Source organism: Pinus tabuliformis, chromosome 3_2 (assembly GCF_031772625.1).
Source record: "Pinus tabuliformis cultivar Carrire ecotype Pingquan chromosome 3_2, CPIR1, whole genome shotgun sequence".
Taxonomy (NCBI): Eukaryota; Viridiplantae; Streptophyta; class Pinopsida; order Pinales; family Pinaceae; genus Pinus; species Pinus tabuliformis.
The window spans coordinates 135,401,952-135,474,040 of record NC_142302.1 but is presented as its reverse complement, the minus strand read 5'-3'; positions in this window follow the sequence as shown (position 1 = coordinate 135,474,040).

Genomic DNA, 72,089 nt, shown 5'->3' with positions numbered 1-72,089 from the left:
CATGAGCATTTTATGACCAGTATGATGGTTTTGAGGTAGGTATATACCTTGTTTATTTGACCTTCTGATGCGAGGAAGCCTTGCCAAGGGATCGATCGCCCAGGATAGGGGATGTCAGGGAACTTGGAAGGTGTCTGACTACACAGAAGGGGTGACCGGATTGCCCAAGGGACTATGTAACAGAGAAGGGAAGGTTGGGGATGGATTTGTTTTAGTCATTAGCATTTCAAAATGGAATCATATGCACATTGGGAGTGTGCCTTGAAACAATGAGTTGATAACTTTTCACTGAGAGAACAAGTGGCACAGGATTGTAGCGCTAGACATTGGATGTATCTTTGACTTTGGTAGTGCATTCTAGACTTCTTGGGAAGGAGGTGAATCTTGGAATTACTTTTGAGGGTGGAGGTGTAAGCCTCTGGATTCTCTTGTTGCTGATGCAGACATTGTATCCTTTTATTTGTTGGTTTAGAAATGTGCATATGTATATATGTGGTTATTATTGTAATTACTGTAATGATTTGTGTTATAAAGATCTAGTAAATGGTATGTTTGTAATGTTTTTGTAGATGGTCATTGTAAATACTACAATGAGCTATGCTATAAAAATCCATGGGCAGTATGTTTTGTTTTCAGCGGTCTTGCTGGTTATAGGTGTTATTGAACATCGAGGACAGTGTTCCCCCAAGGGGGACGGTTCTGTAACAACCCTGGTTAGAAATCCATGTAAAATATATAAGACCACAATCACGGGACATGCATTCAAAGATGAATGGTGGGAAAAACATCCTAGTGTGGGTGTTCATTTCGGTTATTATGGCTAAAGGAAATTGGCAAAGGCAATGGAAAAGGCTCTGAGAAGGCAAATGTCATTTTTGGCACATTTATTTATGAAAATAATGGAAATTAGGAGAAAAGGCAGGTGAAAGGCCACAAGTTGCATGTGAGGAAGAAAATGAAGGAAAATAATGGAAATTGAAGAAAATAGAGGCCTCAGTGATAAAAAGGCTTTTGAGGATTAGTTGTCAAGATTTTGCTCAGCATTGGATCAAGAAAAGAAAAGGAGGCAAAGAGGAAGCAAAGATCAAGTAAAGAAGAGCAGGATCAAGCAACTACAACAAGATTCTTTGCAGGTATCGATTTGCATGTGTGATTTCCTTTCTAGATTTGGCATGCATGGTATTACATATGGTTCTTTGCTTTTATTGGATTTTTCCAAGCGTGATAGTGTTTTTTAGCCTAGCCTTGTCATTTACATATAGCCATGGTGTGATGGGTTTCTCATATTTTGGTTGAGTTGGATTTCCAGATGGATTCGAAACTGAGTGAGGTGGATCTCTAAATAATAGAACACATGGCATAGTAAGCCCTAAACTAGACTATGGGTTGCGGTAAAAAAGAATTTTGTGTTGCCTTGGTGGGCCTAGGAATCCTCAACTGGTGAATGGTGGGATATGTTGAAAATGCAACAAGATGATGGAGCTTAGTGGAAAGGAGTCGCCTTCACTAAGTGTGCCCGCAGGCTATTTTTGGTGCAAAGTCTATTTTTAGACATATGGATCATGGTCTATGAGTTTCAGGATGCTATTTGTGGATGATTGGTCATGTTGGTAAAAATAGATGGACTTCTATTTTTAGACATATGGGCGGAGTCTATTTTTAGGCTACCAGGCTAAAAATAGAACAGTCGAATATTATTAGCTCTTAATAATATTTGGACTATAAACATTATCTTATCCTCTTGGAGCACTTCAGTTCGAGCTACGGATGTGGCACATGCAGCTGTCAGAAGGAAATACGCTTTTCTTATGGGTCGATTGAGCTATTGCATGATGGACTTCAGTTAGAACTCAAGTGGTTGAGTTTGGTGGAGTTGACTGAGGAGTTGATGGAGTTGTGTTCAGTTTGACTTAGTTGAACTAGTTGTATTTAGTCTAACTGCAGAATACACTAGTGATGAGTGATGTGAAATAATTATTAATTAATTCACTAATTATTAACTCATAAATCAACTAAAGAATACATCAGTTAACTCAGTGCATGGACATTTCAGTGGAGACAAGTGTTAGAGGTGAGTGAAAGGGCAAGACAGATATCAGTTGTGACTATAGTTGTGCATGAGATTTTCACAATCAATGGATTGAGTATTGCCAATGAGGATTGCGTGGTTCATCCAAGGGAAATACGAGTTTGGATCAGCCATTCTCATCTATTCTCATGCAGGATTGCGTAGTGGAGGCAGGCAAGCAGCGGAGGAGATTTGAACCTGTGATTGATTCAGATCTGAGCTAGTTTCTGTGTAACAGGTGGATATAGTACTGAGTACTTGCGAGGAGTATTGTACTATGTATTGTTACATGTTCTCAATCAATATAATATACAGATAGTTGGGGGTTTTCAACTGTATGCTTTCCCCGTGATATACTGTGTTGATATGTGTGATTGATGCTTCAATGTGCACATACGATTGTTTCTGAATACTGCAAATTGATGATCAATAGTAGAGGAGGTTATGTATTATGCATGCATTCCACAAATAGTGTATAATCGGGAAAATCTCTGTGAATAAGTGTCATATTATTCAAAATTTCTACAATATGGTAAAGCCTAGAGGTGGTTTCCCTTGATTAGGCCTAGAAATCCTTGGTAATGAATGGCGAGATATATAGTAAAGCCTAAAGGATGGAGTCTTGGTTTAGGACCTAGTGATCCTAGGATCAGACTATGGATTGTGGTAAAGTGTGAGAGACTAGGAGACAGGAAAATCCCTCATGGTGTAGGTGGAGAAATCTGGTGGCATCCATGCATGTGTTGGCCTAGTGATATGGTGGATATCATGGTAAATCTCGTTATTACATGTTTATTGTTTTGGCCTATTGATCCGGTGTGGATTGCGGTAAATCCTGGTTTTTATTGATGAGGGTGAGGTGGTTTAGCCTTGGGATGCCCTGGTTGGTTCTTTTGGTTTGAGTCCCATATTCATGCTTGGAATATGACACAGGGGTGATTGGTTGAAGAGAGATTTGGCTCATCCAATCTATGGTTAGGTGGAACATGGTAGTCTCATACCAGTTTGGCTTTTGCATTCATTAATAAGAGGTTCTTTCCTTGATATCTTATGTGTAAATGAATTGGTGTATATGTGGATTCTATGGCTGATGTATCCTTGACATATCTATTTTTATTTTGTTGGTTATAAGCATGTTTTATGACAATGATGATATATGGATCTCCTCATGTTTTGATTTGTAAATGAATGAACAATGTATCTATGACATAATAGATGATAATGTTGCTAATGATACAATGGAACCATGCCTCTTTGTGATTCTCAGATAAGTATGGGACTCCTATGCTCAAATATGTTGTTTAAACCTATAGATTACATATTTGTGACATGTTTGACGAAATTCCTGTCATGGCTTGTAGGAGTTCAGTCAAATCCTTGTTCAAGTAATGGTATGTGTATCATCATTCTATTGTTATCTTGCAATTTCGAAAGTGTCATTGAGTTCTGGGCAATGACCTGGGCTCTCGACCTGGAAAAGTGGCTCAAATATCATAGACGTGTGCACAACACTAGGAAGAAAAGTCCTTGGACGCATGCATACCCATGGTTGTGGGAGAACCTTGAGCCTTCTGGATGCATTCTTGTCCATATCAATGTAGTGTCTAGGGGTTTAATGGTCTAAAGCTTCAATTGGTCTCAAGTGTTGGTTACTTGAGTGGTTGGGATGGCTCTTGGGAATTTTTTTTTTTTTTTTTTTTTTTTTTGTGGAATGTTTTTGTGATATGTTTCCATCGATTCCACTTCCTTAAGGTCACCTAGGAGGTTGAATCCCATCATAGTGGCCTATCATTGCATGTTTACCCCGTTTGGCTAGTTACTTGGGTAGATGTGGGATGAGGGTGTTACATTGGTGAGGTGCTAGAATCGTTATTGTACATTTCAATTTCTTGCTCCCATCCAAACATCTCTTCTTCTTGGGGATCTACGACTTCAATGACAAGCATTCATAGGCCATGACCTTTAACAATATGAGAAAGCTTGAATTCCAGGTCATATTCTTATAGGCATGCTATCCAAGTTTCTCTTCATTCCCTTAATTCCTATTGTACAAACAAATATATAACCATGGGATGAGGAGAAAATACTATAACATGATTTTTGAGGATATACGACCTAATATTTTTTCACTGCTTTATAAACCGTGTAAAATTTATTATCCATGTTTGGATATTTTCATTCCCACCCTTGCATTCCTATACTCATAAATGAAATGGGCCATTCATTTCCTTGATCGTTCATCTATGTGAGAACAACTGCTAAAGAGGAATCTGAAGCAAAATTGTATAGCATTAAGTTTTTGTCAAAATTAGGACTGAAAAGAGTGGGAGCCTCGAATATAGCTACCTTGATTCTAGTGAAAGCTTCCTTCTCCTTTGGATTCCATTTTTAAATAACATCCTTCTTTATCATATCTTGTAAAGGCTTAACGATTTGAACATAATCTGAGCTAAACTTTCAAAGATTTTTTTTTTCCCAAAAAGGATTGCATTTCCCTTTTACCGTTAGGGAATGGAATTTGAGTGATTGCTTTGACACGTTTAGGATCTACTATAGTGCCACTCTTTGGAATGTTATGTCCTAGGATATTTCCTTAGGACAACAAAAATGCTTTTCTTTGAGTTGTGCGATATACCATACTTCTTACAATGCTCAAAAAATTGTCTCAAATGATGCAAGTGATCATATATTTTCTTGGAAAACATGGTAACACCATTGAGATAAACCACCACACCTTGGAAAATAAGTCCTCTGAATATAATTCCCATGGCTCTCTAAAAGGTAGCTCCAACATTGATTAATCCAAATGGCATGCGTCTAAAGGAAAAGGTACCCCACTTGGTTCTAAACGTTGTTTTAAGTATATCTGACTCAACTACCAACACTTGGATGTAGCCGACAAATCCATCTAGTAATGAAAACATCTAAGAACATGAAATTGTTTGGAGTATTTGCTCCATTGAGGGGGCCAAATAGTTATCTTTTTCTGAAGCCTGATTAAGGCTTCAAAAATCAACACATAAATGAATCTCCTTATATTTCTTCTTCACAGAGACTAAGTTAAAGAACTGTGTAGAATGCTTAACATTTAAAATAATTTGTGCATCCAACAAATTTTTTATTCTTTTTGTATCAGGGGCTCGAGTGTTAGATGCACCTTCCTTATATTTCGTTAGAATGTCTAACCCCATCCTTGATTGGAACCATGTGTTGAATGATTCTTGTATCATACATTTTGAGATCCTCATAAGTCCAAGCAAAAACATCTTGGCACTATTTGAACAACTGAATAAATGTTGTCTTTCCTCCAAAGAACAATAGGTACTAATATTAACGAACCTAGGGTCTTTCTTTGTCCATATATTAATTGCTCATGTAATAGTGTTGAACTTTGGGTCTTTGTGTTAGGTGGTCCCTTGAATCAATTATTCAAATCAAACAACTTTTCTAATGATACAACACCTTTGGGCATTGGATTTCCCTCTTGTGCACTGGTTGTTTCTTGCAAAGATTTGTCATGTTGATCCTCATCTATGGTTGCATCTTTGAATACATCCGCATTAGCAAGGAAGTCCAAGATCTATTGGTCATAATTGAAAACGCAAAAATTAGTCACATTATCAAGAATAACATGTTTGTAAACTATTTCTCTAGAAAATCCATCCCAAAGAGGTGTGAATCTAGTAGTTTCATTAGTTAAAGTATCAATTGCAATGTTATTAATTCTTGGCACTGACTTAATATTAAAGGCTTTAAAGCCAGAGATCAAATTCCATACCTCTTGTTGGTAGTTTTTGAGATGAGGTGAAATTCAATAGATAGTGTTACGCACATGTCTGGTGACAATTTTAGAATCACTGATTACCTTAAGGTCTATAGATTTCTTTAGACTAAGAATTAATGCCTCATATTATGCGGTGTTGTAATTGCATTGAAGCTATAGACAACAAAAAACCAGGAACTTGTTTTTCCTAGGATCCATAAGGATGTAGCTTGCACCAACTCCATCCTGCGTCTTTGATCCATCGTAATAAAGAGTCCAAAGGTTAGTACTTACATGGTTAGTATCTAAATTAAAACTTTTTACATATATACTACAAGATTAATTTTCACTAGCAGAGGGTAGGGAAGGAGTTCTAACTGTGTATCTGGTGAAACGGGTAATGGTCGGGCTTGATAACAACCAATATTTGATTCCAAAAATAAATTCCCTAACAACTCTTGAGCAACATTGATAGGTTCATTATATGCCTCCAACTAAATAACCATGTACTTCATACGTGGCTCGCTATTAGCCCTAATTTGATTATTTTTCCATTTATATGGGAGCCACAAATGCAACCAGTCTATGGCAAAGTATCCTTAGAGCTTACTCGACTAGTATCTACTCAAAAGTAATCCATATGCCTCAAGAATATCCACAACCACAATATCATTAAATTGGTGTACTCATGAGTTGAAGGATGAAGTAATCAACACATTGTTTATCTCTCATGTCACTTGTACTTGAGATCTATCAAGTTGAATAATATTTGCATTTGTCTTCTCCGAGTTAGAATTAATCTTCTTACACACAGATAAGGGCATGGCATTTGTTGATGCATTGGAGACGACTAAAAAAGTATGAACATTGTAATTGTAGATCTCAAAGGTCAATAAAAATGGAGGCATTGATGATCTTGAATTAGCGTTAATTGCATTCACAATAGATTCAAGGCTTACCATGGATTTAATTTGACTAGAAGGCAAAGTCTTAAAAGAAGAGATGGATTTTCTTATTGAAGGTGTTGATGCGAAAGTCTTAACAATCAACTATGTTTTACCAGGCAACTTAACCAATTCAAAGAGCGATATATTAGCTCATATTTTCTTCAAATATTTGATTACGTTGATGCGACTATGCCATCCAAGCCAAAGGTTGAGTTTGATTCCTAACCATATTATTATCTTTGTTAGTCTTTGAGTCTGAGATCTCATTTTCGTTCTACAAATTCCCTTCATTCTCTGGTATCTCAAGGTTTTCACTATTTTCTGGTTCTTCCAAGTTCTCACCTTCTAGACTCTCTAAATCATCTGGTCTTTCATTACCCTCTTCTGATTTTCTCTCCACAAAATCTGCTAAATTGTTTAGAGAAACATTAACCAATTCTTGCAACATACCAACACTCTGTAACATTTTGTTTGAGGTCTACTTGAATGCTTATGGGGCAAGATGGATGTGACTAGATTCAGTCCAATATTTCTGGTATATTCACAAGTAATAGGGTGGATGTCTGTTACCTGATTGTGAGTAACTTTGTATATTGACTCAGGACTGTGTGACGTGGGTTCTTCGATTTCAGGAGTTTCCCACATATGATGAGTTGGTGAAGGGGAATGTTGTTTGTTACTAGCTTGCTTAGAGGTCTCAAATAAAGAATGCATAGTGTTGTGAAGGAAAATCCACTCTATGGACAAAGGCGATCCCTCTAGCCCAATGAGTGGGTCTAGAAACAAACCAAACAATCTAATACTCACTTTCTTAGTTTATGCTTGACAAATGCAATGAGAAAGAGGAACCTAGTTTGTTCTGATGCTAATCTCTCGTTCTTCAGAGATGGCTTCAAATCTTTCGCTCCATGCCTCACTCCTAAGTCATTCTTCACATCCAGAAACCTACAAGGAAGATCAAGGTACTATACAAGACACGAGAGCATATATAACATGTATCAAGCATTAACTACTTAACAGATCAAGGAACATTAAGCTAATCACATAAATATTTATACAATTATGGAAAGTGAACATCAGATGTATATATTAAGAAAATGAAAATGGAAGCATACAACCTATGCCTTGATGTTGAGGCCTTCCTTTGGGTGGATGTCCAAGTCCAAGCAAAGACTCTTCAAGCACTCCTTCTCCAAGCTAGAATGGGAAGCATGTAAGCATAATCTTAGCATAGGGATGCAACAATCAATGACCAACCATTTGGGAATGGAAGAGGGTGAATTTATAAGAAGGGAGAGGGAGTTAGGGATCCATAAAAGAGGGAGGAAGGTCCACATCTCAAGGGAAAATCCCATGATGATAAGATCAAGAGGCCCAAATGAGAGAGCTCGACCATATCAACAACAACCAATATCCAAATCATTGTTCCGAAAGGTTATAGTGAGTGAAGCTTCTCCTCTAGTTTGGGGAAACCTGCCAGAAGGAGGCTAGCATGAGTTTTCGTATGAAAACCAGCATTGGCAGCACGAGTGTCTAACTAAGAAACCTGCCATCAGCATGGGCAGGTAGTGGAGAAAAATGCGTTGATGCCAAAAATTAAGTTTTAAGGCAACTTTCTCTAGAATGATTTCAAAGTAGCTTTCCTTTGATTCTTCAGGGAGGTTTTGGTTTGTATATCATGATGGATATTCTTCACAATAGTCAATGTTTTGGCACTCCGGGATATGGTATAGGAAGTGAACAGGAGACATGAAAAAATATTGTGTAACACATAGTTCTACTAGCCATACAATGGAGACCCTCCATCTCGTGCCACATCTTTTGACATGTCAAATTTTATCACCAATAGTTAGGGGATCTCCCTAGTGCAAAATATCCAAAATATAATCTACACTGTTTGAGATAGGAGTCCCATTCAGTATGTGGGCCCAACTGCCACCATGTTTCTTTATGATTTGTTTTGGACAAATGAGTAGAGAGAGTTAGAAAAATGACAAAGCTTCAGATAAACACAACTTGGAGCAACTTTATGGAATAATTAATGTATAAGATTCTACAAAAATAACAACAACCAAATAGTGTGACATGAATATTAAAGAAAAGTGTTAGAAAAATTCTATTAAAACACATGTATATAAAAGAAAGATTTGTTTATCGATCACGAATTAGTTCCTAATCAACAAAAAGAATGAAAGCATGAATAACATATCCCAAGTATAATATGTGCCTAAATCAACAGAATAGTTTGTTAAGCAAACAAAAAAAAGTGCAAACATATACAATTGAATCATATAAATTAGTCTCACAATGCTCAACAACACATGTATGGAACTTCTTGCTTGGGCTCAATCAGCTTCTCAAAATTATGTTTAAATGTCAATAGAACCATCACATGAAGTTCCCATGAAATCCATTTGTGGAGAAGCAAAGGTACTACTTGAATTATCAAAAGGATCTATGAGATCTAAAAAAAAAATGCTCAAATGAAGTCCAATACTAGAAGTCCCTTCTAACTAGTCATCAGGGTATATTTATACAAAAAGAGGTGACCTTTCAACTTCCCTCATGACCTTTGACCTTCTAAACGTATTTTAATTTAAAAAATAAATTTATTTACAAAATATATTGAATTTCAAAAGAACAACTATTTATTTATGGAACAAGACACATGATGGGTAGATCAGGGGCTTCTACGTGTAGCTCCTTTGTCAGGTATGTGTACCATGCTTTGTAATTAGCTACTACTAGTGTGACTTTATCCATTATCTCCCCTTCAAACCTCATTTGAAATTCTATGGAATCTAGCAAAAGGACGGTTCAGTCCATCTGCATCCGATAAGTGAGCATTGAAAGTTTGGTGTGCAACACAATTGTTCCTACAATAAGTTTTGCAATTGTATCTTTAGTAGGATCCAAATTATCTTGTATAGTTTCTTGCTTCATCATGTCCAACTTCTCATGGACCTCCTACCAAAATTCTTCTTCAAGCCTAATCACTTCCATTGCACCAAAGGAGGGTATTTTGTATTCATCCATAAGAGCATCAAATTCTCATTTTATTCGTTCTCATTCTATATTTTCTTGGCAGTGATTCTGGGGCATCAAGGTAATTTTGGATCCATTCACAGAGTTATTCTCTTGCTAAGAAGGCATGCTTTATGAGAATTCCTCTCCCTTTCAACTCCTTTTGTATCCATTTTAGCGAAGAGATGATTTTGTGCAATACAATCATCCCTTCATAAGCTTGTCTTATCACGTTTCCACCAATTTGATCGAATCTTACACTCATGATATAAAGTTCACTTTGAGAGCTTGTCATTGCCAAGGTTTGGTTATCTGCTTGTATCCTGCCAATACCTTGTTGAACCTTTTCCAAACTTTTGTTCAACCTCTTTACTTCGTCCATTATATTTTCTACATTTTGAGCGGCAGTAGTAGTGAATGCACTTCCTGCAGTGGAAATGGTGATTGGATTACTTGAGGTATCTCCTACTATAATCCTTTCCATGGTGACTGATACTGAACTTTTAGGCTCTCTCACCAAGCATTTCCTTCTTTCTTGATATTTTTTTTTCATAAACTCATCAAACTTGATTTTTGAGAAGTCTAGCACCCGCTTCTCCTCCTTGAAAGTGATATTCATTTCGCTTATTTGGAAGTGACCCCCAGTAATGGGTATAGGAGGTTTAACATCCATGGATGGTATGATATTCTCTACTTGTGAGTTGTCCAACCCAATAGCCCTTCTTGTTTTGTTAACTAACAATTCATCTTCAAGTTGTTTGGCTAACTCTTCATCTTCTCTCTTCTTTCTTTCCTCTTCTCTTATCTTCAATTCTTCTTCTTGATTCCTCTTTTATTCATCCTCTCTCTCTTTCCTTGCTTTTTCCTCTGTCTGCTTTTTTATTGCTTCCGCATTTTTCTTTTTCATGGATTCCTTCCTAAACCTATGCTCTTCTTCTCTTTTCCTCCTGCATTCATTGTATTCTCACTTCTTTCTTACTTCCTCCTCTGTTTGTTGTTTCTTTGCTTCTTCTTCCGCCTGTTTCTTTCTTCCCTATTATTCTACTTATTTATTCTCTGCTTCTTCTTCCGCATGTTTCTTTTTGGCCTCCATTTTTTCTTGTTTATTCTTTGCTTCTTCCTCCACTTATTTCTTAGCTTCACATTCAACTTTCTACTTCTTTAACCTTTCCTTTTTGGCTTCTAGATCTTATTTTCTTTTAAGCTCAACCATTATTTTCTCTAGGTTTACACATTCTTGCAAGTCACCATCAAAATATTTAGAATGATGAGAAGCTTTGGATACTTGAGGTGATTCTAAGGCTTTAGAAGCATTGAAGAAATTCTTCACCTTTTCTTCTTCCTCATCAATAATAGGGGTATATTTCCAATGATATTTGATAGCTTTGCAGTGATTGGCACAAATATTCTTGGGATCATACCTGTGAGAGCCTAGCATGTTGAATCTATAGCACTTGAGATCTTTAGCCTCCTATTTGGTAGCTTTGAAACTTTCCATACAATAAACCCTAATATATAAAGGAAAAATGGGCCATGGGGATTTCTTATATCTCATAAGAGACTTTTTTATCCTAGTGGTAAGTTGATATGCCACCTCTTGGAGCATCACCTTGCCTATAATGAATGTTGTCAACTGGTGAGGTGGCTTGTAGGCGCCATATAATTTGATGAAATTAGTGACTCCCAAGATGAACCAATCTGCAACGTCTTGAAAAAATGTTCTAGCTTGATCATACATATTGGGAGGGTCAGAATTGAAAAGTATTTCGTATATTCTTGAGACAAGGTATTCTGTAATATTCTCATACATTCCTCTATACCCAGGATCCCATAAATTCATAGAGTAAATGTGTATTGATGGAGGATCTTGATTAATGCTCCAATTCCATCCTATTCCTTGAAACTCACAATGGACACAAATGGCATCTATAAAATATGAAGCCATGTAGAACTCTAGTTGTTTCCCTTCAACAATAAGCTTGGCCAATTTGATATTTCTCTATATGGAGGAGGAAAATATGCCTTCCTAGTTGAACATGGTTGCGTCTATCACACACGAGTTAAGAATTAGAACCCAATTCTTCTGGAAAAACTTTGCATCTAGTTTTCCATATAGCCCACAACACATAGCCACCAACATCTGATATGCCCCTCTAAGTAATTTTGTCTTATGCGTTCCATCAAATCTTTGTCTAAAATTTCTAGGTTCTTGCCACCAAGATTTCAGAATGTCTTTGGTTATATTCTTGTAGCTAAGAAACCACCTTATATTAAATATTACATGATATTTAGGAACATTTTAATATTCTTTCATATTTGTTGTTGTATAAGATTCCATTGGTTCACCACGATCATTTCTGATAATGGTACCATCTTCATCAGTATGCTACAAAATCTACTCAACATATTTTGCACATGGGAATATTGGAGGATGTGTCGCTACTTTATGAAACCAAGATTGTCTCACATTGATATACACTGTGCGGCCCTCTTCATCTTCAGGCACCTCTTGTCTAATGAACTTTTGATATATATATATATATATATATATATATATATATATATATATATATATATATATATATATCCCCAGTTCATCTTTATCATCTTGTCTATGTAACAAGTTGTGTCTCCATATATAGGTATTGTGTTGGGAGGACTCTCGACAACACCTTCAATACTGCTCCTTGGAGCATCCGTTCCAAATCTCTTTCTTGGTGGAGACATATCTGCTATAGATGATATCAAATTAAGGAATTTTAGGTCAATAGTACCTGGAAACTAAAATATATCCATGGCAACCAAAATGTTAGCAAAACACAAGTAAATATCTATTTAAATTAAAATCACAAATTTCTGAGGCTATGATGTGATTCAAGTCATAGGTTTCAAAGGCAAATACACAATATGGTTCGTTGCAAGTCGCAAGGACAAAAGGGAAGCAAAGATGGATTGCATATGCAATAACAGTTCACGACTAAGTTAGCATAGAATCATTATGATTATGAATTGTGTCTGCATATCACAATGGTAAGGGATGTGGATCAGGTGTGATGTGGACATGTGATTTGTGATGAGGGTGATAAGGAGTTAATATAACCATTGCAATTGTAGATCACGATCAAAGGTAAGATATGAAACTTTTATTCACAATCAAATTGTGATTTACGATGAGGGCACAACAGTCACAGAAGAGAGGTACTTTGGAGAGTGAATAATGCAGGCATATGTGCAGAATGTGGAAAATATAAGGGATATAGGCTAACAAGGAGGGCTAGTTGGAAGAAATGTGAGGATGGTTTCACATACATAGGTGAGGCTTAGGGAGGTGAAGGGTTAGGAAGGTCAAGGGAGAAGGTAGAAAAATCATTAAAGGAAAACCTACATCACAATCACAAAAAGAAAGGGTAGGAAACAAATCTAGCTTTGTGCATTGGTCACAATCGCATATGGAAGAGGTAGTCAACAATGCAATGGGGTCTACCTGACATTTAGTGATCTAGATCTTAGAGAAATTAGGCAAGGTGAAAAAATGATGGGGGTCTTCCCATATATGTAGGCCTTTAGTCACATGTGTGGGGAAAAGGGGAATTAAATGTTGGTAAGGTTGAGATGGTGTGATAGGGTGGCATGATCGTGAGATCACACATTAGGTCTATTATATTAATCACATTGATAATTTGATGACGCATTTTGGAGTTGCAGTAAGGTCCATAGATTGCAAAATTATAGATGAGGTGAGGATCAACTATTGAATAAAAGTATGATGTGCGGTATAAAGAACAACCTTAGACGCAAATCACCAATCGTAAAGACAAAATACAACCGAGGCTCCTCTAAAATATGCAATTGTGGTTTGTGATAGGGAAAAATCACATCTTTGATATCAACACTTGTGACGAGGCTTTGATCAATAACTAAAACTAAAGAGTGTGATGTGACTTGAGACAAGAACTGTGGACATCATTTAAGTAAAAGGAGACCTAATGAGAGTGGAAATGTGGCAAGGACTTAGAAGAGTCATTGATAGATGGATTTGAGAAGTTTCAAGTGGGGGGACTCCAAATTTTGTAAGTGTCTAAATCTGGGGCTATTGTAGTGGCTACAATATATTTATATTTGATTATATTTTTATGCACAAGAAACCTCATAAGAAATCATGCCAACTTATTTATATTTTGATTGAATGATAATTTCATATTCTATACATGGTGCAATGATATGGCATGTTCATCATGATCAAATACTTGAATATGGCTCTTGTAGACCAATCCCTTCTGTATCACCCACGTCATATTGTAAGAAAAATTTATGCGTTAGATTCTCCATTTTGTCTAATGTATAGTAAGTTAGCTTTGCATACATGTGTGGATAAGGGACCCCATTGTGATGTTTTTAGTTTTGTGGATCTTCTTTACTTACTAATGATGGATCTTACTTTTGATCAATGGAGATACCTTGCAAGAATCAATCAAACATTTATAGCTTTGATGAGTTATCAACTTTTTGAAAGAGATAATCTACCTATAGAAACATCATCATAAAATATTTATCAAATATATTGTGAATTTCATCTAGTTTACAACATAAGACATACACTTGATAATTATTATCAACAAGTATAAACACTTCCTTTAATTTCTTCTAAATATGAATGGATTTGGTTGGTAATTCCTTCTACCAATCCTAAATGCATCCTTCAAAGGTGAGGTAGAGTAGTTCCATCCAACAACTTCTTCATGATCATTTATTAGGCCAAATTCAAACTCATATAATTAAATGTGTATAGATACAATGGTTTCCTATTTGGCATTAAAATTTTAGTAAGTAGGTATTGATGGTGTTGGACCCACCAACATGTAAGGGGATCTCCTCGGTAAGAAGCCCCAATTAGACCTAAGACCGTTTGGTGTAGAAGTCCCAGCAGTGGGTCGTACAGTAATGCTTTGACTGCGAATTTGCATAGAGGCAAGTAGGATAACTCTCTTGGTAGTAAGGGTGTGACAACTGCAGTGAGCCAAAGAAGGTGCACGAGAGGTTCTAACACACGGGGGTTGAGATGAGTGCACCCCTTGGAAACCTGTGATAGCACGCAGTTAAGAAGGGAACACACGAGCGAAGATGCATCACAACATGGAAGACAAGTTAGCAAGCAATCCAAAGTGATGGTTAAACCAACAACACATTTTAGAAAGATTCATACATACATACACATATAGCTATACATGCATGCATAAGCAAACCAATACATATATCATTTAGAGTAAACCATATAGCATAGAATAAAATACAACATATGCATGAAACATGTTGGCTCTTGTTATATTAAGAGGTGTAAGTTCCAGTCATACAATACATCCATGTCTAACCACTAGTTCTGATAGTGGAACATTACAACCACAACCGCCTTCTCCTCGAAAGAGATATACTAGCTCTGCTCAGTGGAGAAGCCAAGGCTCGTTACAATACTGTCCAAGCTCTCTCTAAGATAGTCCTATTAGAAGCTTGGCTGAACAAAAGCCATTATAATGAGTTATGAGGTTCTATTTATAGCAAAGGGTGGGGTGACCTTGACATTCCCCTTTGTGATAGTTCATCTACCCTCATGACTCTTCATCTACTCTATGACTATTACAACCAACTATCGACACTTGAACTTTCACTTGACAAGACGTTACATTACAATGCATATGTGCTCATGTGAGACAAAATGGCTTAAGCAAGCCATGAAAGACATCACTGACACTCGATCCTGTTGTGGTGAGACCAACTCTTTGACCTTCTTGTAATGATGAAGGTGGTGAGCTGATGCCAAGCTTGGTAGTCCGTGATGGTGTGCATGCGCTCAACGGTGACATCTTGCGGAAGCAAACTCTTGCCTCTGTTGTATCCGAGTGCATTGGTATGGCTCCTCCATCCAACTCGTCTGCTAGCATGCACATGGTCTTCTTGGGTGTGGCCGAACCAGAAATACATTGATGCATAATGTCCGTGTTGATCTTCCAGTGTGTGTTGGTGGTCATGCGCATCAACTGTCAACTACATGTTCAGCTCCAGTCGGACTTGCTTCTTTTCTTCGCCTTGGTGAATGTGCTGAATGGGTGGGATTGCATGCGTACGCAAAATGACATGCATGTTGTTGCATTCCCTTGCATGTAATCAACAACACTTCTCACCTTGTCTGCTCTATGCTAGCTGCTTGGATGGATCATTAACTTGTACTAGTGCAGTTTCATCCATGAGTGTATGTTCGCCCCTTGTGTTCCTGTTCCTGCTGCAACTTATTCGCTTGTCTGTGCAACTCATTTTCTTCCTTGAGTTGCTGCTTCAACACATGCAACTCATTCTTTGTTCCATTCTCTCTCTTCGTACGATATTCATGTTGTGTCGTCACCTCATAGCTTGAGTCTCGAAAGTTGCTTTCATCACCAGTGGATTTGCTTGAGCTTGCAACTTTGTTCTGCTTCTATGTTGTCAACAACCTTCCTCTTACATTCATTGCATCGGGTATGCTGCCTTCAGCTGTTGTTCATGATGCTGCTCACTGTGATGTTGTTGTCGTCATATCTTGATGTCATTATCTATGAACAACTTGATGTCTTTGTGGGTAAGCAATTCCATAAACACTTGATCGACTGCATCTCCAAGTGTGCTCTAAACGGTGTCTTCGACTTTGCTCTCTTGGAAACCATTGTACCTGTACTGCTGAGAGGCAAATGAACACCTGTGATACCTGGAGACATGGCAATACTCATGACAAGAAATCTGTCAGTCGAAAACCAAAATGAACTTGAGCACTAATTTGCAACATACCTGTGTGGTTGATCATGAAGGTTGCGCAATTTCTGCTGGGAGGTCAGGAGACTGACTGTCGAGATTGCGCAAGGCACAATCTAGGATGCTGGGATTTTGACTTACTGTTGGAACAACACAATGCACAATTGTTGACTACTGTAATCGTGCAATGCGCAATCTTAGCTGGCAATGGTTGCAGGCTTAGTGACTGCATTGCGCAATTTTCTGGGCCAGTAGTCATTGTCCCTCAGAATTGCACAATGGAAGATTGGAGGACAGTCACTGGGTAGAAATGTGCATTTCCTGAGAGGAAGACAAAGCCTTCCCTCTCAGGATTATGCAATGTTGTCTTCGTGAGGCAGAGTCTGGGCCAAGGTTGTTTAGACTCGCTAACGGGAGACTGAAAGTGAATGTGAATTCATGGGGATATTGAGTGTAAGCATAAGTGAATGATCGTGCATGAAAACAATGAATGAAAGATTCAAAAAATTGAACAACATGCATGTAGGTGGGGCTAGTCGCCGAATCAACGACCGTTCGTGAAAAACAGTTTCATGCATGCTACAACAGTGAGATGTTAATGAAAACTGAGACGGTGCTAGAACAAGCTAGTATGTATCGAAACGACAACAAGCGCTCACTGAAATCAAGTAGACAACATTCATATGAAGTGAAACACAAAAAGCGCAATAAATGCAACACAAGAAATGGAAAGCGGGCTTACCCAAAAATAATTGAGCTGAATGTGCCGCCGGATCCTAGATGCAATATGGGATGTCAAAGTTGCAAGGTTGATGTTAGGAATGAGCTCTGTAGCATCCGGTTCATGAGTTTTGATAAAATTGAAGATGTGACATGCATGCAACAAATCCAGGAATAGCGACACTTGGTGGGAGGTTTCCGAGATGATCCTTGCATGCAACCTCTAGTTGCTAAAAGTAGATCCTTGAATCAAGGAATGCCTTTGTATGCTGCCTTGGGAGAAGCAGCCCATGCATGCAAATCGGTGTTGCTCGGTCTCAGAGGGAATTGATCAACTCAACTGCACATGTAAGAGGCTGCTCAACTGCTGGGAGAAAATGCTCATTTCTAGAAGGGAGCTGGGCTGGTTGCCCAGGAGATTTGCACAATTTCTAGGTAGAGCAGTTGACTACTGCCTAGGATTGCGCAATTCCTGGGCTGAGCAGCCCTGTTGGGAGGAATTGCGCAATTCTAGAGCCCAACATGCTGCTAGACTGAATTGCGTAATTTTTGAAGGGAAGGTTGGTTTCCCTCCAGAATTGCACAATTTCTTGAGGGAGCTACTAAGCCTGTAGCTTGACCAAGTTCGGACAAATAACCTGTGAGGGGGATGCATCAAGCTCTGATAGACAGGGTTCCTTTCTGCAAGAAAAACACTAAAGCTTGTGTACTTGACAAAGCAAGACATGCTGCTGTGAAAGTTTGGTAGGGAGGCTCCAAAATGAAGCTAAGGCAAAATTTTGGAGGGTTGTTGTAGCCGCTACAATAGTAGGCAATAGTTTTATTTCCTTGTATGGGATGTCATGTGATTGTCTTGAAATACTCAAAGCATCATCATCTTCCCATGGCTGCACAAGAGTCATCTTGTCACTTGTCCTTTTTCTAGCACAACATGTTGATGGGAAAATGTCCCATTTTCAACATCATAGGTTCACTTGATGAAATGACCCAATTGGACCTTCCTCCAGTTGGTATGGAAAATATGTTGGATTGCAACTTGGCCCCATTGCTGACTTAAGATAAATGAAGAATGTAGAATGCAGGATGCAAATGCAAAGCATTGTCCTACAACAAATCTAATCTAGTTGTCCTAATTGGGGAGTTAGATATTCATTGATATAAAGCGAACATAAATTAATGTAAACCACAAACAAGAAAAAATAACTAAATTATAACCTAAATAAATTTTTGGGACCACTAATAAAAAATTAAAGTGAACCTACAAGTACGATTGAAAGTTATAGCTCCATACCTAGATTGTTAACATACTTTATAATGAAAAGTAAAAATAGATATGATAAGCATGATAAAATCAATAATTGTAATATCTAATATTACAACATAATAAAAAAACATAAGCAATAGAGAATAACCAAAAACTAATGTATAACACCAAAATCCCCATAAATATGGCCAATAATGGCTTTTCCATTAACAAGAAGTTAACTTCTCTGGCACAGGAAAAATAACCCCCATTTGAATGAAGGAAAAAGTCCCATTTATACCCAATGAAGTTTCTTTTGACTTTTTGGGAACTCTTGATCTATCCACTTTGATCAACTCTAATCTTTACATGGTTTTTCCTCATTCCATAAATAGATAATGAAAATATTATAATATATGAATTAAAATGTATTCTCCATCGATCATTTGTAATTAAAAACTTGTCCTTTAGTTTTTATGAGTCTCCTTTCTTATTTGTCTATTTATTTTATTTTTTTTACGTTGCTCTCTCCATTTCCATATTATTTGAACTTTCACGGCCTTTTTAGTGATTTCATAGCAAAAGTTGAAAATGACTTAATATATCGATGAACTATTATACACATTAAAAGGACGGAAGTGTTCAATAATTTGAGGTGGCTTGATGGGCTGTTGAACCAAGTCAAAAGATATGATCATTCTGAAGCTCCTTGTGGTCTAATGAACTAGTAAGGAATTAAAAGAAGAACTCATTTGAATTTTTTTTTGTCAGACTCATTAAACCATTAGAGACATCCAATAGAATATTTTCTTTTTTCAGTGAGCCCCATGAGGAGCATTAGAAACATTCAAAATAACATTTTCAAGAGATTAAAAATACCATAAAGGACATTTGAAAAAAGAGCTTTAAAGCCCCTGATAGACTTGTTATACTCATTCAAATGATAAAGAAAGATCTTTGTTTATTAAAAGATCACCTGATGGTAAGTCAAAAAATGAAAGAACCAATTAAAGTATTGAGAGGATTTGAAAAACATCTTAAAAAACCCAATGGACCATCGGGAACATTTGAAAGATGAAACTTTATTAAACAACTAATAAACTATTAAAGGATTCAAAAAAAGAAAATTGCTTCTTCAATAATCCATGATGAAATATTAGATTAAAAGAAAAAAACCAACTTAATAAACTATCAAGTGAAAATATCATTATATATAATTGCACTTAAAATATCACCTTACAAAACGAAATTTATAACGTAATTAGTCTTCCCTTCAATGGAAAGAGGCTCCAAGATTAAGAAGGCTGAGGCAATTAAAGATTAAAAAGGTTAAGGTTTGGGTGAAAGTAAAGGATTGAAAAAATTAAAAAGCAATTATATAATTTAATTTTGATTTAATTTTAATTATAAATTATTTAAAAAGCAATTTGATTTTTATTAAAAAAATAAATTGTTTTAATGTAAAATTTATTTATTTAGTAATTGGTAAATTAAAATGGTTGAATTTATTTATACTATATAAAAAATAAATATATAAATGTATAACAAAACAAAAATAAGACAATCATGTATAAACATTTATAAATATAATACAAATATCTATTACATAATATAACAATATTAATATTTTAAAAAATTACTTTAGAGAAGTAATTCCAGATTAATTTTTAGAATTGCTTACGATTGTAAATTTGCATATTTTTTTTTAAATACGAATATAACATGAGCCAAGTAGGATAAAAAAATTTCACGTGCAAACTTTTTTACAATGTGTTTTTTTTCATTGTTTAAATTGTATTTTTGAATGCTTAATAGAATATATATAGGACCATATCAATGTTTTAACCATAAAACTTATTTTTTCATGATATATACATAATGTTTAAAAATGATATATAATATATACACAATTGACATTAAAATATTTTACATAACATGTACATGGAGACATTTTATGATGCAAATTAAAATGGTTTTTTATTATTAACATATTTTTAAGTGTATGTCAATATTAATTCGTATTAAAATATTTTATCAATAACCGAATTATAAGATTTAAACATCTTTTTTTTTTTCTCGTTAAAACTGAGCTAATTATATTACAAAAATGCCAAAATTACAGCAAAAATTACATCTGGGCCGAGGCCCTGTTTCTTCAGAGAGATTTTCCATGAATTAACCGTCATAGCAGAACTTGCATAGAAACCAGTTTACCTTCCTTCTGACATGTCCGACACGGTGGATACATAATTCGACACGGTGAATACAGAAATCGACACGGTGGATACATAATTCGACACGGTGAACATATAGACTAACACGTGGACTAACACTGTGGTGATTTTGACCGACGCTGTGAACATAAACCCCATGACAAACATACAAAGTGAGCAAAATGAAATGGTCAGAGAGATTCATTCCTTGCCGCGATGACATGGCGTCTTCAAAGTTAATCTTCATCCGTGGTATGAGGCTCGTCCTTTGCAGGACCCTTGAGCTTTTTCGAGTCTTCCTCTTCCTGGCGCGAGCTCCTCTGAACAGGTTCACTAGGGCCGGCCTCATCCTTCTGAATTGGACGCCTGAAATCGACAGTGGGAGTCTCCATATCAACCCTCGGTACATGCACAGTTTCCAAACGTCCCCGAATATTGCTGCAATGCTCCACGGTGACCGAAACTATGAGAGTATTGTTTGCAAATGCGCAGGGGATTCTGTAACGAATGGCCGGGTGTTCCGTGTGACCACACTCCGGAATGCCCCAGCTGCCTCTTACATTGCTGCCCGGAGGCCTGTTTTGCTCAGAGGTGATCTCTACTGAAGAGGAGGGTGAAATCTCAGGCCTCTGAGAGGCAGAACGACCCCGTGACCCTCCTCTGCGACTGCTCATCCTGAGCCTTTCCCTGGACATCTGACGATTGCTTCCCACACCAGAATTCCCCTGAGAAACCTTACACCAGGCTAACACCCACTCAAATGGCTTGAAGGATTGCGGCAGAGTGGTTTGGGTTTCAACCTTAATAGCCTCCATATTCCTCGGATGCTGCAGCGCATTGAATGGCGCCTGCAGTCGACTGAACATTCCAGCGACATTCCCTCCGCGAATACCTTATCATTCGAGCCCAATGCTTCACCCTCCGGCGAATTTAAGGGGCCTGCGTCCTGGAGTGGCGTGGCTCGTCCGGGCTGACAGCTGCCCATGTGACGAGCCACATGCCTCTTAACTCCATTAACACGCGTCATTAACTCCATTAACACCCGCATCCGGGAAAGATTTAAACATCTTACTCACACATTCATATTCATTTTATTTTATAATAGCCAACATTATTTTTCAATTTAGAACATAATTTGTAACTTTTCTTTTTTATTTTAAAAAGAAATAGACAAACGGAATAACAAACTTATACATCTCCTTATACTGGAAATTTCTTAAATCAACTCTAAATTAGCTGAAATTCTCTTAAACCCAATTTTATAAACATATACACAAAAATAATACATATTTTACTCTACTAAACATCAAAAATATAAATGTAAAATGTAAATATTAGAGCAAACACTAATAATGTGAGGATTGTTATACGAATTTAAATCCATCATAATAAACTCCCAACATATAATGTTGGTGCACATGTTAGTTAAGAGCTTACGTAAAATCAAACCTTACCATGAAACATGACAATTTCAAGTGTAATGCAATTGAAGTGTTTGAAAGGCTAGTAGATATCCTTGTTGGAACATGTAAGGATGTGTACCAAGGATGTGTACCGTTTGGATACGTAGTTTTAGAATATTATTATTTTTATTAAATTTATTTTAAATTATTATTATTATTTTAGAAAAAATTACAAATTAATTATAATTTTATAAGAAATTTAAAAATTATTAAAAAAAATTAATATCGAAATTATTATATGAAATAATGGTTGGAATAAATATTAATGAAAGATTTATAATAGTTATATTAAAAGATGTTAGATTACTTTTTTATAATGTGTTTTGTTTTTGTACTATAGATTATTTGATATTATGCTTTGAAAAGAAAAATATTTATAGATATCTATTTAAATTAAATGATATTATAGATTTTATAATAAAATTTTGTCGAATAAAGATAACTTAATAGATATATAAGTATTAATCTCCAATATTATAGAAGACTGAGAATTTTTGTCATAAAAAAAACATTATAATTATTGAATTTTAATAGAATTTTCCCAAAATATTTTCTAAATTTTAGTAATGATTCAATTTTTCAATAGAAAAAACTAAATTTTATGACGCAAAATTTAGTGCATGTGAGGATGTTATCCTCTTTGGGTTCTATTAACGATGAAGAAATCAACACAAAATTTCTTTGTGAGTCATACTAAGATCACTTAGTAATACAAAACACAAAGTCAATGGTTCTTAGCTTGGGTGGTTGGGATGGTGGTTTGCCATCCCATCTACCCGGGTTCAAGTCACTGGCAACACATATGGCTTGTCATAGTAAGGCATGAAGGATACTCATCCTGTTGGTGTCTAGGATCTTGGCTCCAGTTTTGGTGGTCTCACATAAGCCATCGTAAGGCATGAAGGATACTCATCTTGTTGGTGTCTAAGATCTTAGCTCCAGTTTTGGTGGTCTCTGGACATCTCAATGCTAAGTTGAACTATGAATTTTTGATATATGAGTTCCCCATCAACCATTTTGTAAAAAAAAAAGACTATATATATATATATATATATATATATATATATATATAGATAGATAGATAGATAGATAGATAGATAGATATATATATATATATATATATATATATATATATATATATATTTGTGTTTTTTTTTCATTAGGTATATATTGTTTGTCTCATGTTACGATCCTCTGAAAAATTAGCAAGAACCACTTCTAGAAGGAAAAAATGAGAAAAAGTGCATCAATAGGCAAGGGATTTGCTAAAAAGCTTGAAAAATCAGATCCATGAGGGATCTTAGAAATTTGTTAAGAGCTTTGTGAAAAAAATCCATGTTGAGAGGTTTGTGAAGAAGATCATGGATCTTGAAATGATCCACAATATTGTAATTTTCTCTATAAATTGTAGCCTTTGGGCATTGAAAAGAGGCGGTCAACTGGATGAATATTAGACCCGCCAAGGCGCCATGTAATAACATAGCAATTAAATTAATTATTTTAATGCCTAGTTTATATAATTTTGTTTGTTTTCCTAGTGATTTAATACATTTATGGCTTGATGCATAGATTTGTTGATTTTATTTGATGAATTAACAACATGTAGACCACAAGGTTCTTTAGCTTGCAGTAGAAGGATGAACTGAGTTGTGGGCTCATAACCCACAAGTCCCAAGATCGAACTAGTAAAAAGATTGAAAATGACGACCCCATAAATCATTTGCATCATATTAACATCATACTGAGTTAATTTATGCATTAATGTTATCTATAAAACATTAATTTTGGTCAATCTAATTTTTACATCAAAATACATCATTTTTTGTCATATTATATATTCTTAAAAGTATATTAGAAATCATAATAAATACTATTTGCATAGAAATAACATTAAATATAATAAATACTAAAATGCATCATTTTGAAATCAAATTTATGACATAATTATAATTAAGGTGTTAATTATTTTTAAATTTAAATATTAATAATTATTTATTTTGCTAATATAAATATAAATACACTATCTCATTAATATCTAGTCAATTATGGTAACTAACCCATATAAATATAAATGTTTTACCACAAGAACATTCAATAGATTTTAGGGCATGGAAGCAAGAAACCATATATAACACAAGGATGGATTTTAAAAGTAAATCATAAAATAAATATGTATTTTTGTTTGTTATAATGCTACCCTAGAGAAATCTCAACTTTGTATCAACATAACCTAAAAACATTTCTACTCATAAGGAAAATGAAATGAATTTGACATTACCCAATGTTGATTGCACAATTAGAGTGGCAAAGATCAGATCTTGAATATGCCACGTAAATAATCCTAAAAACATTACATATATACAAAATATTAAAGGTATCAAACTCAACTAGAGTCGATTATAATTTCGTGTAAATATTTGAGTTGACATGCTCAATCTTATAGCAATATCATTTATGATTTTCATATCATGTCGTGTCTTCTCATTCCTACCTATGGTTTTTATCTGTGTGAATTATTACATATGGTTTTTATCTGTGTGAATTATTACATACTTATTAGAGTGGTATATCCCTATGCGGGAATTCATTCCACGTTAATAAATATTGCATAGAAAAATAGGACATGTGAACTGCTACCATTAGATCATTGTTCTTATGATCAAATTCATTAAATGTCTATAAACGATATAGATTCATAACTACCAATTAGATCTTTGTATATCCATTAAGAGGTTCTTATCCCATAAATGATGGAAAAGATAAAGACAAAGATATGTTAATCAAAATACATAAAGTGATGCTACATAGTTTGAATGAATGATTTTGCGAGGAAATTGGTAGACTAAGATGTGTTTCCTTTTATAGGAAAACTCAAGTCATTGAAGAGAAAATACGTGAACATAGGAAATTCTCAGCAATTTGGACCAATTAAACCACAAATTGGAACAACTTAACAATAAGTGTAAGAAACTGATAAATTCCATATGTGGATTAAAGGTAAGAACTAAGGGCCAAGAGGATATAGTTTTCTTTTTCTTTTATCCTTTTCATTACTTTAGGATTAGGAAATTACATAGATAACAACCTTATGCTTAGACTACTAAAACAAGGGTTAAAAGAGCAATATATAAAAATTCAAACTTGGTCCCCATATGAGAACTCAATTATACTACTCGTCCATAAAAGAGCAAGGATAGACTGACGATCCCAAAAAATCGAGACAATCCAAAAATTATGCATATTCAACAGTCTATAATTTCCAATAGAAAACATTGATCATGTATCATTTCATAAACTAACATCACCAAGAGGAATTGGACACCTCGATGTGAGCAGTACTAATGTTTGGGATTACTAGATTGTGATACCTTTTACAATTGATATGTGCTTCCAGTTGAGCTAGACAAGATCTCATTCTCATGATGTGAGTGTGTAAGTGATTCAATTCTTAAAGGATGCTCTCGACCACAGAAGGCATCTAAGAACACTCCTCACCTTTGTCTTGCATTGCTTTTTGAATCAAGGCCTTGGTGTGCCAATGCAGATGAATTTCCTGCAAATATTGATTTCTTCTTTCTCTTGTGTGACATACATCTGGTACCCAACCCATAATGGTTGGATTCACTTTCGAAGAGATTGAATGATTCTCTTACATAAATTATTCTTCAACAAAGTGAATTTATACCTTGATATGCGAGGGGGTACTTCGGTGAAATATCCTAGTTACTTGCCTAGATTGAGAAGTTGTGCAGGAGTCTACCTCCATGGATCTAGAGGTCCTCTCTGCTCCTCGGTTGCCAAATCATCTTCTAGGCCTCATTCTATATTTGGGCATGGTGCTTGGATGCTACAAGGAACCAGTAAGGAGTCCCACCACCTCAGAGAAACCTAGACTTTCTCTCTGATATTACAATTGATCAATACCATTCATCAACACTGAATTTGTTTTAACAATTCCATCTCCATCCTAGTCTGATAAGAGGCTCTATATTGTAGAAATTTTCTACTGCTAATGAAATCGAATTGAAATCAAGAGACACAAGTTTCTTCTACTATTCTGCAAAAAGGAAAGCACACGATAGAAACACATGCAATAACATAAAACCATCAAAACACAAGGAACACAATGATTTTATAGGGGAAACCAACTGGGAAAAAACCCCGCCACTACTTTACATTAATTCTTTTTCCCCTGGAAAAATCGTAATCTTTCATTATACTTTGAAAAATTACATATTGTAGATGCACCGAGATGCATATGCTATTGTCTGTCAGCCTGAGGGCTCAGCAAAATAGATATCAGAAATATCAGCATAATTGCCAGTAACATCACACAGGATGTTCATTTACAGTCCTTTTGTTTTATATACATATTGCCACGCAGGGCCATTTTATATACTTTCCATCCAATAAGTAATCAAAAAACTGTACAATAACTTCAAAATTTATATCAGATATTCAGTTCATGGGCTATCCGCCCTGTGGTAATGAGGGTCTATGTATGGCCGATGATAATATTGGAAAGCATTTGACCCTCGCTGTTCCTGGATCAACCACTCTCCTCGGGGTAGTGTCGTGGCCGCCTTGGATAGTGCGTCGGCACCGCTGTTGTGTTCCCTGTAAATATGATTACAAGTGATTTCGTTAAAATGTGCCTTCATAATATTTATTTCATCCAAAATACTGCTGAGTGTGTGAGTGTAGCAAGCAATTGTAGCATTGATCCAGTCTATGATGATCTTCGAATCGCCGAAAATATGAATGTTCATGCAGTTATGACCCAATGAGAAATGCATGAGGTGGCGAAGTGTTATGAGTTCGGTCTACTTTACATTAATTCAAATGAAAAAGAGAAACAATTACACTTTTTTGCTTCAACTCCAAAGCACACCCTGCACTATAAAATTGTTCTCCTACTTCCTGACCTGCTCTGGCCAACACTTAGCCAATTCAAGCCTCAACTAACCTCATATTTCCATGTGCAATCATAGAGGAATTAAGCTCCTAAATAATAGGGAAATTCCCTATTTCCTTGCGGAAATCCTAAAGGAATTGATCACCTTCTTAGTGCAAAAGCACTGTACACTCAATAATATACAAATGTAAATATAAACTTGCCTTTTCCTCCACCTCAACTAGGCAATTATAATTCCATGCATGACTATGTCTATTTTTGGTTGATTGACTAATTAATCGAGAGATCAGTGAGTTAACAACAATATTAACTACTCAGATGACCTTCAACTGACTCAACTAATGACTAGAGCTCGGTTAACGGAGTTCAACTAATAATAACTCAACTAGATTGGTAAATCTTAGCAATCACTGCATGCACAACCCTAATTCTAGCATATAACTCGAATTTACTGAGTAAACTAGTAGACAAGGCCATGCCATACAAGTTAACAGCAATCCAAGCCATCCTGTTGATGTCAAAAATCAAATTTCTCAATTTGACTAAGGCACAAGTTAAAATTGAGCCTTTTCTTGCTAAAATTTCAACACTCCCTCTTAGTAAGAAAAGGGCTTTCCACAATCCCAATCTAGCTCGTGGAATGTGCTATAGCACTACCTCTCACTGTTGTTGTTGCTACTGCAACAACTACAACTAAGAATCATCAAAAATACTGAATCACCCGTGTCTTTACAACTGTCTACTGGGAAAAAACACTGTTATTGATTATGCACTTTGCTTCCTGCACTGCTATCAACACTACTCTGTGCTCCTCAACATCTGACTGCATCAACTAACACTGATCCTTCTACCACTGAACATTGTGGGCCCCTGTATCAAGGTAATGATCCTTGAGAAGAGTATACTACAACTGCTATTGCTCTCCTATGGACCCTACCCAAATATTTTCAACTCTGGGACTAGGGATCTACATTGCCCCACCTCACTCCTGTAGGTATGGTTGCAATTACTCCCTATGAACTAGAAGGTGCAATGTATACCCTGTGTATCTGGGTGTCTACTTCTTGATGTTGGGAGACTCAAACCTCTTATGAGCTCCCTTAACTAAGTCCTCTATCCACTTGACTTGAACTTTCCTTATACTGGAAGTCTTTGACTAGTCCCCATCATAATCATCCTATTGGTAAGCCAAACTTCCAACTAGCTTAGGCTGGAACTAAGATACTGGCAGAGGCTCCATCTTAAGAGCTATACCCTGCTCTTGCTCAACCACCACATCTCTACTATGAGGAATCTATGCCTTGCATATCAAGGCTCCACATGCATCTTCCTCTAATTTGTGGAGGCTCTCGATCCTCACACCAATCTACTTGACTTGGCTTGAAGAAAAATGCTTTAGGTAGGCCTTCTCATTGCTGAAGAATACATCATATCCTTGGTCTTCAATCCTCATTTTTTTCATCAAACCAAGTTTTCTGGCATCACCGCTATTTTCGAATAGCTCAGTAAGGGTCTTCCACATAGAAAATGAAGTCTCCTTTCCATGTAAATTCGAGACTATGTGGTCTATCACACCCTCTAGGATGATCCTCCTGGCTCTTGCGATAACCTTCTTCCACTGCACTAATTGATGTGCATATGATATTGTTGGTTTTTGTTGAAAGACATTTTCCCACACGACAGAAAACTACTTCAATGAATCTACAAATCGAAATATCTGAAGGATAATATCTATTGATTGGTTCCTAGTGTGATTTATTCTCTAATACCATGTATAAATTAATAGAAATTTTCCACTACTTATGAATTAGAATTGAAAACAAGAGGTTACAAATTTCCTCTACTATTACGCAGAATGGAAAATGCAATTTATAAACACATGCAATAATATGCAACCATCAAAATACAAGGAACAAAATGATTTTACAAGGGAACCCAACTGGGAAAAAACCCCTCCGTTACTTTGCATTAATTCAAATGAGAAAGAGAAATAATTAGAATGTCTTGCTTTAACTCTGAAGCACACCCTGCACTATAAAATTGTTCTCCTGCTTCTTGACTTGCTTTGGCCAACACTTAGCCAATTCAAGCCTCAACCAACCTCCTATTTCCTTGTGCAATCCTACAGGAATTAAGCTCCTAAATAATAGGTAAATTCCGTATTTCCTTGCACAAATCCTGAAGGAATTCACCATCTCCTCAATGCAAAAGCATTGTACACTTCACAATATACAAATATAAAAACAAAAATGCCTTTTCCTCCACATCAACTAGGCAATTCAAATTCCATGCATCACTGTGTCTATTTTTAGTTGATTGATTAGTTAACCAAAAGATCAATGAGTTAAAAAAAATATTAACTACTCAATTGACCTTCAATTGACTCAACTAATGTCTAGATCTCAGTTAACTGAGTGAAACTAACAATAACTCAACTAGATTGCTAAACCTTTGTAGAAAATCCTGTAGATTCACAAGCTCATGCAATGTACTAAAGCACAGGACAAGAATCTACTTCTACCTTCAACCAGCGGAATCCAATAGATCGATGAAAATAATATGAATAAGAAGTAGATAAATCAATGGCACATAACATAAGATGTATCTAGGGAAAGCCATTGCTCAAAACCCTGCTATATGTATTGCATATATCAGAAATATGAGTGAAGATACAAAGCTTGTTCTCACTAGAATAATTACGCACAAGCATGCTCAACTCTCTCAGCTCACAAGCAAGATCTTAGCCAACAATTAGCCAATTTTGTAGTTCTCCAAGCCCCTAATATATTGTGTAATTCCTAGGATGAATAGCCTGTATTTGAAGGAAATTCATGCTTCCAAAACTCCGCAAACCAAACATAGGATCAATCTCTGATGCATGCATGATATTTACACTCCAGTAAATAATACAATTGATAGTACACTGTCCCTGCACTCTAGTCTCAACTGGGTATTTCTCAGAATTGACATGCATGAGTTTCTGCTGAGGGAATATTCAGTTAACTAGAGTGACACTTGTGGATATACTAGTGCACCAACTGACTGCTAACTCTCTATTAGTTTCACAAAAAGTTTGGAATTAATTTAACTGAACTTAACTCAGTAAACTGAGTGATCTAATTTCCAACTCAATTTAAACTCATACTGGACCCCTAAAACTTAGGGAGAACATATACATGACTACAGAAAGACTTCCAACTTGAAATTCCTAAGCTAATTAAGTTAATTAAACTTAATTAACTATTTACAAGTTGCTATGAGAATAGAATTCGATTTTAATTCTTAGTTTAATTCAAGGACAAATTAAACTGGAATTTCTTGTTGCCATTTCTCAACACTCCCTCTCAACAAGAAAGGGATTATCAGCTACCCTGATCATGTCTCTGTGAAACTTGAATTTACATCTTGACAATGTCTTTGTCAAAATGTCAACATCTTGCTCCTTCGTGGGAATGTACTCTAACAACATAATCCACCTCAATACACATTCTATGAGATGATGATATCATATATCAATATGCTTGGACTGATCATGAAAAACTAGATTTTCAGAGAGTTGGATACAACTCTAAATATCGCAATAAATCGTAGTTGGATCCATCTACTGACCAAACAAACCAACCAGGATATTCCTCATCCAGATGGCCTCGCATGTTTCCTGACTTGCAACCATATACTCTACCTTTGCCGAACTGGGTGCAACTGATCGCTGTTTCCTACTATACCAAGTGTTAGTGTCAGTCTTGTTAGCCTGTCAACTGGATCAAATGTGCTTTTACTAAGCTTGTCAGGACTATCAAAATCAAAATTTTCATGTCACTAGGTTTACATAGTAAAATTTGGTCACTGTTTGGTCAGTCTAGAAATGAGTTCAGTCTTTTGAAAATTCACTCATGCTAGTCACCTATCACATTTCTATGAAGGTGTCATAATAAAAGCAAGTCAGTCATCATCATCATTTCATTCAGTTTCAGGTCATCCATTAGGTCGCTAGGGTTTCCAAGGTCCATCATTATCATGAATAAATCCAATAGTGAATAGAGCATGACAAGTAGCTCTTTGACATTGATTTGTTGAGTTATCACAAATTCATCATGCTTTCAGTTTGAAAACCTCCAGAAGAAGAAGTTCTAGTGCTTAGGAAAGTGAAAACACAGCTCAAGTTTCAGCCTTAAAGGTGACTCTGTTTTCAAAAGTGAAAAAATCAGTTTTTCAAAGGTTTGTGGGTCCCATTTCTTTTTAAAAGGAGAAATTAATTTTCCTATATAAACTCAAAAGCCCCAAACTTGTCTTATCTACCTCTCATTCACTCTTGTGCATCGAGCTCTCCACCCCAAAAGAGAGAAAAAATCGTTTCCATAGGAAAAACTAGCAAAAATCTCAAGGCGCTCCGCTCAGAGACACTGCACTATGCTTGGAGGCCTGGCGCTGCGCTCAGGAACACTGCGCTTCGCTTAGGCTAAATGCGCTGTGCTTAGGCCATAGTGTCTAGAAACCGTCCGAATCTCTCCCAAAACCGATTTTAAAGCTTGCTAACCTGATTTCATTGCATCCTAAGCTAGGGTACAAGTAAGTACATCATTCCACTTGCTTCTTTTTTTTTTCAAAATCTTTTCATGCCAAAGAATTTCTCCACTTAGGGTTTTGTAGTGAGTTTTTCATGAAAAATGATAGGGTTGATGATGACCATTTTCATTTCTTGATTTTTAACATGTAAAATCTTGCCCTACACCTTTATAAATGTTAGATAAACTATGTAAACCACTCAACCAACCTCAAAACATAAGTTTACCTCATTAAAAGTGAAACCCTAGTTCATTCCCAGGGGTTTTGGACACTTTCACTAAAAACTCTGTTTTTTCCTTCTCATAAGCATATAATTTCTCCATTTCTTTTTCATTCATTTTCATCAGATTTCCATAGTTCATATCCACCTATTTCAAACCTCCTTTACCATTTTATAATTTTCCACCTACCCATCATTCCACTTTCCACTCATACCTCACAGTTTTTCTCATTTTCCTGCTGCTAGGGTTTCTATCATCATGGAAGCAGAATCTTCACCAGAGAGGAAAAGACATCGCAAGGGAGGGGAAATCCTAAGATACGAGCCATCAAATTGCAGTGAAATCAACTCATCTCCCTTTATCAAACAGTGCTTTGAAGATGTCAATTGCTTGGATTTCTATAAAAGGGTGAGTGAAGTGGGTTTTAATGAACAATTAACAGATTGGGTGGCAACTCAGTTGAAGGCTGAAAGTGCTGTTATTGATGGTGTTGAATTCACTTTTTTAGTGGTCTCCATTTCACTTGCTATAGGGCTACCAGACAATGGTGAATATTGGTTCAAGGGGATGAGCCTAGGTCTTGAGTATTATAGACCCTCCTTGAAAACACCATTTAGGGAAAAACATTCTCATGTTATGCCTTTCAGGTACTTATTGTAGAAGTGTGCCCCCTTGATGAAGATTGTCATGAAGTTATTTACATGTGAAGGAAGATTTTCTAGATTGTATGCTTATCATATTCGCCTCCTAATGCACTCTACCTCTCAGAAGCCACTGAATATGTGCAACTACATATGTAGGAGCATTGCCAAAATGTCAAAGAGGATTCAGATGAAGGACAAGGAGCACTACCCTAGCTTGTTTCATCATAGTCTGATTAAGACTATAGTCCTTCATCAACTTGCAAAGAAAGGTATGACTTGGGAAAATTTTTAGGAAACAACCCTGAAATGGCATGAAGCCATTGTAGCAGCTCAACCCTCTAGCATGCCAAAAAAGAAAATGGAAGTGGGGTCCTCTAGCAAACCAGTTGAAAGGACCAAAGCACCTAAGCCTGAGGTGACTAGGATGTACAAGAGAGGGAAGAGGCTTGTGTTTTCTTCTCATGGTGAGAAAGGGGCCAAGCCTTCTACATCAACAAAACATGGATCGACAGCGTAAGATAAGGACATGGTTGAACATGAATTTGAGCTGGTTGATTTAGAGGCAGAGGATTAGACTTCAAGCATGCAGCAGATGATCAGAGATAAAGACTATCAGATGAACGAGCTCACAGCCAACATGTCGAGAGCAAGGTACATCATTTCATTCCTTGAATAGGAGAATAGTTAGCTCAAAGCGAAGCAATTGATCATGGAAAAAGAGCAAACCAAATTATTGTAGCAGGTTGGAAAGGGAAAAGTAGTCATAGAGTCAAGTGAGCTTGAAAGAACACAAGGAAAGGGTAAGAGGAAAATTCCAAGAACAAAAGGGCTAAAGAAGGCATTGCAAGAAGAAGAGCAACACATTTTTTTTGTAGACCTTCTTCCGGATTCATCGCATTAGGTTTCTTTTATAATTGACGTTTCGAACCATCGTTGTTGGTTCGAAATGTCGATTATAAAATAAACATAATGCGATGAATCCGGAAGAAGGTCTACAAAATCATGAAACTCGTAGAAACCTCAAAGACGAAAGGAACACATTTTGCTAAATGAAGAGCTAGACTTATAGGATAGAATTTCTCATGAGGTCAATTAAGACAAGGAGTATTGGCTCAACAGGGTGAATGATCACTTGGAGAAGCTTCTAGAGAAGGCAAAGAGAGACAATCAACTACTTAGGCATATGACGCACCACTACTAGGCTCAAAACATGATCTGTAACGTCAAAGTCAAGCAGCTTGAAAACAAGCTCAAAGAAGCCAAAAAGGACCAAAAAGATGAAGGAAACTTGGAGATGCTTGCTGAAGAATCTATGAAGGTTTAACATCTATCATTTTACAGCTCTTGGCCAATTTTGAGCAATTTTGGTTTTTTGTGAATTTTGAGGCCAAATTCAGAAACTCACCAGTTCCAGGAGCGCAGTGCCTTGGCGCTGCACTTTTTCCTTAGGCATCTATTTCAGGAAAACTCTACAATTTTGGAAAGCTCTTTTCATCCTCTAAAAACTCATTTGCTCAGATTTTCCAGAGGTGGCTCAAATTTTGAGAAAAGTGGAAAAAAGTGGCAAAAAGTGGCAAAAACAAGCTTTCTGGACCCTTTTTTGATAGGCGCTGCGCTCCTGGAGTGACCTTGGGAGAATGGGTTTTTGAAGGCCTTCCCATGGGTCATTTTCAAACATTCAAACTGCTATGGAAGCTAGACTTAAAGAGAGAGTTGATTGTTCGCCCAGATCTTCATAGTTGATTGTGTAAAATTTCTAGTTTCCAGTTTGACTTAGTCAAAGTCAAAATTCTTTATGTAATGGCACTTGTTTCGAGGCTAGGTGATCTAGACATGAATAAATGTACATGATAGGTTGTTTTTTATGTTTATTAGGCCTTATAAAGGAATCAAACTCCTAAACAAAGTGTTTGAGTTTCACCTTCTCACTCTCACCTGTTGGTTGAGAGAATCATGGAGTCAGTGCCTTCACCTAGGAATTTGACTCCTGAAGGTGTGCAAGTGGTCTAAGAGAGTCTATATGTATCATTTTTCTTTCAGAGAGAATGGTTGGACTTTTTGTGGAGGAGGCTTGCATGTAATCATCTTTCAGCTAATACAGAGATAGTTGCAACTATTTTTAAGGAACTCTAGCCTAGTGAGTTCATGGTGTTTGTTCTTCATTTTATTTGTTTTCTAATGGTTAAAACATCTTTATCTACATGATATCTCTTCTTTCTACGGATGCCTTACAGTGAAATATACATAATTCTTGTTCTCAAGCTCTGTTTATCTGTTTTTCATAGTTATATTTATGTCTTCCTAATCTAATGAAATCATGTTTACTTATTCTCATTAGTTTCTTCTTCACTCTATCTTATATACTACATTGAAAATATTCTAAATACACCATGGTCTTCTGACATCTAGCTCCTTTCCCTATTTTCTTCTGCACTCCTACAACCTAGACTTATTTGTGGCTCTAAACCCTAGTCCAGCAAACCATAAAATCTAAACTTTCACCAATACACAAGTAATTATACCTATCTAGCCTAAAAATTATTTGATTTAAAGTCATTTCACTGATAAGAGACTTTGAGAGATCCCTCTCACGCTCAGTAGGGCTAGCTATTGCGCTGAAGTGGTTTGAGGTTACCCTTCTCGATCTCCTTTTCAGCCTAGGAAATTGTAAGGGACTAACATTTTTGGCGCCGTTGCCAAGGAACGACTGATAAATCATTCCTGGAAGATATCTTAGAGCTTTCAAGAGAAACTGGTTCTGTAGTTGACATTTTCCAGTATCCTAACATAGGCTGATTTTACAAATTCCATCAATCCTAAGGTGAGACAAAATTTTGGCTTCTAAAAGATATACCAGGTCAAATCTTGACCCAAATCCACCTTTTATTCTTGAAGATCCTAAAAAAATGCTTAGAAAACTTAAATTACCTATCACTAAAAGTGTAGTTCAGAAAATTAAAAGAACAACATCTCTTCCTAAAAATCTGTTTGCTTTTGAGCAACTTCCTTTTGATGTTCAGATAGAATTGTCTCTTTCGAGGTCAAATTCTGAGTCCTGCATCTCTGAAGTGACATTAGAGCCTTTAAAGGTTTAAAATCACTCTATTTCTTCAGAATGTTTGTCTGCTAAAACTGATCGTGAATTGTGGTTGAATTTTGACAAACTTCAATTGCTTGCTGACTAACTCCAAAACACTACTGAAAAAGCCTTCATCCAGTATCAACTTGAATACCTAGCCACTACTTCCTCTTCTATATTTCACCTCCAAGCACATCTATTACATCTCCCAATACTTCAGTTTTATCATCTTTCATACCACCTCCATTTGTTCCATCTTTGCCTGTACAACCAATTGCAGTACCTCCACCATCTCTAGTAGTCATTGCGTGAATTGCACCTCTTTTACTACCTACTCAACTTGCTGCTTTGCCTCAGAAATTACAGCTCAACATCATGTTTATAAATTAGTGGATTTCATTGATTTAGAAGAAATTTATGAAGATAATGCCAAGCTTAGGGTTATAACTCAGATATTTTCAAGAGATGTTAAGAAATGGTTTTGAAGTATGGCTACTAATTCTGTCAACAAATCTCAAAGGTTGATTGAATTATTCTTAGCTCATTGTAAAGAGAAGAAAAATCCATTGCAAATATTGGCTGAGTATAATTCAATGAAAATAAATGCAAATGAGATAGTTCAAGAATTTACAACAAGATTTAATTTGGTATACAATTCTATTCCTGATGATATGAAGCCTCCACTTGGTCTAGTGCTTCTCCATTATCCCGATGCCTTTGACCCAGACATGGCATATCAGCTCAGAGAGAGAGACCCTGCTACTCTTGAAGAAATGCAACGAAATGCAGTGGGTGTTGAAGCCAATTTGCTTATCAAGAAGTCTAAATCAAAACATGAGAGGACTGAGAAGAAAGTTGTCTTTAAAGAATAACCTACATCATCTTCTGATGTAAAGCTTGACAATCTCATCAAAACCATGGAGAGAATGACAGATAGAATGTCCATAACTGATTGACAAGCAGAACCTTCAGTGAGGAATCCTAACTTTCGCGGACAACAACAACAACAGTTCAAAAATCGACAAAAAGAACAGCAAAACCAAGATCCTCAAGGCCAAGTAAGAGCTCCATTTCAGCAAAATTATACTAAAGACCAAGATGAAGATGAAGATGAGATTGTAGAAGCGAATCACTTCTTTGAAGAAGATGATTTTCCTACTTTCCTAATAGAAGAAGATCAATTTTCTGAACATTCTTTCATACAGAGTGATCAACAACTTGTGCTTGCAAGTGACGATCTATGGGCTGTTCAAACTGAAGGGTACCAAAGAGGAAGAGACATTGCAAGGGCGGGAAAATCATCATATATGAGCACTCAAATTGCAGTGAAATCAACTCATCTCCCTTTATCAAACAGTGCTTTGACGATGTTAATTGCTTGGATTTCTACAAAAGGGTGAGTGAAATGGGTTTCAATGAACATTTAATAGATTGGGTGGCAACTTGGTTGAAGGCTGAAAGTGTTGTTATTGCTAGTGTTGAATTCACTTTTTCATTGGCCTCCATTTCACTTGCTACAGGGCTACCAGACAATGGTGAATATTGGTTCAAGGGGATGAGCCTATATCTTGAGTATTATAGACCCTTCTTGAAAACACCATACAGGGAAAAACATGCTCATGTTATGCCTTTCAGGTACTTATTGGAGAAGTATGCCCCCTTGATGAAGATTCTCATGAAGTTCTTTACATGTGAAGGAAGATTCTCCAGATTGAATACTTATCATATTCGCCTCCTAATGCACTTTACCTATCCGAAGCCACTGAATATGTGCAACTACCTATGCAAGTGCATTTCCAAAATGTTAGAGAGGATTCAGATGAAGAAGAAGGAGAACTAACCTAGCCCGTTTCATCATAGTCTGATTAAGACTATAGTCTTCATCAACTTGCAGAGAAAGATGACTTGGGAAACTTTTTTGAAAACAACCCTGAAATGGCATGAAACCAATGTAGTAGCTCAACCCTCTAGCATGCCAACACAACAAATGGAAGTTGGGTCCTCTAGCAAACTAGTTGAAAGAACCAAAGCACCTAAGCCTGAGGTGACTAGGATGTACAAGAGAGGGAAGAGGCTTGTGTTTGCTTCTCATGGTGAGAAAGGGGCCAAGCCTTCTACATCAACAAAACAGGGATTGACAACGCAAGATAAGGACATGGTTGAACATGAATTTGAGATGGTTGATTTAGAGGCAGAGGATCATATTTCAAGCATGCAACAGATGATTAGATATAAATACTATCAGATCAAAGAGATCACAGTCAACATGGCGAGAGCAAGGGACATCATTTCATTCCTTGAACAAGAGAATAGTGAGGTCAAAGCAAAGTAATTGATCATGGAAAAAGAGAAAACCAAATTATTGCAGTAGGTTGGCAAGGGCAAAACAGTCATAGAGTCAAGTGAGCTTGAAATAACACAAGGAAAGGGTAAGAGGAAAATTCCAAGAACAAAAGAGCTAAAGAAGGCATTGCAAGAAGAAGAGGAACACATTTTGCCAAATGAAGAGCTAGACCTAGAGGACAAAATTTCTCTTGAGGTCAATCAAGACAAGGAGTATTGGCTCAACAAGGTAAATGATCACTTGGAGAAGCTTCTAGAGAAGGAAAACAAAGACAATCAGCTGCTTAGGCATATGGCGCACCACTACCAGGCTCAAAACATGATCTGTAACGTCAAAGTCAGGCAGCTTGGAAACAAGATCAAAGAAGCCAAAAAGGACCAAAAAGATGAAGGAAACTTGGAGATGCTTGCTTAAGCATCTATGAAGGTTTATAATCTATCATTTTACATCTCTTGGAAAATCTTGAGGAAATTCTGAGTGATTTTTGTTTTTTTTGAATTTTGAGGCTAAATTCAGAAATTTAGCAGTTCTAAAAGCGCAACGCCTTGGCGCTATGGTTTTTCCTCAGGCATATATTTCATAAAAACTCTACATTTTTGGAAATCTCTTGTCATCCTCTAAAAACCCATTTTATCAGCTTTTCCATAGGTGGCTCAAACTTTGAGAAAAGTGGAAAAATGTGGCAAAAAACTAGCTTTCTGGACCCTTTTTTGACAGGCGTTGTGCTCCTCAAGTGACCTTGGGAGAATGGATTTGTGAAGGCCTTCCCATGGGTCATTATTAAAAATCAAACTATTCTAGAAGCTAGGGTTGAAGGGCCGGTTGAATGTTCTCTCAGATCTTCATTTGGACATCAGGAAGGCACCTGAAAGGGAGCTCAAAATCGGTGTTATGCTTTTGCATATTTTTGTGTTTTAAATTGTAAATTTCATTATGTAAAATTTCTAGTTTCTAGGTTAACTTAGTCAAAGTCAAATATCTTTATGTAATGACACTTGTTTTGAGGCTAGGTGATGTAGGCATGAATAAATGTACATGATAGGTTGTTTTTGGTGTTTATTAGGCCTTATAAAGGAAGCAAACTCCTAAATAAACTCTCCAAGAAGTGTTTGAGTTTCACCTTCTCACTCTCACCTGTTGGTTGAGAGAATCTTGGAGTCAGTTCCTCCACCTAAGAATTCAACTCCTGAAGGTGTGCAAGTGGTCTAAGAGAGTCTATATGTATCATTTCTCTTTCAGAGAGAATGGTTGGACATTTTGTGGAGGAGGCTTGCATGTAATCATCTTTTAAGCTAATACAGAGTTAGTTGCAACTATTTTGAAGGAACTCTAGCCTAGTGAGTTCATGGTGTTTTTTCTTCATTTTATTTGTTTTATAATGGTTAAAACATCTTTATCTACATGATATCTCTTCTTTCTATGGATGCCTTACAGTGAAATATACAGAATTCTTGTTCTCAAGCTCTGTTTATCTGGTTTTCATAGTTATGTTTATGTCTTCCTAAGCTAATGAAATCATGTTTACTTATGCTCATTAGTTTCTTCTTCACTCTCTCTTCTATACTACATTGACAATATTATAAATACACCATGGTCTTCTGACATCTAGCTCCTTTCCATATTTGCTTTTGCACTCCTACAACCTAGACCTATTTGTGGCTCCAAACCCTAGTCCAGTAAACCCTAAAATCTAAATTTTCACCAATACACAAACAATTGTACATATCTAGCCTAAAACATATTTTATTTAAAGTCAATTCACTGATAAGAGACTTTGAGAGATCCCTCTCATGCTCAGTAGGGCTAGCTACTGAGCTGAAGTGGTTTGAGGTTACCCTTCTCGATCTCCTTTTCAGCCTAGGAAATTGTAAGGGACTAACATTTTTGGTGTTGTTGCCGGGGAATGACTGATAAATCATTCCTGGAATATATATTAGCGCTTTCAAGAGAAACTGGTTATGTAGTTGAAAATTTCCAGTATCCTAACATAGGTTGATTTTACAAATTCCATCAATCCTAAGGTGAGGCAAAATTCTGGCTTCTAAAAGATATACCAGGTCAAATCCTGACCCAAATCTACCTTTTATTGTTGAAGATCCTGAAAAACTGCTCAGAAAACTTAAATTACCTATCACTAAAAGTGAAGTTTGAAAAATTAAAATAACAACATCTCTTCCTAAAAATTTGTTTGCTTTTGAGCAACTTCCTTTTGACGTTCAGATAGAATTGTCTCTTTCGAGGTCAAAGTCTGAGTCCTGCATCTCTAAAGTGACATTAGAGCCTTTAAAAGTTGAAACTCTCTCTATTTCTTTAGAATCTTTGTCTGCTAAAACTGATCATGAATTATGGTTGAATTTTGACAAATTTCAATCTCTTGCTGGCCAACTCTAGATCACTACTGAAAAAGCCTTCATGTAGTATCAACTCGAGTACCTAGCCACTACTTCCTCTTCTATTTCACCTCCAAGCACATCTGTTACATATCCCAATACTTCAGTTTTATCATCTTTCATACCACCTCCATTTGTTCCATCTTTTCCTGTACAACCAATTGCAGTACCTCCACTATCTCCAGTAGTCATGGCGTGATTTGCACCTCTCTTACTGCCTGCTCAACTTGCTGCTTTGCCTCAAAATTATGGTCAAAGACTCCCCTTGTTTAATGGAAGTGCACATGTTGATAAATTAGTGGATTTCATTGATTTAGAAGAAATTGATGAAGATAATGCCAAGATGAGGATTATAGCTCAGAGTTTTTTAGGAGATGTTAAGAAATGGTTTTGAAGTATGGCTGCTAATTCTGTCAACAACTCTCAAAGGTTGATTGAATTATTCTTAGCTTGTTGGCAAAAGAAGAAAAATCCATTGCAAATATTGGCTGATTATAATTCAATGAAAATAAATACAAATGAGACAATTCAAGAATTTACAACAAGATTTAATTTGGTATACAATTCTATTCCTGATGATATGAAGCCTCCACCCGGTCTAGCGCTTCTCCATTATCTCGATGCCTTTGACCCAAACATGGCATATCAGCTCAAAGACAGAGAGACCCTGCTACTGTTGAAGAAATGCAACAAAATCCAGTGAGTGTTGAAGCCAATATGCTTATCAAGAAGTCTAAATTAAAGCCTGAGAGGACTCAGAAGAAAGTTGTCTTTATAGAAGAACCTGCATCATCTTCTGATGTAAAGCTTGACAATCTGATCAAAGCCATGGAGAGAACGATGGATAGAATATCCATAACTGATCGAAAAGCAGAACCTTGAGTGAGGAATCCTAACTTTCACGGACAGAAACAACAACAGTTCAGAAATTGACAAAAAGAGCAGTGAAACCAAGATCCTCAAGGCCAAGTAAGAGCTCCATTTTAGAAAAATTATATTGAAGGCCAGGGTGAAGATGAAGATGAGATTATAGAAGCGAATCACTTCTTTGAAGAAGATGAGCTGCCTACTTTCCTAACAGAAGAAGATTAGTTTTCTGAACATTCTTTCATACAGAGTGATCAACAACTTGTGCTTGCAAGTGATGATCTATGGGCTATTCAAACTGAAGAGTACCAAAGAGGATATCAGAATGCCCTTAGTCATCTCCAAAAGCAGTACAACTTGAGGAATAGAAATGTACCTGTTACTTTGACTCAGAAAAGACAAAATGTACAAAAAGACACACCAAGCAAGGAACCAACTCCTACAGGTCAGAATAAAGAAAAGGAAATTGTCATACTGAACCAGGACAAAACAAATGAAGCCTCTACCAGCAATGTAAGGAAGGACAAAGAGTTTCAAACTGAAAGTCACAAGAAAGAATCTCAAGCTAAAGGACAGACAGAAAAGAAGGACATCGCTACAAAGGAGGTAGAAAAGCAATCTAATCTTTTTAGTTTGGAAAATGAAATTTCTAAATTGAAGGTTTCTATTCCCCTCACTGAATTAGTAAAGAACGAAAAATATAAATTTCAGATTGCAAAAATGCTTAAGGTTGACCAGATGTTAGATACAGTTAATGTAGTTGATGATGAGCCAACAATCCTTTTTGGTCCAGCCTTAGAAGCTACTCCCAAAGATAGTGAAATCCCTCCTTTTTATTTGATTCTTAATCTTCATGATTTTATCCTCCATGACGCCATGCTAGATTCTGGTGACTCACATAATCTTATGCATAAAGTCATCATGGACAAACTAGGATTGAGTATCACTCGACCCTACCATGATCTTTATTCCTTTGATTCCAGGAGAGTCAATTGACTTGGCCTAATTAAAGACTTGGTAGTATCCTTGGACCAAATCCCGACCAAGAATGTGCTTATGGATGTAGTAGTTGTTGATATTCCTCCTAGGTTTGGCATGTTGCTTTTAAGGTCTTGGGGATTAAAACTAAAGGGAACTCTACAACTGACTTTTCATATGCCACTATCCCTGTTTTTGGTCAGCTCAAGAAACTTTATAAGGAAAATAAGATGAAATTCATGATTAGCAGTAAGGAAAAGCCAGTTAATCATCCTATACATGTTGTCCATATTAATCTTGGTTCTTTAATTTTATATAGCGATATGAATTATGTTGATGATGAAAGTCAGCTAATGGAAATTTTAGAAGTTCCTAAGGTCATGAGAAGAATGCATGAAGTCATTACAGCTGAAGGGAAAGAGGTGAATGAAGAGTGTTTGCAGCCAATGAATCCTATTGAAGAGATAGAAAGGATAGTGCAGAAAACAAAGAGTTTTGAGACAACTGATCATCTTCCTAAAGAGCAAACAGTTCAGCCTTTAGAGATCCTTTTTCCGGATGAAAAAATGGTATTTGGACCACGAAGTTCGATGGTGCATTAGGAAGAGAAGGAGATTTTATTGGTCTTTGGATACATGGTTGATTACATCAGTCAAATAAAATTCCTCGAAATGTGAGAATGAGTTCTTAAAATTTGGCTTTTGAGTGTTCAAACAATGAGGCATAATATGAAGCATTGATTGCTAGCCTCAAAATTCTAAAGAAGTTGGGAGTAAAGAAGATTATGTTTATGGCGATTCTGAATTAGTAATCAAACAAGTTAAAGGGGAATACCAGGCCAAGCATCCAAGAATGAGAGCTTATCGCAATGTTGTACTTGACATCCTCAAGACTTTTTCAGAATATACTTTGTCTCTTATTCCTAAAACTCAAAATGTCATAGCTGACTCACTCGCCACTGCAGCAAGTATGGTGAAGATTCCTATTCATCCTAATCAGAAGTACTCCATCCATGTCAAACATCGCCCAACTGTCTAGATAATATGATATTTTGGCAAGTGTTTTGGGATGATAAACATATAGACAATTTTCTACAATTGGAAGGAGAATTTCAGAATTCTCACATTGATGATGCATCCAATATGAATGATCCGGATATCCACTCAGCTGAGATTGAAATATTACAGCTCAAGGACAACAACATTCCAAGAGGCTTGGTGCCTTTGGAAGAGTTGTTTGATCATGATGATGTTGCCAAGAAGCCCACCATGGTTCCTACAGAAAAAGGAGTTGAAGATGTAAACATTGGCGCAGTTAATAATCCTGAGATGGTTAAGCTATCAAAGTCCTTATCTCCTGAAACAAAAAGTAAGTACATATCCTTAATGAAAGAATTTGGTGATGTATTTGCTTGGGACTATTCAGAACTAAAGGTTTACGACAAGAGTATCATTCAACATACCATTCCTATCAAGCCCAATCAAAATCCATTTCGCCAAAAACTAAGGAGGATTAATCCCAAGTTGCTGCCATCGATTGATAAAGAGGTTAATAAGCTTTATAATTCTGGTATCATAGTCCCTATTCGATTTTCTAAATGGATGTATAATCTAGTGCCTGTAAGAAAGAATATTGGGGAGATTCGTTTATGTATTAATTTCAAAAATTTGAACAAGGTATCCCTGAAAGACAATTATCCCCTGCCAAAGATGGATCATATACTTCAGAGGGTAGTTGGGTCCTCTAGAATGTCACTGCTAGATGGATATTCTAGGTACAATCAAATTTTGGTACATAAGGATGATGAGCTCAAGACAACCTTTACAACGCCTTGGGGTACATTCATGTACGCCAAGATGCCTTTTGGATTGAAGAATGCAGGAGCTACTTTTCAGCGGGCCATGGACATAGCTTTTTCCAATGAAAAAGATGTATTTATGGTTATCTATTTAGATGATCTTACAATGTTTTCAAAATATGATGAAGATCATTTACATCATTTACGAATTGTTTTCAGAATTGTAGAAAATTTTGCATCTCACTCAACCTAAAGAAGAGCTTATTCACCATGGAAGAAGGTAAGCTATTGGGACACATCATCTCTAAGGATGGCATTTGCATTGATCTTGCAAGAGTGCAGGCCATTCAGTAATTAGATTTCCCAATGAACAAGAAAGATTTAGACTTTTAATGGGAAAATCAGTTTTCTGAGAAGATTCATTCCTAATCTAGCTGAGAATTTGAAGGAAATGACAGACATGATGAAGAAGGACAATGAGGTAAAGTGGTATTTAGAGGTCAAGAAATCATTTCATGCAATAAAGTTTGCATTATCTACTGCTCCTATTTTGATTAGCCCAGATTACACTTCAGATTTCATCATCTTTTCTTTTGCCTCTGAGCATACATTAGCAACTGTCCTAATGAAAAAGAAAGATCAGAAAAATGAGCAGCCCATAGCATTTTTCAGTCGCACTATAAGAGATGCAACACTAAGATACAATATCATTGAGAAGCAGGCCTTGGCTTTGGTGAAAGCTCTCAAGGATTTTCGAGTTTATATTTTACATTCTCACACCATTACTTATGTTCCTACTGCAACAGCGAAAGAAATTCTTGCACAAACAGATACTGAAGGCAGAAGGGGAAAGTGGATTGCAGCTATGCTGGAGTATGACTTGGAGATAAAGCCTACAAATCTCATCAAGGGACAAGGTTTAGCTAAACTCATGGCTGAATCAAATCTACATGCACTAGACATCAATTTGATTGCTGCACTTTTGGAAGAACAAGAAGAAGACGATCCTTTCCTACAAGTGTCCGATATGTTTATTTCCTCTCCTTGGTATTTTGACATTGTCTATGTCTTGCAGCACTTGAATCTTCCACCGGAAGTTCCCAAAGGTAAAGCTAGATCTCTAAAATTGAAGGCTTCAAAATATTGTATTCTAGATGGTGTTCTATAATGGAAAGATCTTTGTGGTGTGCTGCTGAATTATTTGGTGGAAAATGAAGCCAAGGATGCCATGAAAGATTTCGATAAAGGATATTGTGGTGGTCATCAATTTTGGAAAACTACATCAAATAAGATCTTAAGAGTTGGCTTCTATTGGCCCACCCTCTTTTCTGATGTATACAACACAGTGATGAGCTTCCATGAATGTCAGATTTTTCAAGGAAAGAGAAAGCTTTTGCCATTGCCCTTGCAACCTATCTCAATTTCAGCTTCTTTTTAGCAATGGGGTCTTGATTTAATTTGTGAAATCCATCCTTCATCTTGAACACAACATAAATGGATATTGACAGCGACCGACTACTTCACAAAGTGGATTAAGGCAATCCCAACCAGACAAACTACTGATTCTGTTATTATTCAATTCATTGAGTCTAATATCTCGTCTAGATTTGGCTGCCCACAGAAAATAATTACTGACAATGATGTTGCCTTCAAGTCAAAGAGAATGGCAGAGTTTTGTGCCAAATATCATATTGTGTTATGAAATTCTACTGCTTATCATCCACAAGGGAATGGTCTTGCTGAATCCTCCAATAAATCCTTGGTCAACATCATCAAGAAGGTTCTAGAAGTGAACAAGAAGAACTGGCATAAAAAGCTCATCAATGCCTTATGGGTGGATAGGGTCAGCACTAAAAAATCAATAGGTATGTCCCCTTTTCAGTTGGTGTATGGGATTGATACAATTTTTCCTTCATCTCTTGTTGTCCTGGTCATGAAAATTCTACAGGAATTGGATAGTGAGACTAATGATATGCAAAGAAGGATAAATAACATGATTAATTTACAACAGACAAGATAAGAGGTTCTTCAAAACACATCTAAACTTTAGGAGAATATTAAAAAGATTTATGATCGCAAGACCAAGGAAGACAATTTCAATCTAGGAGATGTGGTTCTTTGGTGGGATGCTAGAAATGAAGAAAAGGGAAAACATGGCAAATTTGAAAACTTATGGAAGGGACCTTACAAAATTTCTACTTTCAGAGGAAAGAATGCTTTCTTATTGGAAGAAATGGATGGAGGAGATGTAGGTTTTAACCCCATACAGAAATACGAATTCTAAAACACAGAAAATAAACAATGCAAGAGCATAACACATAAAACACATATACACAGAGATTTTCCCTTGGATCCCAAAATCGGGATTACCATCTTGATTTTTCATTATGTTCCTTTCAATGTTCTAATACATATTTATACATGCCGAAGCATCCAATACCATGGACCGAAAACCATCGCGTCCAAAAAACATGTGCAAAAATCATGCACAAAACCATAAGCGGGTCCACCCAACCTAACATAGGGTCCAAAACCAAAATTTTCCGGGGTGCTGCCCGGGACCCCATAAAGTGGGGTTACGGGTGCCCCTCAAACCCCCTATGACCTCCCCCCCCTAACCCCCAGTTAACTATGTGGGCTAGTCATGGAAAGAATATAACACAACCCAACATTCTCCCACTTGTTGTTTTCTTTCCACAGGGGGCCACAAGAGAGCTTAGTCATTTTTCTAGCCCTGAAATGCCCATTGTCTCTCTACACCAAGAGAACTTCTCAGAGCTCACATATTTTTTCAATGCATCTACAATATTCTTCAAAGTGTCCACCTTTACCAACAACACCCTTTTGTCTTTTATCATATCCCTCACAAAGTGATACTGAACATCAATGTGCTTTGTCTTTGAATGATATGCAGGGTTCTTTGCTAAGAAAATTGCACTTTGGCTGTCACAGTCTATCCTTACAGCTTCTTGTACTAACCCTATACTTTAACACAATCTTTGCAACCAAACTGCTTCCTTGCTTGCATGAGTGGCTGCCATGTATTCTACCTCTATAGTTGATAGTGCCACTATAGATTGTTTCTTACTCATCCAACTGACTGCACCTCCAAATAGGTTAAACACATACCCACTTGTAGATCTTCTCTGATCTAGATCTCCAGCCCAATCTGCATCAACAAAGCCATGAATATCCAACACTCTGTCCAATACTGGTCTTCCTTGGTAGCACAAACCATAATCACTAGTGCCATGCAAATACCTGAAAACCCTCTTCACTGTTGTCTAATGCTCCTTTCCTGGTTTTGACATAAACTTGTTCAATACTCCCACTACATGTGCAATGTCTAGTCTAGTACAAACCATTGCATACATCAAGCTACCGATTGCACTTGCATATGGAACATGGGACATCTCCTCTTCATCTTCTTGTGTCTTGGGAAACTGTTCAACAGATAACCTCACACCTACAGGAAAAGGAACCTTCACTGGTTTACTATCCTGCATATTAAACCTCTACAGTATTGTCTCGAAATACTTCCTCTGGTTTAACCAGAGCTTCCTCTTTGCCCGATCTCTTTTAATTTCCATGCCCAAGATATAGTTTGCAGCACCAAGATCTTTCATGTCGAATTTGGAGGACAATTGGGTCTTCAAATCCTGGATAATTTCCTTGTTATTTCCAACCAGCAACATATCATCCACATACAATACCAGATAAATAACACGGTCACCAATTAATTTAAAATACACACAATGATCTGCTTTGCTTCTGGTGAAGCCAAGTCCCCGTATAAATGTATCAAATTTCTGATACCACATCCTTGGTGACTGTTTTAACCCATATAGATACTTCTTTAACTTGCATACCAATTCTTTCTTACCCTTCACCGCAAAGCCTTCAGGTTGCTTCATGTAGATTTCCTCTTCAAGATCACCTGAAGAAATACTATCTTCACATGCATTTGTTCTACCTCAAAATCAAAAGCAACAGTAACAAATAAAAGTAATCTAATAGAAGTTACCTTGGCAACAGGAGAAAAAATATCACCAAAATCAATTCCGGCACCTGGGAATAACCTTTTGCTACCAACCGAGCTTTGTATTTCTCCACCTTTCCTTCTACATTGGTCTTCTTCTTGAACACCCATTTGCTGCCAATGGGTTTCCTTCCAGCCGGCAACTCAACTAGATCCCAAGCCTCATTTTTGTCCAAAGATGCCATTTCATCAACCATGGCCTCTTTCCAGAGTTTTCCATCCTCTGAATCTACTGCTTCTTTCACAGTTCTGGGATCATCATCAGTAATAGATAAAGCAAAATTTGAAGAGAAAGCAGATGGACTATACCTTTCTGGCTGCCTTCTTTCTCGAACTAATCTTCTCACACCCGGAGTTTGTGGCTCTTCATCTTTTGATTCCTCCTCTGCTGTAGAGTTTGATTCTTCCTCCTTCAGCTCAAACTCTATCTTCTCAGGTTTATTTGGTTGGAATTCATGTTTAATAACTTCGTTTACCTCTCTGAACACCACATCTCGGTTGTACACAACCTTCTGGTGGCTGTTAAGGCTGAGAGATACGGGGATTTTGGTCGAGTAATGGAGAGAATTGGCAATCATTACATTGAATGGCAAAAAACACAACCCATAAACTATGCAAAATGTTATAACCATAGGTTTAGAAATTAGATCATACCTTAGGTGTCCGCGTTTTGATTCCTTTTGCTGATCTGACATTAACCTTTCATTGTTTGTTGCTGCTACATGACCTTTCAATTTTTGTTGATGACCTTTGGACTGCAGATTCCTTCTTTAAACAGACTGTGTTTTTTATGCAGGTGCAGAAAGTGTATTGGCTGCGGAATTGGGATATTGGCTGCGGAATTGCTCCTCAGCTGCAGAAACTGCAGAAATACCCTTCTGACTGCACAAAACAACTTTAGCTGTGTAAAAATAAATCTGACAATGACTTTATTGATGGAATGGAATGTAATGGATGGATGAATGAAAAGAAATGAGGTGGAGTGAGAGTGATTGAATGAATGAGATGGTGAATGAAGTGGATGAAATGGTGAAATGAGATGGAAGAGAGAGAGATTTTTTTTTTTTGGAAAACATGAGGTGTCAGGTGACCCTGATTTTCACCTCAGGTTTTCAGGCTTATACACTTATTCTTTTTTTTTTTTTTTTCCTCTTTTTTTTTTTTTCAAAAACCAAAGATTAGGCTGATGGAGAAGAAGAATCCTTCTCCACCAACCTGATTGCAGAATCTTCTTTAAACAACTTGACAAATTCCTCTTTTGAGAGTGGCCTCTGGTAGACTTTCAATCTATGGCCATTCACAATAAGAGGTGTTTGAAGCTCATCAATGGTCTTCACTCGAACTGCTCCATTACTAAAGACTTCATCAACCTCATATGGCCCAAGCCAATGAGTTTGAAATTTTCCTTTGAAGTCCTTAAATTTTGAATCAAACAATAGAGCCCAATCTCCTTTCTGAAACTTTCTTTCTTTGATATGACGATCATGCCATTTAGATCTTTGGTGCTGAACTAGATCGGTCCTTAGAATTGCATCTTGTCTTATTTCATCTAGCTCATTTAGCTGGTCCATTCTGTGTCTTTGGGCTTCTGTGAGGCTCATCCCCAATTGGACTGCCATCTTGAAGGTCTTGATTTGGAACTCAATGGGGAACAGGACTTCCTTCCCATAAACAAGTTCATAGGGAGAATGTCCTGTTGTGTTCCTCCATGTAGTTCTATAGGCCCATAAGGCTTCAGGAAGCCTTTCCGCCCAATCTCTTCTATGAAGATGAACAGTCTTAGTGATAATGCCTTCAAGAACTTTATTGGTAGATTCCACTTGGCCATTGGATTGCGGATGGTAGGGAGTAGATGTTCTGTGCTTGATCTTATATTCCTCCATCAGCTTCTCCATCAATTTAGATGTAAATTGGCTGCCCTGATCTGTTACAATTTCCCTTGGGACACCAAAACGAGTGAAAATATCCTCAAAAAGAAATTGAACAACTGAATTTTCAGTGGCAGAAGGCAATGCCTTGGCTTCTACCCACTTAGTAACATAATCAGTACAAACCAGTATATACTTCTTTTGCTTTGATGGTGGATTAATTGGTCCAACGAAATCTAGAGCCCATTTCTCAAAGGGTTCGATGCATACCTGAGGCTGCAGTGGCATTTCATTTGAAGGAGTTGGTCTCCCAACTCTTTGGCAGCTGTCACACCTTCTAACATACTGCTTTGCATCTTTAAAGAGAGAAGGCCAATAATATCCTAGAGAAAGGATTTTATAGGCTATCCTCTTGTCAGCAAAGTGCCCGCCGCATGGTTCATCATGACATGCCTTAAGGATGTCAGGCATTTCATCTTCCCGAACACACCTTCTGATTATACAATCTGGCCCTGTTTTGAACAATTCATTAGAAATCCAAGAATAATGTGAACTCTCCTGAATGATTTTCCTTTTCTCATTAGGAAACAAGTGTAGAGGTAGCTTCCCTGTAACTAGATAATTAGCCATATCTGCATACCAAGGAGTCTTGGTAGTTACTGCAAACAAGTATTCATCTGGAAACTTATCTTCTACTGGAGAATCTTCATTAGTGTTTTGGATTCTAGACAAGAAATCAACTACTGTGTTTTGTTTTCCAGGTCTATCTAACACAGTAATGTTGAATTCTTGTAAGAGTAAAAGCCATCTTGTAACTCTACCATTAGTAACAGGTTTGTTCATTAAATATCTTATGGCAGAGTGATCAGTATGGACAAAGGTTTCATAGCCGGTTATGTAGTGTCTAAACTTATTGATCGCATGTACCACAGCTAAGAACTCTTTTTCTGTAACAGTATAATTTAACTCAGTGGGAGTCAAATTTTTACTTGTGTAATAAATGGCATAAGGGATCAAATCCTTTTGTCCCAAAACAGCTCCTAGAGCTGTATCTGAAGCATCAGTAGAAATGTGGAAAGGGAGTTTCCAATTTGGCCCCCTTAAGATGGGTGCTTCAGATATTCTAGTCTTTAAAGCTTCAAAGGCAGATTGACACTCAGGATCCCATTTGAACTCACAGTCTTTGGTAAGCAATTTGAAAAGAGGAGATGCTATCTTAGTGAAGTTTTCAATAAATCTTCTGTAATATCCAGTAAACCCAAGAAAACTTCTAACATCTTTCTGGCAATTTGGAACAGGTAACTTAGAGATGACTTCAACTTTGGATCTATCAACCTTAATTCCATCTCCTGAAATATGATGTCCTAAAACAATCCCTTCAGTAAACATCATAAAACACTTTTCATGACTTAAAGAAAGATTTGTTTCCTTACATCTTATCAGTACTTTTTCCAAATTTTCCAAAGCTTCTTCAAATGTATTACCATAAACTGTGAAATCGTCCATGTATACCTCTACACAATCATGAATCAGATCTGAAAAGATTCCTAGTACAGCCCTTTGAAATGTAGCGGGTGCATTGCACAATCCAAAAGGGAGTACTCGGTAGGCAAAAGTTCCCCAAGGACAAGTAAATGTGGTTTTGTCTTGATCTTCAGGTGCTACCTGAATTTGATTATACCCACTAAAACCATCCAAGAATGAGAAATACTTTTTACCTGCTAAAGTGTCTAGTACCTGATCAATAAAAGGTAGAGGGAAATGATCCTTTAAGGTTGCCTTGTTCAATTCTCGATAATCAATGCAAACTCTCCATTTACCATTCTTTTTGGGCACTATAACCAAGGGAGAAACCCATTGGCTATCTGAAATGGGGTAAATGAAGTTTACCTTGAGCAATTTCTGGAGTTCTTCTTTCACGATTTCCCTAAGGTTTGGATTCATCCTTCTTTGTGGTTGCCTAATAGGTCTGCTGTTTTCTTCAATATAGATGTGATGAATACAAGTCTTAGGATCGATTCCTTTCATGTCAGTGTATTCCCATGCAAATGCAGTGGAATGTGTTTGCAAAAGTTTAGTTAATTCTACTTGTTGTGGTCTTTCCAAGTTTTTGTTAATGTTCAATGTTTTTCCTGGAAGGATTTCAACTGTAGAACTACCAAACTCTTCCATTGAGAAGAGAGACATCTGTCTAGAGGAGAGATATTCAATGTCTGCATCTAACTGAAACTGTGTAGAGTCATATTCTAAAGGTATTTCAAAATTTTCTAATGTATTTAGAATTTGACTATCCTCACTGATCTCAGAGATGGTTAGAACAGGTTGAATAGTATCCTCATCATCAACCCACTCATCTTCTCCTATTTCTGTTATTGCCTTTGCTGGAGGATACAAGTTGAATTTCTTGGTGGAATTACCATCTGATATATACATGTCCCCAGACCTACAACTGATAAAAGCATCAGCTGTGGCCAGCCAAGGTCTTCCTAAAATAAGAGGATGTCCTCCTAGATTGTTCTTGGGAGTTAAAATCATAAAATCAACTGGATATTCCCAAGAATCTAGGGAGACTGGAATGTCTTCCAATACACCATCAGGTTTAATGATTGATCTATCTGCAAGTTGCAGTAAAGTAGGTGTAAAGAGAAGGTTAGGAAGCTTTAACTGATCCATGGTCTGTCTACTCATGATGTTGATCGCGGCTCCTAAGTCAATCAAAGTATTTGGGATTTCAACCCCATTAATATGAGTCTTGACAATAGGGCTACCGGGATCCACATACTTTTGCATGGTAATCTTACCCATCATAATGTCTGCAATTTTTCCAACCAGATGTATCCTTTTGGTATCTCTGGTTCTCTTTCCTGTTTTCTTCAAACTCAACTCCTTTATTGTCTTCGCTAGAATGGGAATTTCCTTAATGGCTTGTAACAAGGGGATCTTGATACAGACATTCTTCAATTCATCTAGAAAACTATAGTCAGGCACCCATATTTGCTTTTCCACTCCTTTGTCAATTTGTAATCTTTCAGGAAAAGGAGGTGTAGCTAAAGGTATAGGTTGCTCAACTATGGGAGTTGTAGAGGTTGATTCTTTTTATTTTTCTTTTTGGATATTTTGGTTTTGAAGTGATACTTCAGAACCTTTATTGACTTTGAGAGATTCTTCCTCAGAAATGCTTGGTTGTTGAACACTTGTAGAAGGTTGATCTAAGATTCTACCTGATCTGAGTTGTACTTCATTGAGAGGAACAACCATATAGGTAGGGAATGGTTGACCTTCCATCATGTAAGCATTTTGAGGGTTCCTATTATTTGGATTTGGTAATGGCTGAGAGGGAAGTTGATTTGATTTCTGCTGGGATTGAAGCGAGAGTTGAGAATTTTGATTTTGTGGAGGAGGTTGTTGTTGTTGAGGGTATGGCAATGATAGTTGTTGACCTTGATTTGGAAGTTGTGGAGCCTGCTGATTCTGAAATGATGGAGGATATTGATAGAATTGAGAAAATCTCCCATAAGGATTTTGCATGCTTTGCATCCATGCTTGAAAATCATTTTGAGGTTGAGGCCAAGTTTGTTGCCAAGGATTCCAATTTGGTTGGGATTGAGAATTCATAGAGTTGTTAAACCCTTGATTCTGTTGCCCTTGCCACGGTCTCCTTGCAATAAAACAGAGAGATTCAAGTGTATCTGGATCCTCTTGAAAGACTGCTTTGAGGCCAGGTATTGAAGGACAATCCTTAGTCTCATGAGTTTCTGAGCAAATTACACATATTTCTACAACGTGTGTGTCCAAGGGACATTCCCTTAAAGCATGTTTCTTTCTACATTTCGGGCAAAAAATGGCCAAAGCCTCAGCTTATGCTTTTTGTTTATTGTGAATCTTAAGGGTATCTAGTTGTTCACTAAGACTCCCTAAGATGTCAGTTTTGAATTCATCAAGCATATTGCCGATTTCAGCCCTACTTACTGATCCTGTTGCAGATTTATTTGCTCTAAGGAGAGAAGGATCTCTAGGCCCTTTTTGAGTTTTTGATTTGCCTCTTGAGAGATGGATACAAAGTTCTGCTATATCATTGAGTGAAAGTTGAGAAATATCCCCTTTCCCCATCATGTTTAAGATATCTATCCATTCATCCCTAATGGCTTTTAATAAGAGGGCTTTTAAGGTCTCTTCATCCAAGCTACTCATTTTTGCTCTTTTCAAGTTATATTGAAATCTTTCAAGTAAATCTTCTAAGCTCTCATCTTCTCTTTGTATCATTTTAAAAACCTCGTCCTTGTGATTAGTAGGCATACAATAGTCCAAATACCTATCCAAAAATGTCTGTTTCATTTCATCCCAAGACCTAATGGATTGAGTGAGTAACCCCATGAACCATTTCAAGGCTTGATCCTTCAGTGTTGAAGGGAACAATTTGAGTTTCTGAGAGTCATCCAGGTAGTCATAAGTTCGACACACCACTTCAAACTCAAATAAAAATGTTTCAGGGTCCTCAGTCCTTAACCCATGGAAATTTGGGAGGACAGATGGTGATATGTTTTTCATAGTGGCTCGAGAATCCTCATTAACAATGGGAAACCCAAATGAATTATCCCCATCTCTATTTCCTCCTCCAAGGGGACCTCTACCTCCATTATTGTTGTTGTTGTTTCCTCCTCCTCCTCTACCTCTACCTCTACCTCTACCACCTCCTTCTTCCTCTGCCATGATGGTTCTCCTAGGGATTTCAAAATCTTCTGGTTCCTCTACAAAGGGTGAATGAGAAGAGATTTCTCCTTCTTCTTCAGATGATTCCACTTCCTCAATTACAATTGGTCTTTCTGTAGGAGAAAGAGAAGAGTCTCTTCCTGGTTCAAATTCAATAGAAGGCGTAGGAGAGTCAACTCTTGGCTCTTGAATTCCAGGAATTCTAGGACTAGGAGTGTCGGTTGGAGATAAGGGAGGTGTCTCTTGTCTATCCCTTGAAGTAGATGGACTTATAAAAATTGAACTTCGAGCTCTAGCTAAAAACCTTCCCCTAGAATCTCTAGCTCTATGCATGTCATTTTTTTTTATTATTTTTCTTCAAGTCAAGTTAATAGTTCTTTTTCTGATCTTCCAGGTCACTCTAGGTGCAAGAAGAGAGCATACTCAAGAAACTACCAAATCAATAACTTTCTCTTTTCTGATCCTCCAGATCACCTTGAAGTGCAAGAGGAGAGCATACTTCGATAGGTTATCAACTTCTTTCCTTGAAATTTTTATGTTTTTTTTTTCTCTAAGAATATGGCTACTTAATTTCACTTCCCCGGCAACGGCGCCAAAATGTTTAGTCAATTTAGTGTTTCTAAATTGATGTCATTAATTGTCAACCGGGGGCTCGTAAGCTGATGAAGTGAAGGTGTACTATATGTACTTAAGCAACCTCTTAGATCTTTTTGTCATTTGGGGGTGTTGTTTGTGGTCAATTTATCTTCCTAAGATGGAATGGAGATTTTATAAACAGATGAGTGAGTGTGTGTGTAAGGTGATTTCTAAATGAGTGAGTGTGTGTTACAGGTGATTTCTAACTACCTTCTAAACTTGCAAAGAAAAAGCTTGAAAGAAATAACTTGAAATGAAACTGAAAGCAAAGAACCACTTTCTAATGGCACTAGACACTATTCATGCTGCTGCAAAAAAAGGTAAGAAAAACCACTTTAAAAACCAATGATAATGTTTATCTCTTCCTAACTCTCTGCTTCCAACATATGGTACTATGTAAAACACGATTAGGAAGTAGTTAGAGATGAGTTTAAAAAGTGATCAAAAATGAGAAAAATATACTTTAAAGACTAGTTATAATGTTCAGCTCTTCCTAACTCTCTGCTTTCAGCATATGGAATTATGTGAAGCACGATTAGAAAGTAGTTAAAGATTAGTCTAAAAAGTACTCAAAGCCAGCTGTAATTTATTAGTAATCTGATCACTTAAAGATGAACAATTTATGATAAAGAGACCATCAATATGTTAACATACAACTTTGAGAAACTAAACTAGAAATCAGCTATGAAAATGGAGTAAAGGCAGCAACTTTGAATCTGTCAACTGAAAATACCATCAGATATAAAGCAAATACACAAAGAAAAAACAATCCCTGGTTAAAAACCTGCAAAAGAACAATACTGATCAGTTTAAAATAAAGGCTAGAAATGAAATGACATAAGATCAAATGGTACACTATTATACATGATGAAAGAAATAGAAATTGCTGAAAGCATGAAAATGAAATCAAACACTATGTACACGGGCTGTCATAGATGGGGGACCTCCATCCATGCAACCAACTTAAAAGTTCAGCTACGAAAAGGTGAACAGAACAGTCTTCTTTTTATAAAACCAGCATGTCAAAATACAGTGAAAAGTGCTGTAGGAACAGCCTTCTAAAACAGAGTTTTTATAACAGAATCAGCGCAGCAATTACAATATTCAAAAAGCTAATCTATAAGTGTTAGCACACGCTTTATTTATAAGCACAGAGGCAACTACTCTCTGCGTGAACTAAGCAACTACAGCCTAACTTATTAACTACGCAGCAACACGCAGTCTAAGCTAATTAACTTGTGCAACAAACACGTAGGCAACTCCGTGCACTTTTGAGGGAAACGGTCATCATGGGAGACAAATCTATGTTTGGATCCTGTCTTTAGCTGTCTTCGTGGCGTGGAGGAGGTGCCAGCTATAGTTCCGTGTCCCAACTGCTCACGGCTTCTGTGCCACCGTTTAGAACTTGACCGTTTGACCGAGGGAATACCTGTGTTGACCAAGGGCATACGTGACTGGTTTGGCTCAACCAATAGCATACGATCCATGTGTACATCCAACCCAACATGCCCATGTGGCTCGTTCCTTGAGAGGACACGTGGAGCATATCAAACAACAAAAAGGCTGCGGAATCTCTGATCTGATCAACTGCGGAATTGCTGAACAGCTGCGGAAACTCTGTTTATATGTCAAAAATCTAAACCAACAGTAAAACATAAGCAAAGTTAACTAATTATGCTTAGAGACATCAAATGTAATGATCTAGGCGGAAAATAGAGCAAAAGAGAGGGATAAGTGAAGAAAAGCTGTAGGTAATGATGGATAATCAAGTGCAAGTTAGAGGATCTACACCTTCCTTGTGACTGGGTTCCAAAACTTATAACCCTTTAAACCATCCTTATACCCAATAAAGATGCACTTTTCAGATTTACTATACAACTTGGTTCATTTCTCCTTTGGAACATGTACATATGCATCACATCCAAATACCCTCAGATGTGAAAGAGAGGGTTTCTTTCCAGTCCATACCTATTGTGGAGTCTTATCCTCCAACGCTGATGAAGGTGACCTATTGACCAGATAACATGCAGTATCCACCGCCTTTGCCCAGAATTCCTGTCCTAACCTGGCACCACTGAGCATTCTTCTTGCCCTTTCCATCAACATATTATTCATTCTTTCTGCAACTCCATTTTGCTGAGGTGTATATGGAGTAGTCTCCTATCGTTCTATACCACACTTCTTACAGAATTCTTCAAATTCCTTGCTGAAAAACTCTCCACCATTATATGTCCTCAGCACCTTTATCTTCTTCTCTGTCTGATTTTCCACGAGAACCTTAAATTCTTTAAACCTGTCAAAGGCTTCAAATTTCTTCTTAAGGAAATATATCCATGTATTCCTTGAGAAGTCATCTATAAATGATACATAGTACACAAACTTACCCAGTGATGGAACCTTCACAGGTCCAAACACATCACTATCCACAAGTTTTAATATCTGTTTCGCCCTCTTACTACCAGAGGGGAAACTCACCCGATTCTGCTTCCCATATACACAATTTTCACAGAAATCAAAATCCAGAGAGCTATTAATCATACCTTCTACTATACCTTTACCATGAAGTATTCGAAGGCCCTTCTCTCCAATATGTCCAAGCCTTTGATGCTTCAACATGGTCTTCTCTCTAGCGACCACTAGATTTTCTGCTCCACTTTCAGGAACCACATAATTGTTGCACACATCAATAACAGTGCTACTTTGCAGCTTGTATAGAGTTCCAATTCGAACTCCCTGCATCAATACCAGTGCTCCCCGAACCATCTCGCAGGTATCCTTCTCGAACATTGTTTTTACACATGCATCATCCAGCTTGCTCACAGAAATTAGATTTTTGGCTAATGCAGGAATACGTAGAACACCTAGAAGTGTTCTAACCCTTCCACCTTGAAACTTCAACTTTACTTTTCCATGAACAATGATTCTAGCCTTCCTATCATCCCCTAAGAAGACATCACCACCATCATATTTCTCATATTCGTAGAACCAATCTCTATGGGGAGTGAAGTGAAAGGATGCACCTAAGTCAATCAACCATGCCTCATGATCTACATGTGTACTTGAAGAAGCCAAGTACACATCCCCACCTTCATCTGAGGTGGTTTTTGCCTCTGCAGAAGGAGAATCATCAGATCCCTTTCCTTTGTTAGGAGCTTTAGATTTACAGTCCCTTTTGAAGTGGCCTTCCTTTCCGCATTTCCAGAACACCACCTTTATAGGTTTTCCTGGCGATTTAGATCTCCCTCTAGATTTAGATCTCCCACTCGATGACTTATTTTTGCTTCTGTTCTGGGACCTTCCTCATACAGACAAGGCATCACCATTCTGGCTCTCCATATTTTTCCATCTCATCTCCTCCGTTAGTAAGGCTGACATTATTTCATCAAACTGCAAGGCAGTTGCATTGCTACTTATTGCAATAACTAGACTATCCCACGAATCTGGTAGAGAACACAACAAACTAATGCACTTATTGCAATAACTAGACTATCCCACGAATCTGGTAGAGAACACAACAAACTAATGCACTTATCTTCATATGAAATTTTAATATCAACAAATGCTAACTAACTTACCACAGTATTAAATGCGTTCAGATGCTCTGTCAACGAGTCTCCATGTTTCATACTCAGGTTATACATCTTTTTCCGCAGGAATAGTTTATTCACCAGAGACTTAGATTGGTACAAAGTCCCTAACTTGTCCCACAAAGCCTTTGTTGTAGCTTCCCCTGATACATTCAGCGATACTAAATCTAAGACACACAATCGTATTGTGCTCTTTGCCTTCCGATCCAACTTCTTCCACTCTTCATCAGACACTCCTGTTGGTTTAGTACCCGGATCTACCACAATCCACTGATCTTTATCCACCAACAGATCCTCCATCTTGAGTTTCCACAACTCAAAACTCTGACCATTAAATTTCTCGATCTCTATCTTTCCACTGCTCGCCATCTTCTTTCACCACCAGAATTGATCTTGAAGATCTCCCACTGAACAGGGTCTATCACAGGCCTGAGCGAAACCCCTCAACAACAAAGGCATCCCCTTGAAGCCAAAACAGCTCCAATACCAAATGTAGGTTTTAACCCCATACAGAAATTACCTGCATACGAATTCTAAAACACAGAAATTACACAATGCGAGAGCATACATAGAGATTTCCCCTGGATCCCAAAATCGGGACTACCCGCTTGATTTTTCATTATGTTCCTTTCAATGTTATAATACATATTTATACATGTCAAAGCATCCAATACCATGGACCGAAAACCATCGTGTCCAAAAAATATGTGTGAAAATCATGCACAAAACCATAGGTGGGTGCACCCAACCTAACATAGGGTCTAAAACCAAAATTTTCCGGGGCGCTGCCCCAGACCCCATAAAGTGGGGTTACAAGTGCCCCTCAAACCCCCTGTGACCTCCACCCCTCTAACCCCTGGTTAACTACGTGGGCTAGTCGTGGAAAGAATATAACACAACCCAACATGAGATTATTCAGGAGGAGCGATCAATGGTAGGCTTGTCAAGCACTACTATGTCTGAAAGAGTTCTGAAATTTTATCATCATTGTATATACCAGTGTGTACTTTATTTCCAGCAATCTAAGTGGATGTCATAGGAGTTTGAAGCCCGAAGAGAAGGCCGTAAGGCTTCTTTGGTCAACTACTGTTTCGTTTTTTTTTTTTTACCTTTCAGTCATTGTCATGTCAAAAATTTAGTCAGTTTTAAGTCAAAAGTCTGTGTTTCTGCATGTTGACTCCATCGCCCAATGGATAAGGCTACTTGGTCTACAATGTTCTTTACACCTCCAAGGAGTTGTCACCCCTAGTTGGAGCCAATGTTAGTGTCAGTCTTGTTAGCCTGTCACCTGGATCAAATGTGCTTTTACTAAGCTTGTCAAGACTATCAAAATAAAATTTTTCATGTCACTATGGTTGCATAGTAAAATTTGGTCACTGTTTGGTCAGTCTAGAAATGAGTTCAGTCTTTTGAAAATTCACTCATGCTGGTCACTATGACATTTCTATGAAGGTGTCATAATAAAATCTAGTCAGTCATCATCATCATTTCATTCAGTTTCAGGGTATCATTTAGGTCGTTAGGGTTTCCAAGGTCCATCGTTATCATGAATAAATCCAGCAGTGAATAGAGCACGACAAGCAACTCTTTGACATTGATTTGTTGAGTTATCACAAATTCATCATGCTTTCAGTTTGAAAACCTCCAGAAGAAGAAGTTCTAGTGCTTAGGAAAGTGAATACATAGCTCAAGTTTTAGCCTTAAAGGTGACTCTATTTTCAAAAGTGAAAAAGAAAAGTTTTCAAAGGTTTGTGGGTCCCATTTCTTTTTTAAAGGAGAAATTAATTTCCATATATAAACTCAAAATCCCCAAACTTGTCTTATCTACCTCTCATTCACTCTTGTGCATCGAGCTCTCCACCCCAAAAGAGAGAAAAACTCGTTTCCATAGGAAAAACTGGCAAAAATCTCAAGGCGCTGCGCTAAGAGACACTGTGCTACACTTGGAAGCCTAGTGCTGTGCTAGGAACACTGCGCTGCACTTGGGCCAGAGTGTCCAGAAATCGCCCGAATCTCTCCCAAAACTGATTTTAAAGCTTGCTAACCTGATTTCATTGCATCCTAAGCTAGGCTACAAGTAAGTACATCATTCCACTTGCTTCTATGTTTTTCAAAATCCTTTCATGCCAAATAATTTCTCCAATTAGGGTTTTGTATTGAGTTTTTCATGAAAAATGATAGGATTGATGATGGGCATTTTCATTTCTTGATTTTTAACATGTAAAATCTTTCCCTACACCTTTATACATGTTAGATAAACTATGTAAACCACTCAATCAACCTCAAAACATAAGTTTACCTCATTAAAAGTGAAACCCTAGTTCATTCCTAGGGGTTTTGGGCACTTTCACTAAAAACTCTATTTTTTCCTTCTCATAAGCATATCATTCCTCCATTACTTTTTCATTCATTTTCATCAGTTGTCCATAGTTCATATCCACCTCTTTCAAACCTCCTTTACTTATCAAATTCTACATACCCATCATTCCACTTTCCACTCATACCTCACAGTTTTTCTCATTTTCCTACTGCTAGGGTTTCTGTCATCATGGAAGCATAATCTTCACCAGAGAGGAAGAGACATCACAAGGGAGGGAAAATACTCAGATATGAGCCATCAAATTGCAGTGAAATCAACTCATCTCCCTTTATCAAACAGTGCTTTGAAGATGTCAATTGCTTGGATTTCTGCAAAAGGGTGAGTGAAGTGGGTTTCAATGAATAGTTAATAGATTAGGTGGCAACTCGGTTGAAGGCTGAAAGTGTTGTTATTTCTGTTGTTGAATTCACTTTTTCAGTGGCCTGTATTTCACTTGCTACAGGGCTACCAGACAATGGTGAATATTGGTTCAAGGGGATGAGCCTAGATCTTGAGTATTATAGACCCTTCTTGAAAACACCATACAGGGAAAAGCATGGTCATGTTATGCCTTTCAGGTACTTATTGGAGAAGTATGCCCCCTTGATGAAGATTCTCATGAAGTTCTTTACATGTGAAGGAAGTTTCTTCAGATTGTATGCTTATCATATTCGCCTCCTAATGCACTTTACATCTCAGAAGCCACTCAATATGTGCAACTACCTATGCAGGAGCATTGCCAAAATGTCAGAGAGGATTTAGATGAAGAACAAGGAGCACTACCCTAGCCTGTTTCATCATAGTATGATCAAGGCTATAGTCCTTCATCAACTTGTAGAGAAACGTGTGACTTGGGAACTTTTTTGGAAACATCCTTGAAATGGCATGAAGCCAATGTAGCATCTCAACCCTCTAGCATGCCAACAAAGAAAATGGAAGTGGGGTCCTCTAGAAAACCAGTTGAAAGGACCAAAGCACCTAAGCCTGAGGTGACTGGGATGTAAAAGAGAGGGAAGAGGCTTGTGTTAGCTTCCGATGGTGAGAAAGGGGCCAAGCCTTCTACATCAACAAAACAGGGATCGACAGCGCAAGATAAGGACATGGTTGAACATAAACTTTAGCTGGTTGATTTATAGGCAGAGGATCAGTCTTCAAGCATGCAACAGATGATCAAAGATAAAGACTATCATATCAAAGAGCTCACAGTTAACATGGCGAGAGCAAGGTACATCATTTCATTCCTTGAACATGAGAATAGTTAGATCAAAGCAAAGCAATTGATCATGGAAAAAGAGCAAACTAAATTATTGCAGCAGGTTGGCAAGGGAAAGGTAGTCAAAGAGTCAAGTGAGCCTGAAAGAAAACAAGGAAAAGGTAAGAGGAAAAGGCCAAGAACAAAAGGGCTAAAGAAGGCATTGCAAGAAGAAGCGGAACACATTTTGCTGAATGAAGAGCTAGACCTAGAGGACAAAATTTCTCTTGAGGTCAATCAAGACAAGGAGTATTGGCTCAACAGGGTGAATGATCACTTGGAGAATCTTCTATAGAAGGCAAACGAAGAAAATCAGTTTCTTAGGCATATGGTGCACCACTACCAGGCTCAAAACATGATCTGTCATGTCAAAGTCAAGCAGCTTGAAAACAAGCTCAAAGAAGCCCAAAAGGACCATAAAGAAGAAGAAAACTTGGAGATGTTTGCTGAAGCACCTATGAAGATTTAACATATATCATTTTACAGCTCTTGGCCAATTTTGAGCAAATTCTAAGCATTTTTGGTTTTTTGTGAATTTGAGGCCAAATCCATAAATTCAGCAGTTCCAGGAGTGCAACACGCTTTTTCCTCAGGCATCTATTTCAGGAAAACTCTACATTTTTGGAAATATCTTATCATCCTCTAAAAATGTATTTTCTCACATTTTCAAGAGGTGGCTCAGATTTTGAGAAAAGTGGAAAAAAGTGGCAAAAAACTAGCTTTCTGGACCTTTTTTTGACAGGCACTGTGCTCTTGGAGCGACCTTGGGAGAATGGATTTTTGAAGGCCTTCCCATGGGTCATTTTCAGAAATTCAAACTGTTCTGGAAACTAGACTTGAAGGAATAGTTGAATATTCTCTCAGATATTCATTTGGACCTCAGGAAGGCACCTGAAAGTGAGCTCAAAGTCGGCGTTGCGCTTCTGCATTTTTCTGTGTTTTAAATTGTAAATTTCATTGTGTAAAATTTCTAGTTTCCAATTTCACTTAGTCAAAGTCAAAGCTCTTTATGTAATGGCACTTGTTTCGAGGCTAGGTGATGTAGGAATGAATAAATGTACATGATAGGTTGTTTTGATGCTTATTAGGCCTTATAAAGGAAGCAAGCTCCTAAACAAACTCTCCAAGAAGTGTTTGAGTTTCACCTTCACACGCTCACTTGTTGGTTTTGAGAATCTTGGAGTCAATTCCTTCATGTAGGAATTCAACTCCTGAAGTTGTGACAGTGGTCTAAGAGAGTATATATGTATGATTTCTCTTCAAAGAGAATGGTTGGACTTTTTGTGGAGGAGGCTTGCATGTAATCATCTTTTCAGCTAATACAGAGACAATTGCAGCTATTTTAAAGGAACTCTGGCCTAGTGAGTTCATGGTGTTTGTTCTTCATTTTATTTGTTTTCTAATGGTTAAAACATATTAATCTACATGATATCTCTTCTTTCTATGGATTCCTTACAGTGAAATATATAGAATTCTTATTCTCAACCTCAGTTTATCTAGTTTTCATAGTTATGTTTATATCATCCTAAGCTAATGAAATCATGTTTACTTATGCTCATTAGTTTCTTCTTCACTCTCTCATCTATACTACATTGACAATATTCTAAATACACCATGGTCTTCTGACATATATCTCCTTTCCATATTTGCTTTTGCACTCCTACAGCCTAGACCTAGTTGTGGCTCCAAACCCTAGTCCAACAAACCCTAAAATCTAAATTTTCACCAATACACAAACAATTATACCTATCTAGCCTAAAACATGTTTTCTTTAAAGTAATTTCACTGATAAGAGACTTTGAGAGATCCCTCTCATGCTCAGTAGGGCTAGCTACTAAGCTGAAGTGGTTTGAGGTTACCCTTCTCAATCTCCTTTTCAACCTAGGAAATTGTAAGGGACTAACATTTTTGGCGCTGTTGCCGGGGAGCGACTGATAAATCATTCCTGGAAGATATCTTAGAGCTTTCAAGAGAAAATGGTTCTGTAGTTGACAGTTTCCATTATCCTAACATAGGCTAATTTTACAAATTCCATCAATCCTAAGGTGAGACAAAATTCTGGCTTCGAAAAGATATACCAGGTCAAATCCTGACCCAAATCCACCTTTTATTGTTGAAGATACTAAAAAACTGCTTAGAAAACTTAAATTACCTATCACTAAAAGTGCAGTTCGAAAAATTAAAAGAACAACATCTCTTCCTAAAAATCTGTTTGTTTTTTAGCAACTTCCTTTTAATGTTCAAATAGAATTGTCTCTTTCGAGGTCAAAGTCTGAGTCATGCATCTCCGAAGTGACATTAGAGCCTTTAACGGTTGAAAATCACTCTATTTCTTTAGAATCTTTTTCTGCTAAAACTGATCATGAATTATGATTGAATTTTTACAAAATTCAATCCCTTGCTAACCAACTCTAGATCACTACTGAAAAAAACTTCATCTAGTATCAACTCGAATACCTAGCCACTGCTTCCTTTTCTATTTTGCCTCCAAGCACATCTGTTACATCTCCCAATACTTTAGTTTTATCATCTTTCATACCACTTCCATTTGTTCCATCTTTTCCTGTACAACCAATTGCAGTACCTCCACCATCTCCAGTAGTCATGGCGTGATTTGCACCTCTTTTATTGCCTTCTCAACTTGCTTCTTTGCCTCAGAATTATGGTCAAAGACTCCCCTTGTTTGATGGAAGTGCAAAAATTACAGCTCAGTAGCATGTTGATAAATTAGTGGATTTCATTGATTTAGAAGAAATTGATTAAGATAATGCCAAGATGAGGATTATAGCTCATAGTTTTTCAGGAGATGTCAGAAACTCTCAAAGGTTGATTGAATTATTCTTAGCTCGTTGGCAAGAGAAGAAAAATCCATTGCAAATATTGGCTGAGTATAATTCAATGAAAAGAAATGCAAATGAGACAGTTCAAGAATTTATAACAAGATTCAATTTGGTATACAATTCTATTCCTGATGATATGAAGCCTCCAGCTAGTCTAGCGCTTCTTCATTATCCTGATGCCTTTGACCCAGACATGGCATATCAGCTCAGAGAGTGAGACCCCCCTACTCTTTAAGAAATGCAGTGAAATGTAGTGACTGTTGAAGCCAATCTTCTTATCAAGAAGTATAAATCAAAGCTTGAGAGGGCTGAGAAGAAAGTTGTCTTTAAAGAAGAACCTGCATCATCTTCTGATGTAAAGCTTGACAATATGATCAAAACCATGGAGAGAATGATGGATAGAATGCCCATAATTGATCGACAAGCAGAACCTTCAGTGATGAATCCTAACTTTCGCAGAAAACAACAACAACAGTTCAGAAATCGATAGAAAGAGCAGCGAAACCAAGATCTTCAAGGCCAAGTAAGAGCTCCATTTCAGCAAAACTATACTCAAGGCCAGGATGAAGATGAATATGAGATTGTAGAAGCGAATCACTTCTTTGAAGAAGATGAGATTCCTACTTTCCTAACAGAAGAAGATCAGTTTTCCGAACATTATTTCATACTGAGTGATCAACAACTTGTCCAGGCAAGTGACGATCTATGGGCTATTCAAATTCAAGGGTACCAAAGAGGATATCAGAACACCCTTAGTCATCTCCAAAAGTAGTACAACTTGAGGAATATAAATGTACCTGTTACTTTGACTCAGAAAAGACAAAATGTACAAAAAGACACACCAAGCAAGGAACCAGCTCCTGCAGGTCAGAATAAAGAAAAGGAAATTGTCATACTGAATTGGGACAAAACAAATGAAGCCTCTACCGGTAATGTAAGGAAGGACGAAGAGTTTCAAACTAGAATTCACAAGAAAGAATCTCAAGCTAAAGGACAAACAGAAAAGAAGGAAATCGCTGCAAAGGAGGTAGAAAATAAATCTAATCTTTTTAGTTTGGAAAATGAAATTTCTAAATTGAAGGTTTCTATTCCCCTCACTGAATTAGTAAAGAATGACAAATATAAATTTTAGATTGCAAAAATGTTTAAGGTTGACCAGATGTTAGATACAGTTAATGTCGTTGATGATGAGCCAAAAATCCTTTTTGTTCTAGCCTTAGAAGGAACTCCTGAAGATAGTGAAATCCCTCCTTTTTATCTGAGTCTTAAACTTCATGATTTTATCCTCCATAATGCCATGATAGATTCTGGTGCCTCACATAATCTTATGCCTAAAGTCATCATGGACAAACTAGGATTGAGTATCACCCAATCCTACTATGATCTTTATTCCTTTGATTCCGGGAGAGTCAAATGCCTTGGCCTAATTAAAGACTTGGCAATATCCTTGGACCAAATCCCAGCCAAGAATGTGCTTATGGATGTAGTAGTTGTTGATATTCCTCTGAGGTTTGGCATGTTGCTTTCAAGGTCTTGGGGAGAAAAACTAAAAGGAAATCTTTAGCTTGACTTTTCATATGCCACTATCCTGTTTTTGGTTAGCTTCGGAAACTTTATAGGGAAAAGAAGATGAAATTCATGATCAGTAGTAAGGAAAATCCAGTCAATCATCCTATACACGTTGTCCATACTGATCTTGATTCTTTCATTTTATATAGCGATATGAATTCAATTAATGATGAAAGTCAGCTAATGGAAATTTCAAAAGTTCCTAAGGTCATGAGTAGCATGCATGAAGTCATTACAGTTGAAGGGAAAGAGGTGAATGAAGAGTGTTTTCAGCCAGTGAATCCTATTGAAGAGATATAAAGGATAGTGTAGAAAATAGAGAGTTTTGAGACAACTGATCATCTTCCTGAAGAGAAAAAAGTTCATCCTTCCGAGATCCTTTTTCTGGATGAAGAAAATGGTCTCTGGACCATGGAGTTCGATGGTGCATTGGGAAGAGAAGGAGTTGGGATTGGTGTCTAGATACATGGTACATTACATCATTAAAATAAAATACCTTGAATTGTGAGACTGTGTTCTTACAAGTTGGAGTTTGAGTGTTCAAACAATGAGGCAGAATATGAAGCATTGCTTGTTGGCCTCAAAATTCTGAAGAAGTTGGGAGCAAAGAAAATTTTTGTTTATGGTGACTCTGAATTAGTAATCAAACAAGTTAAAGGGGAATATCGAGCCAAGCATCCAAGAATGAGATCTTATCACAATACTGTACTTGACATCCTCAAGATTTTTTCAGAATATACTTTGTCTCTTATTCCTAGAACTCAAAATGTCATAGCCGACTCACTCGCCACTGCAACAAGTATGGTGAAAATTCTATTCATCCTAATCAGAAGTACTCCATCCATGTCAAACATTGCCCAACTTTCCTAGATAATATGAGATTTTGGAAACTGTTTTAGGATGATAAAAGGATAGACAATTTTCTTCAATTGGAAGGAGAATTTCATAATTCTCACATTGATGATGCATCCAATATGAATGATCCGGATATCCACTCAGCTGAGATTGAAATATTACAACTCAAGGACAACAACATTCCAAGAGGCTTGGTGCCTTTGGAAGAGTTGTTTGATCGTGACGATGTTGCCAAGAAGCCCACCATGGTTCCTACAGAAAAAGGAGTTGAATATGTAAACATTGGCGCAGCTGATAATCCTAAGATGGTTAAGCTATCAAAGTCCTTATCTCCTAAAACAAAAAGTAAGTACATATCCTTAATGAAAGAATTTTCTGATGTATTTGCTTGGGACTATTCAGATCTGAAGGTTTATGACAAGAGTATCATTCAACATACCATTCCTATCAAGCCTGATCAAAAGCCATTTCGCCAGAAACTAAGGAGGATTAATCCCAAGCTACTGCCATCGATTGAGAAAGAGGTAAATAGGCTTTATAAGTCTAGTATCATAGTCCCTATTTGATTTTCTGAATGGATGTCTAATCTAGTGCCTATAAGAAAGAATATTGGGGAGATTCGTCTATGTATTGATTTCAGAAATTTGAACAAGGTATCCCTGAAAGACAATTATCCCCTGCCAAAGATGGATCATATACTTTAGAGGGTAGTTGGGTCCTCTAGAATGTCATTGCTAGATTTATATTCCAGGTGCAATAAAATTCTAGTACATAAGGATGATCAGCTCAAGACAACCTTTAAAATGCCATGGGGTACATTCATGTACGCCAAGATGCCTTTTGGATTGAAGAATGCAGAAGCTACTTTTCAGCGGGCTATGGACATAGCTTTTGCCAATGAAAAATATTTATTTCTGGTTATCTATTTAGATGATCTTACAGTGTTTTCAAAATATGACGAAGATCATTTACATCATTTAAGATTTTTTTTTTCATAAATGCAGAAAATATGGCATCTCACTCAACCCAAAGAAGATCTTATTCGCCATGGAAGAAGGTAAGCAATTGGGGCACATCATCTCTAAGGATGGCATTCGCATTGATCCTGCAAAAGTGCTTGCCATTCAACAATTAGATTTCCCAAGGAACAAGAAAGAGATTTAGTCTTTCAATGGGAAAATCAATTTTATGAGAAGATTCATTCCTAATCTAGTTGAGCATTTGAAGGAAATGACAGACATGCTGAAGAAGGACAACGAGGTAAAGTGGTCTTTAGATGCCAAGAAATCGTTTCTTGCAGTAAAGTTTGCATTATCTACTACTCCTATTTTGATTAGCCCAGATTACACTTCAGATTTAATCATCTTTTATTTTGCCTCTGAGCATACATTATCAACAGTCCTAATGCAAAAGAAAGATAAAAAAAATGAGCAGCCCATAGCATTTTTTAGCCGCACTATAAGAGATGCATCACTAAGATACAATATCATTGAGAAGCAGGCCTTGGATTTGGTGAAAGATCTCAAGTATTTCGAGTTTATATTCTGCATTCTCACACCATTGCTTATGTTCCTACTGCAGCAGTGAAATAAATTCTTGTGTAGATAGATCTTGAAGGTAGAAGGGGAAAGTGTATTGCAGCTATGTTGGAGTATGACTTGGAGATAAAGCCTACAAATCTCATCAAGGGACAAGGTTTAACTAAACTCATGGCTGAATCAAATCTACATGCACTAGACATCAATTTGATTGCTGCACTTTCTGAAGAACAAAAAGAAGATGATCCTTTCCTACAAGTGTCCGATATGTTTATTTCATCTCCTTGGTATTCCGACATTGTCTATGTCTTGTAGCACTTGAATCCTCCACTGGAATTTTCCAGAGGTAAATATAGATCTCTAAAATTGAAGGCTTCAAAATATTGTATTCTAGATGGTGCCCTATATTGGAAAGATCCTGGTGGTGTGCTGCTGAATTGTTTGGTGGAAAATGAAGCCAAGGATGTCATGAAATATTTCCATAAAGGATACTGTGGCGGTCATCACTTTTGGAAAACTACAGCAAATAAGATCTTAAGAGCTGGCTTCTATTGGCCCACCCTCTTTTCTGATGTATACAACACAGTGATGAGCTGCCATGAATGTCAGATTTTTCAAGGAAAGAGAAAGCTTTTTCCATTTTCCTTGTAACCTATCTTAATTTCAGCTCCTTTTCAGCAGTGCGGTCTTGATTTCATTGGTGAAATCCATTCTTCATCTTCAACACAACATAAATGGATATTGACAGCCACCAACTACTTCACAAAGTGGATTCAGGCAATCCCAATGAGGCAAACTACTAATTATGTTATTATTCAATTCTTTGAGTCTAATATCTTGTCTAGATTTGGCTGCCCATAGAAAATAAATACTGACAATGATGTTGCCTTCAAGTAAAAGAGAATGGTGGAGTTCTGTTCCAAATACCATATTGTGTTAGGACATTCTACTACTTATCATCCACAAGGGGATGGTCTTGCCGAATCCTCCAATAAATCCTTGTTCAACATCATCAAGAAGGTTCTAGAAGTGAACAAGAAGAACTGGCATAAAAAGCTCATCAATGCCTTATTAGCAGATAGGGTCAACACTAAAAAATCAATAGGTATGTCCCCTTTTCAGTTGGTGTATGGGATTGATACAATTTTTCCTTCATCTCTTGCTGTCCTGGTCATGAAAATTCTGTAGGAATTGGATAGTGAGAATAATGATATACAAAGAAGGATAAATCAGATGATTCATTTACATCAGACAAGAGAAGAGGTTCTTCAAAACACATCTAAACTTTAGGAGAAGATTAGAAAGATTTATGATCACAAGACCAAAGAAGACAATTTCAATCTAGGAGATGTGGTTCTTCGATGGGATGCTAGAAATGAAGAAAATGGAAAACATGGTAAATTTGAAAACTTATGGAAGGGACCTTACAAAATTTCCTCTTTTAGAGGAAAGAATGATTTCTTATTGGAAGAAATGGATGGAGGAGATTATTCAGGAGGAGCGATCAATGGTAGGCTTGTCAAGCACTACTATGTCTGAAAGAGTTCTGAAATTTCATCATCATTGTATATACCAGTGTGTACTTTATTTCCAACAATCTAAGTGGCTGTCATAGGAGTTTGAAGCCCGAAGAGAAGGCCCTAAGGATTCTTTGGTTAGCTACTATTTCAGTTTTTATTTTACTTTTTAGTCATTGTCATGTCAAAAAGTCAGTCAGTTTTAAGTCAAAAATCTATTTTTCTGCATGTTGACTCCATCGCCCAATGGATAAGGCTACTTGGTCTATGGTGTTCTTGACACCTCCAAGGAGTTGTCACCCCTAGTTGGAGCCAATGTTAGTGTCAGTATTGTTAGCCTGTCACCTGGATCAAATGTGCTTTTACTAAGCTTGTTAGGATTATCAAAATCAAAATTTTCATGTCACTAGGTTTACATAGTAAAATTTGGTCACTGTTTGGTCAGTCTAGAAATGAGTTTAGTCTTTTGAAAATTCACTCATGCTGGTCACCTATGATATTTCTATGAAGGTTTCATAATGAAAGCAAGTCAGTAATCATCATCATTTCATTCAGTTTCAGGTCATCCATTAGGTCGCTAGGGTTTCCAAGGTCCATCATTATTATGAATAAATCCAAGAGTGAATAGAGCATGACAAGCAACTCTTTGACATTGATTTGTTGAGTTATCACAAATTCATCATGATTTAAGTTTGAAAACCTCCTAAAGAAGAAGTTCCAATTCCTAGGAAAGTGAAAAGACAGCCCCGGTTTCAACCTTAAAGGTGACTCTATTTTCAAAAGTGAAAATATAAGTTTTTCAAAGGTTTGTGGGTCCCATTTCCTTTTAAAAGGAGAAATTAATTTGCCTATATAAACTCAAAAGCCCCAAACTTGTCTTATCTACCTCTCATTCACTCTTGTGCATCATGCTCTGCACCCAAAAAGAGAGAAAAACTCGTTTCCATAGGAAAAATTGGCAAAAAGCTCAAGGCGCTGTGCTCAGAGACACTGCACTGCGCTTGGGCCAGAGTGTCTAGAAATCGCCCAAATCTCTCCCACAACTGATTTTAAAGCTTGCTAACCTGATTTCATTGCATCCTAAGCTAGGCTACAAGTAAGTACATCATTCCACTTGCTTCTTTGTTTTTCAAAATCATTTCATGCCAAAGATTTCTCCAATTAGGGTTTTGTAGTGAGTTTTTCATGAAAAATGATAGGGTTGATGATGGCCATTTTGATTTCTTGATTTTTAACATGTAAAATCTTTCCCTACACCTTTATACATGTTGGATCAACTATGTAAACCACTCAATAAAC